General features: G+C 37.2%; 4 protein-coding genes and 1 pseudogene across 5 annotated transcripts; 2 read left to right on the forward strand and 3 right to left on the reverse strand.

Moving 5' to 3' along the window:
* The first annotated feature begins 16,611 nt into the window (after positions 1–16,611).
* On the forward strand, positions 16,612–30,358 carry LOC127800471 (sugar transport protein 13-like; annotated as a pseudogene).
* Positions 30,359–38,161: 7,803 nt separating this feature from the next.
* Positions 38,162–40,575, forward strand: LOC127800470 (mavicyanin-like). The gene is made up of 2 exons (XM_052335088.1): positions 38,162–38,479; positions 40,060–40,575. Exons 1-2 carry the CDS (start codon positions 38,302–38,304, stop codon positions 40,422–40,424), a joined length of 543 nt encoding a protein of 180 aa, XP_052191048.1. The 5' UTR covers positions 38,162–38,301; the 3' UTR covers positions 40,425–40,575.
* A 50-nt stretch (positions 40,576–40,625) lies between these two features.
* Positions 40,626–42,870, reverse strand: LOC127800468 (sugar transport protein 8-like). The gene is made up of 4 exons (XM_052335086.1): positions 42,636–42,870; positions 42,122–42,441; positions 41,308–41,934; positions 40,626–41,230 (listed from the first exon to the last, which is right to left on the reverse strand). The coding sequence occupies exons 1-4, from the start codon at positions 42,745–42,747 to the stop codon at positions 40,787–40,789; spliced, it is 1,503 nt and encodes a 500-aa protein (XP_052191046.1). The 5' UTR covers positions 42,748–42,870; the 3' UTR covers positions 40,626–40,786.
* A 2,561-nt stretch (positions 42,871–45,431) lies between these two features.
* LOC127799603 (sugar transport protein 8-like) lies at positions 45,432–47,531 on the reverse strand. Its single transcript, XM_052333793.1, has 4 exons — positions 47,391–47,531; positions 46,975–47,294; positions 46,228–46,854; positions 45,432–46,049 (listed from the first exon to the last, which is right to left on the reverse strand). The coding sequence occupies exons 1-4, from the start codon at positions 47,500–47,502 to the stop codon at positions 45,591–45,593; spliced, it is 1,518 nt and encodes a 505-aa protein (XP_052189753.1). The 5' UTR covers positions 47,503–47,531; the 3' UTR covers positions 45,432–45,590.
* An 826-nt stretch (positions 47,532–48,357) lies between these two features.
* LOC127799602 (long chain acyl-CoA synthetase 6, peroxisomal) lies at positions 48,358–68,207 on the reverse strand. Of its 2 annotated transcripts, none has more exons than XM_052333791.1 (23): positions 67,895–68,207; positions 60,330–60,390; positions 60,172–60,249; positions 59,978–60,049; positions 59,816–59,897; positions 59,545–59,650; positions 59,378–59,454; positions 55,360–55,404; positions 55,163–55,249; positions 53,999–54,088; positions 53,811–53,890; positions 53,419–53,512; positions 52,931–53,019; positions 52,756–52,844; positions 52,113–52,242; positions 51,883–52,001; positions 51,362–51,485; positions 51,134–51,220; positions 49,937–50,040; positions 49,763–49,848; positions 49,115–49,201; positions 48,925–49,011; positions 48,358–48,817 (listed from the first exon to the last, which is right to left on the reverse strand). In XM_052333791.1, the coding sequence occupies exons 1-23, from the start codon at positions 68,013–68,015 to the stop codon at positions 48,719–48,721; spliced, it is 2,094 nt and encodes a 697-aa protein (XP_052189751.1). In that variant the 5' UTR covers positions 68,016–68,207; the 3' UTR covers positions 48,358–48,718. The 2 variants fall into 2 exon arrangements, with proteins under 2 accessions (XP_052189751.1, XP_052189752.1); XM_052333792.1 differs by having other exon boundaries at positions 60,172–60,244; positions 67,895–67,980.
* Between the last annotated feature and the right edge of the window lie 3,882 nt (positions 68,208–72,089).

Genomic DNA, 72,089 nt, shown 5'->3' on the forward strand with positions numbered 1-72,089 from the left:
CAAACTAGCAATAGCAAACTCACAGTTAAATATGAACCAGAAAATTCATAACTAAACCTTACACCCCCTAACTTGAATTGCAGTAATAAATTAGGGTTGTTAGGAATACCTGTAACTCCACAAGTTCATTTTGCTGTGAACTGCTAAAACTTAAACAACAAATGAGCACACCATATATATATATATATTTATATTTTCATACCAAAATAAAAATTGATGCAAGTCATAAGATAAAAAAATGCGTCTCAAGAGTACAAAAAATACTCCTTACTCAGCCATCTTATCAAAGACTTTGCTAACAACATTCCACAGTTTTGTTTTGTTTTTTTTTTTTTTTTTTTTAAAGAACACAATCAAGAAAAATTCTGCGAGTTGTACAATAACTAGATGCGTCTCAAGAGTACAAAAAGTACTCCTTACTCAGCCATCTTAATAAAGAGCATTTCTCACAGTGATAAATCTAAATTAATCGGACCCCTTTGGCACTTGTTACTAATTGCCTTAGACCAGTCTATCCGAGGCTCATGAGGATCGTACTGTGGAACATAAGCATGTAATTTCTCTAGCAGCTTATCAATGGTGGATGCAGAAATGAGAATCTTTCTTGCTGAACGAGAAATGAACTGTTGGTCCACAGCCTGATCAAGAAAAGAGAGTAACCCATCGAAAAAATGGTTAACATTTAAAAGTCCAATAGGTTTGGTATGGAGATTACTCTTGGCCCAGGAGATTATACAAAAGATTTCTTCAAGTGTTCCAAAACCTCCTGGTAAAGCAATGAAGGCATCTGACTGATAAATCTTACAAGCCATGCGCTCAGACATAGAAGTCGTTTCTATAAGTTGACCGCGTGTAATCCCGGAAATATGTGGTTCAGCTAAAGGGATTGGCATTATACCTACCACAGATGAATTTCCAAGATGTACAGCTTGTGAAACATAACCATTCAATCCACGACTTCCCCCTCCATATACCAAATTAATTTTTTTCTCTACTAATTTTTTACCAAGTTCGTTCGCTGCAAGTGCGTAACAAATATCGCTCCCAAGTTGAGAGCCACAAAGTACGCATATGGTATTGATTCGACGAACTAACTGGCCTTCCATGTTTGTTCCTTTTGTATGTCCTGAAAAGAAGTTTGGCGATCAAAAGTAGCTATACAACAATTCAATAAGAAATAAATACAAACAAAAATCATGCGTATGTATAAGTAGTTGTGATTGTGGCTCACATCTTCCTCTGGTTTTACGTCCAGAAACGGCTTAAACACTTTCTATGAAGCCGGGATAAGCTTCCCATCCAATTTTCTTATAGATTGGCAAACAGGGTCATTTTTAGTCAGATTCCCAAGACTATAGCGTTGGTGGTCACTTCTGAACTGGGTCCATAAAGCAAGAAGTTCTCTTTGCACTATTCCACATGGATGCGTCTCAAGAGTCAATTGGATATCATCCAAAGACTCCTTACTCAGTCCATCCTTTATGAAACTAATTTTATCTTCTCGATTTATGGACGTAAACCCCACAGATTTGCATCGTGTGTTACAGGTCCATCGAGCACATTTGTAACAACCATTCACTCTTTTCGCTCTTCTTTTCTTCGCAAAACTACTCTTCCCTAAGCCTGAAAAATGCTTAAAACTAGGTGAAGTTTCACCAGCTAATCGAACTTTTGCTTCGATCAGCCAACGAATATCTTCAGGGATGTTATTAAGCATCAACAACCTAAGTCTTTCACACCTAGCAACATAAATTTTTTTCAAATCATTCTGCGGGAGAGATGGATAGTACTTATGAATTTTTGAGAGATAAAGATCCATTTTTTTTTTTTTAAAAAAAAAAATTATACTAAGAAGAAAGTAAAGAACTATAAACTTTACAAAAGGGATGAGAGTACCTGATCGGAGAATAACACAAAGGAGAGAAGATTGAGCTCAAGAGGGGTGACTTGCCTCATACAGATATGGAGTCTCTTATAGAGCAATGGGCATCACTATTCTACACTCGACTCGAGGCATGCCATAATTGCACCGTCAGACTTGACGTCGTTTAGCGTCTCATTTTTCAACATTTGGCAGTGTGCCTTTTTTTTTTTTTCAACGCTCGGCGCCTCTGTTTTCAACATTTGGCAGTGTGCCTTCTTTCTTTATAGGGCAGTGTGATTGCACTGCCCAAGAAAAGATGGCTACCACCAGCGTCAATTCTGTCTCTCTCAATTCAAATTTTTTTTTATAATTAATTTTGTTTTAATTTTTTTTTTTTTTTTTAGGTTAAATTTTGTAGACACCTTACCCCCCAACTTAAATTGCGTATTGTCCTCAATTGGCAATAAAAGGATAGAAGATAGGCATACCTGGCGGTCTTCAATACATAAACTCGTATGGAGAAATTTTATTTAGACTGCACATAGAGAAACACTAGTTAAGTAATGAAGAAAAGGAACAACTTATATGTATATATATATATATATAAAATTATTTTATTATATTTTTATTTTTTTTTTTTTTTAGAATTTTTTTTTTCTTTTCTTCCAATTAAGGATCAAATGAGTGGTTGCCCACCTAATCGTATAATATCTCTCATTCACTACACCACTTTTAAAGTTATTTTCAAAATTATATAAATTGATTTTTCTCATGAATGCACATATATATTTTGAAAATATATCGTCCGGAGGTGTTGGTTTTATTATATCCGCGTATGGCACATTAATTTGCACAAACATCTCACACGTGTTTGGTTTAATTTGATCCTCAATAATATCGACTAACCTAAAAGATAGAAATTAAGGGGTAAATGTGGATAAACTTATGATTTTTTCACATTTTGGCTCTCGAATTTTATCCTCTTCTTCCTCCCAGGTTTCTTCTTTTCTTACATCATTTTGGTCTTTTTCTTCCTCCAAGGCTTCATTGACATCTACCTCACTGTGATCAACCACTCTCTCTTCTTGCACTAAAGGGTGTACTGTCCTAGGGGCATCAAGTTTCTCAATTATTTCTCCATTCCTTAAGACAGTCACTCCTATGTCCTGCTCCTGACTTTCACTTTTGATGATGGGTTTTATTAATGGGATTTGGAGTGAGTTGGGATGGACAGGCTCTGACATGCTCAAAGTCTGTGTTAGCTGTGTCAATTGGTTCCTAATGTCCTCTGTAACTCTAATGGTATGTTCTTGACATTTGGACATTTGTGTAAAAATTTCCATTTGGCCTTGCATAAATAGATTGAAGGTATCTTCTAATGAACTCCCATGAGGGGGTTGATATGCATCGAATGTAGACCCTTCATTAGTTTGAAATGATTGAGGCTGGGAAAGGAAGTGCTCATGTGGTTGGGCTACAAAATCATTTTCCCATGAGAAATTTGGATGAAAGTGTGAATTAAGGTGATATGCATCAAAGTCCGAATGGTAGTTTTCCTCATGGTTCTGGTAATACATTCTCTCATAGTTGTGTGTGTGTGTGTAACTGGATTGACCATACAATACCTCCTTAAAAGCAGGTATTATAGGGCAGTCATCCGTTAAATGAGCTGAAATCTCACACACAGCACACCAAACCTCAATTTCATGGTAAGTGGGTAACAAATGGGTAGTGTCTGATTGCAAATCAAAAGTGGTTTGCCTAAGAGGGTATAGATAATCCTTAAGAGGTCTAGACAAATCAAATTCAAAATGATAATTTTCATCATGATAAGTATCTTGTGCAGACAGATTGTAGTAATTTTGAGACATGAGTGTAAAGTTGACAATCCAATTGCAAGTAAAGACTCAGAATGATATGAAAATACTGTTTCAAAATTCTACCTGATCTCAGTCTCATATACAATGCACAAACAAAAATAAAGTAAAAGAGAAATAGAGTTACCGATTTTATCAAGAGATGCTTATTCTTTTTTTTTATTTTTTTTATTTTTGTTTTTGCCTTAATCTCCCCGGCAACGGCGCCAAAATTTGGCTGCACTCTCACCCTGCAATTAAAACACAATAAAAACAAATCATAATAAAACTTTTATATTTTTTTTTATTTTAGTGAGAGGTTTATACTCGCCAGTGTACGAGTGCAGTTGTAGTCCAAATTTATATTTATATTTTCTGGATGAATCCAGGTCGTCCACTGAGAGATTTATTTATGGCAAAAGAAAAAAAATGTCACACACACGCACACGCATTTGGACAAATTGACAACAAGATTTTTTATGGTTTTGTTTTTAGACAACAGATACTAGAAAATAAAGTAAGGCAAAAATTGAAATAAACATTAAACGTAAAAATATGAATTTGGATAGTGCTTGAGTTAAGACAATTTCAGTACCAACCCGTTGATTCCCAAATTTTAGCATAAAAGATTAGCAACATTAATTTAATTTCAGATATGAGGATTTGTTATTAAATGCAATTAGAGATGATGATAGTTCTAGGTTAAGCAATCCTCATACATGATATGCGGGATTCTAATTTAAGCAACTACCATAAATTCAATTACAATTAATATACAAAACAACTAAATTAATCATCCGGATTTGGGTATGATAGCGTTTCCAGTTCTAGTAACTCTCATACATGGCATGAAAGCTCTAAGTTAGGCTTACGCTCCAATCCAAACCTAGTGATTTTTTAATAATTAATACACACTCATACTGAAATTTAAATTAATGTTACTTATTTAAAGCGCAGCTTTCTTTGGAAATCATTGGCGTTGGACACTGTCCTTGCCTTAACCCAAAATTAGATTTAACTACTCATTTTTATTTGAAAGTTAATTGACATAAATTTAAATGACGTAATTTAAATAACAGAATTTAAATGACAAGAAATTTAAAGGCATAAACTAACCGGCCATTTAGGCGGTGGATAATTAAATGACAAGAATTAAAATTGCAGAAATTTAAAGGCATAAACTAACCGGCCATTTAGGCGGTGAATAATTAAATGACAAGAATTAAAATTGCAGAAATTTAAAGGCACAAATTAACCGGCCATTTAGGCGGTGAATAATAAAGTAATAATAAATGACATAAGAATTTAAAAGAAGAAAGAAAAAAGTAAGATTATAAGAGAAAGTATTAAAGAAAATGAGAAAGAACAAGAACAATTCTCAAAGAGAGAATTATAAGGAAACAACTAAACTTTTATTCAAGAATAATAATCACACTTACAAATGCAATCAAGTGAGCTATTTATAGGCCACAAGATGCAATACAAACCACACAATTTCAATTATTCAATTAGACATAATTATATCTAATGGGCACTCACACACTTAAAGTTAAATGGATTTTAGCTACAATACACACCTAATATTAAATGGATTTTAGCTAAAATACATACCTAATAAAGCACTCATAAAGTTAAATGGATTTTAGCTATAATATCCACCTAATAGTTAAATGGATTTTAGCTAAAAAACACACCTAATAAAGCTCTCACATAAAAAATAAAAATAGATTTCTATAAATTGGTTTTTAATCTTCATTAGGATTAAAAATAATCCTTGGGCCTTCTCCAAATAATATTTTCCATGGATTGCTCAAATTGGGCCTTAATTCTTCATGGGCTTGAATTCTTCATGGACTTTAATTTTTCATGGGTTTGATTTCTTCATGGATTTGAATTCTTCATGGACTTGATTTCTCTATGGGTTTGATTTCTTCATGGACTTGAATTCTTCATGGACTTTAAGTCTTCATGGGCTTGAATTCTTCATGCCTAAAAAAAAATAAAAATAATTTAATGTTATTAATAAATTATATATTATATATATGTATTACACATGGCACATACATATATTAGATTATATTATATATATTACATGCATGCATATAATGATATATATGTATTATATATAATTTTATATATTATTATTATTTACTTTAGAACTTCATTTCATTCATCTTTCAATTTAAATTTACATATAACCATAAAATATATATTAATATCTAATTTAAACCATATTTAAGATCGAAAGAAGGGTATAATTATAACAAAATTTTTACAAAATTAACCACTAATCACTCTCCCTCTTTCTACCTCTCCATCTCTCTCCATTTCCCTTCCCCTCTCTCTCTCTCTCTCAATCTCAATCTCAATCTCTCCCTCCCTTGGCCAACACTGCTCTCAGCTCTCTCTCTCAATCTCTCAACTGCTCACTCTCGAGCTCCTCCTCTCTCTCTCTCTCTCCTCTGTTTTAATCTTCAAAGAAAGCCACTGTGTAAAACTTAACCTGCAAGCACTCACGCACAACCACAAAAATATAACAATATTAATTATTTTAATTTAAGTTAATTTCCTTAACTCTTTTATTATTATTATGATTATATTATTATCTATATTATCATTATTATTATTATCTTGATACCTTAAGTCCTCAAATACCGAAATTGATATTTATTATCGTTTCCAAAATTTTAGGATATTACATAGATCGTATGACTGAGATTATCTATGATCTGTCACTGGTTTTGATTGTGATACTAGTCCTTAGACTGGAGACAATACAGTTGTCTTGTATGTTGGTGTATGAGATTTGTCGTTGCTAAGAACCACCCAGCTTCTAAGTGGGAGATGCACTATTTGGTTTCTGTGCAGTGACTTATGGAGGCGAGTGATTGTTAATGGAATTTGTCAACCTCATGCGTGAGACGAACATCCTATGTGATCAATGATGGTTGTGATTGCACAAATCTCTCACCAGGGTACACATGATTGGAAAGATATTTTCAATGTCGGAAGTAGTTTCGATATGACATCTCAATCACATCACACTTGATCTTGGCATAGTCACTACAAAAAAATTGACATTTAGCGGTATTTTTTTTTGCATTTAGCGAGTTTTTAACCGCCGCTAAGTCAGCTATCGCAGAGCATTTAACAGCGGTTTTCAGCAACCGCTGGAATAACCATAGCTAATTATATTTTTTGCGGTGATTTTTATAATATTTAGCTACCGCTACAAAAAAATTAAATTTTTAATTTTTTAATTGAGCAGCCCTCGTGGCCAACCCGGGCCTAGCCCATGTGCGCGCTGGCTCATGCGCACGCTCGGCCCTTGTGTGCCATGTGGCCGCTTGTGTGCGCGCCATGTGGCGATGCTGGAAATTAAATTCCAGCACCTTCCCCTTCCCAAGTTTGAAACCCAAGAACCCAAGTACGCGCACGCGAACCGCCTGATCTACGAAGACCCCCTTGACATATATGCACATATATATATTATATACTAATCTAATAACTAATTTTTAGAATTATATTTTATATTTGTTAATATATATTAAAAAAAATTATTAAATGATTATTTTTAAAAGAATAATGGAATAAATTAAAAATAAATTAATTAAGTTAAATTAAATTAATTAATTTATTAATTTTATATATTTTTTAAAAATTATTAAAATTTTATTTGTTAAAATTTTGTTAAATTTGTTTTTATTTTTATTATTTTAAATTAAATTTTTAATAAATTTTGCTACTAATTTAAATTCAATTTTAAATTTATTTTTAAAATTTTATATTTTTTTAAAGAATTTTGCGGCGATTTATAGAAACCGCCGCAAATGTTAATTTAATTTTAATTTTGAATTATTTTATTTTTTTTAATTTAGCAGCGATTTTTGAAAATTGCCCCTAAATTTAATTTTTTTAATGAATTTTGCGGCGATTTTTGAAAATCGCCGCAAATGTTAATTTAATTTTAATTTAGATTTATTTAATTTTTTGAATTTAGCGACAGTTTTTGAAAAACCGCCGCTAAATTTAATTTTTAGATGAATTTTGCGACGATTTTTAAAAATCGTTGCAAATGTTATTTTAATTTTAATTTTGAATTATTTAATTTTTTGAATTTAGCAGCGATTTCTCAAAAATTGCCGCGAAATTGAATTTAATTTTTTAATTATTTTTTAAAATTAGCGATTATTTTTTAGAAACCGTCGCAAAATTAAATGTTTTACTAAATTTTGCGGCGATTTTATAATACCACCATAAAATTTTAAAAAAATCGCCGCAAAAAAATCGTCGCAAAAAATCAATTTTTTTGTAGTGAGTTATTGAGTCAGTAAGTTTGATCAGCCATTGACTCTCACTCGATTGGGATGTTAATCAATTGAGGGATTATAGTATATGATAATCGAAAGCCTAAATAAGTTCTCTTTAAAATAAGACTTTATTACTAGTAGAATTGTCTCGATATAATACTAATTGTTACTCAGTCTTTCGGAGTACATCGAAAAATGGAGAGATCCTTATTGTATACCAAAGTGTTTGGTCAGCGTTAAAGTGTTTGACGTGTCCTGATTTGTTACTTAGTGGGGAATCTAGAAGGTCACATGTATGTTCGAGTGTAGTGGTTTACTAAGTGATGAAAGTTAAAATCGTCATTAAGAATTAATGATGACACCGTTAAAAGTAAACGGATAAGGTTCAAATTAAATGGAGCAATTGTCAAAAGTTAACATGCATGCCATTAAAGAGTTAACGGGGTCTCGGTTTCATCATGAGATAATGAAAGGGTCATTAAGAGTTAATGATAGACCTAGATATAATTCGCAAAAACTAGGAACGAAGGGATAAAACCGATCGACTAGCCTTGAAGGCTGTCAACCGGATCAAGACCAAACTAATCGATAGTTTGAGAAATTGATCAATCATTCCTTGCTGACTAGTGTAAAATCGGTTCACCATTTCCAATAGGAGGATGGCATGCTGTAATACCCTGTATTTTCATGAAGTTGCCATGTAATTTAGATGAATTTAAAATACCGAAAAGTGGGTTTGATAGTAAAATAAATCGTCGAATCAGTTGCAGGAAGTACCCTAGAACCTGGGTGTCTAAGGAAAATAATGCGACATTGACAAACGTTCCGAGATAGAATTTATGGAATTAAAAAAAATCGAAATCGAGGCAAGTTTTAGTACAACTATGATTTGGCCTGAGAAACCAAATGATCGTAAAAGACTTCCGGGAAGTCAACGAGACCTTAAGTAGGCTCATATTTAGCATAAGGAGCAACCCTTAAGGGATTTTAGAAAGAAAAAAAGGATTCTCGATAAAAACACGATCTTACTTATATTCGGGCCTAAGTGTAATTTATTAATTTTAGCCGAGAGAGGTCGAAATGATGGTTTTTTTGGATTTTCAAGGGTGAAATAAAGATTTGGGAACTTAAGGGACTTGATGGAATTATTGGATAATTCAGGGGCTTGAGAATGAGGGCCAAAATGTAAGAGGAAGTTTTAAGAGGGCCAAAGTGTAAATAGCAGAAAATGAAGAAGGAAGCTCAATCATGGCCGTCGCTGCCCACTGCTATCATCGGCCAGCCTTCGGACGATGCCGTTGAGGCCGTCTGGGGGTACAAAAATGGGCCCCACTGGCTGCACTCCCACCCTGCAATTAAAACACAAAACAAAACACAATAAAAATTTTATATTTTTTTCTTTATTTAGGTGAGAGGTTTATACTCGTCAGTGTACGAGTGCAGTTGTAGTGCAAATTTAAATTTATATTTTCTGAAGAGTCCAGGTCGTCCACTGAGAGATTTATTTATGGCAAAATAAAAAGAATGTCACACACAAACACACACGCATTAGGACAAATTGGCAACAAAATTTTTTATGATTTTTTTTTTAAACAACAGATACTAGGAAATAAATTAAGGCAGTAATTGAAATAAATACTTAAAGTGAGAATATAAAATTGGATAGTACTTGAGTTAAGACAATTTCAGTGCTAACCCGTTGATTCCCAAATTTTAGTATAAAAGATTAGCAACATTAATTTAATTTCAGATATGAGGGTTTATTATTAAATGCAATTAGAGATGATGATAGTTTTAGGTTAAGCAATCCCCATACATGATATGCGGGATTCTAATTTAAGCAACCACCATAAATCCAATTGCAATTAATACACAAAACAACTAAATTAATCATCCGGGTTTGGGTATGATAGCGTTTCTAGTTCTAGTAACTCTCATACATGGCATGAAAGCTCTAAGTTAGGCTTACGCTCCAATCCAAACCTAGTGATTTTTCAATAATTAATACACATTCATACTCAAATTTAAATTAATGTTACTTATTTAAAGCGCAGCTTTCTTTGGGAATAATTGGCGTTGGACACTGTCCTTGCCTTAACCCAAGATTAGATTTAGCTACTCATCTTTATTTGAAAGTTAATTGACAGGAATTTAAATGACGTAATTTAAATAACAGAATTTAAATGACAGAAATTAAAATAGTAAAAACTAACCGGCCATTTAGGCGGTGGATAATTAAAAGACAAGAATTAAAATTACAGAAATTTAAAGGCATAAACTAACCGGCCATTTAGGCGGTGAATAATTAAAAGACAAGAATTAAAATTGCAGAAATTTAAAGGCATAAATTAACCGGCCATTTAGGCCGTGAATAATAAAGTAATAATAAATAACATAAGAATTTAAAAGAAGAAAGGAAGGAAGTAAGATCACAAGAGAGAATACTAAAGAAAAGGGGAAAGAACAAGAACAATTCTCAAAGGGAGAATTATAAGGAAACAACTAAACTTTGATTCAAGAATAATAATCACACTTACAAATGCGATCAAGTGAGCTATTTATAGGCCACAAGATGCAATACAAACCACACAATTTTAATTATTCAATTAGACATAATTATATCTAATGGGCACTCACACACTTAAAGTTAAATGGATTTTAGCTATAATACACACCTAATATTAAATGGATTTTAGCTAAAATACATACCTAATAAAGCACTCATAAAGTTAAATGGATTTTAGCTATAATATCCACCTAATAGTTAAATGGATTTTAGCTAAAAAACACACCTAATAAAGCTCTCACATAAAAAATAAAAATAGATTTCTATAAATTAGTTTTTAATCTTCATTAGGATTAAAAATAATCCTTGGGCCTTCTCCAAATAATATCTTTCATGTGTAGCTCAAATTGGGCCTTAATTCTTCATGGGCTTGAATTCTTCATGGACTTGAATTCTTCATGGGTTTGATTTCTTCATGGATTTGATTTCTTCATGGACTTGAATTCTTCATGGGTTTGATTTCTTCATGGACTTGAATTCTTCATGGATTTGATTTCTTCATGGCTAAAAATAAAAAAATAATTTAATATTATTAATAAATTATATATTATATATATGTATTACACATAGCACACATATATATTAGATTATATTATATATATAGAGTACATGCATGCATATAATGATGTATATGTATTATATATAATTTTATATATTATTATTATTTACTTTAGAACTTCTTTTCATTTATCTTTTAATTTAAACTTGCATATAACCATAAAATATATATTAATATCTAATTTAAACCATATTTAAGATCGAAAGAAGGGTATAATTATAATAAAATTTTTACAAAATTAACCACTAATCACCCACCATATGGGGGTTTGATTAGGATCGGATATGGGTTAAGATCGGCCAAGCATGGCCGTGATTTGACAGAAAATGGCGAGACATGGCCATAGTCGCATGAAATCATCATGATTTGAGGCCATTAAATGGTTGTAAGGATGATAGAGGCGTCGATTTGACCAAGTATGGCTCAATTGGGCTTCGAAAACGGGTATAAATAGATGTTCGAATGTGGCCTAATGCGTCAAAAATTTTACTTCGGATTTCTCACGTTTGAGAGCGAATTAGAGGTCTGGGATAAGGGGCTTTTATTCTCCATGTATTGAGAATTATTTCTAGAGAATTTCGTGAAGTTTCATTGAGGTTTGAAGGTGTTTCGAAACTCGCTAAAAAACGTAAAGTTTCGTCGGAGCCAGACTGTAAATCGACCATTCGAGCTATTTTCGGCCATACGAGGGTGCCATTGTGATCATCTTCAGGAGAGCTTCAAGGTGGTGTCATCGGATCAGCCATTGGAGCAGGTCATCGATCGCCATCGCCAGAGAAGATGACCCAAGGTAATTTTTGTATTTTTTAAATGCAAAAAATATAAAAAAATTAGAGAAAAAATAGAATTAAAGGAAATAAAATTTTGAAAAAATATTCAGAAATTCAAGAGAAATGAGTAGTTTATTTTGATGGATTTTTATCTTGAAAATTTCTTGAGGAGATAATTATTTTGTATTTTTTAAAGGAAAGGTAAATGAAAAATAAATATGAGGGATTTTATAAAATTCTGAGAAAATTCCAAAAGGATAAGGAATTTATTTTATGAGTTTTGTGATTTTTCTTGGAGAAGATTCGAAGGAAATCAAAGAGAAATAAATGTTCTCAAAGAAAAGTAATTGTGGAAATTTGAGAAAATAGGAGAAAAATCTAGAAATTTTCCAGAAAAATTTCAGAGGCTTATAAATATTGTTTTATTAATTCTTGTGGAGAAAAAATTGAAAAAAAAATGATTAAAGAGGTATTTATTTGGAATTATCGAGAGAAAATTAGAAAGAAATTAGAGAAAATTGAGAAAATAGATATTGATTTTCCTTTGAATACATATGATATCTAGGGTATCGTTGAGGCTCGAAGTTGAGCTATAGAGGGCCTGGCACGAGAATCGAGGTCAGGGCACACATTTCGAGGAATCTTGAACTTAGCCCCAAGGTGAGTGGTTCTACCAGAAAAACTTGTTTATGACATGTGAATGGTATACTATGAGTTATTCAATCCAATTCTTGTGCATATTCTTATTACTTTTGATCACTTTTGATTTATCGTGAGCGATTGGTTTCGTGCGATGATTCGTCTAAACGATTATTTACACATGCATTGAATTTCGTACGATAAATTCCATACATTGAAATGTTGATTTTATGTTATGCATGTTATGATTTTCGGCATTGGCATGTTATGTGTTGTCCATGTGGGACGTGGGTTGTTAACCTGTGACGTGGCCCTTGAGTGACAGCACTCGGGATGCGTGTCGAGGATTAATGCTTTGTGACCCACTTGAGATGAGGTTGAAACGGACTTTACCCTACGGTACTCAAGTGGCGGGGCTGAGAGTGGACACCACACAAGATTCCTTTGAGCAATAGCATTAATACCGAGGTGTCGTTGATTCCGGGGATAATGCTGATGTGATACTCTTGGGGTTAGGGTTGCGTTGGGATTTGGAATGCTTTTGAGTAAAAGCATAATGCCTAACAATGACAATGGGGTGATTCGCGGGTTCATATGTCGAGATTGTCCCTCTTAAGCATAATTGTGTTTGCCAATAGGTCGATATAGTCGCGTCGCCTTTAGAGAGATTGCATTTTCCCTGGTTAAGGCTAAGTGTTATGTGGGATTCTCTTAGGCTGGGTATGTTAGGATTTGTCGATTTTATATATGATTTTGCATATCTTCATGAAAATGTTTTGAACTCTCACTTAGATGATTCAGCATCTAATTTGAACTATGTCCCTGAAATATTCAAACGTTCCAGGTGAAAGCAATGGCACCAAGGGAAAGAAAGTCGTCAAGATGTAGCTGCTATGTTTAGTTTCCGTAGGTTTTTGTCTATGATTACGATGTTCAGAGGTTATGTAATATTTTGATATTCTCATGTGAAACATCGATTTGGTTATTTAACTGTAAAAGGAATTTGTCGATTATATATCATTGAGGTTTTGATCTTGCTTCCACCGATGTGATTGATAATACATGTCTTAGTCTATTAATTTTTATTTTGATATGCTGAGAAGGTACAATCGGGATTGTCGGGAAATGATTATGATGAAGGTATATATATCGAGAGGCTTATGTTGTGTGTATGATGTTGAAAAAAAAATATTCCCGAAATCTCGAGGTAATACGCGTTCTGGGAAAACGGGGCGTTACACATGCCTAGGGCACGCTTATCCCTCCTTAGCCTTGTCTGCTCTCTCTCTCTCTCTCTCTCTCTCTCTCTCTCTCTCCTTCATTTGTCCGAATTTTGGAGCATTTAAAGTTTTAGGGCATGATATAAAAGGGAAGAGGAAGAAAAACGCCTAGGGTTTTGCATTACAATTGTTGCTAAGTCTTCTCTCTCAGCTATTGTGTTTTTCTTCTCATTCCAAAGCCCTTTGAGATCCCTTCCTTCCTTGCTCCCGTTACTCCATTGTTTGATTATTGCTAGTGTAGTAATACCAATCCAATAAAGAGTCTATTGGACTTAGGATTTTTGTTTTGAATCTAATTCCAACTTAATCACCTACAATAGGCTTGTTTAGCAAATAGGTTCTCTTATAGGTCTCTACCACTTTTCGAAATGTGGATCAACTAGGGTCCTTATAGTTTTAAGGTTTGGACTAGTAATTTGACTTGTTAGTTAGAGTAGTGTGTGACTACTTGGTGGAGCCATTCAAGAGCTATCAATAAGCAAAGGTTGCCAGCACAAGAGGAATTCATATTTTACTTCGAAATTGAACTTCCGATGCTGTATATTGCTAAACCCCCATGGTTTGTTTTTTGGTTTCATTGCATATGATTGCCTATACCGAGTCTTGCAAAGTGATCTTGAACTTTATTCCTTTATGTTCTGTTATGAGTATTTCTCGCACCACTTCTTATGGGCTAGACACGACCCAGCAAACCGGCACAATCACCAGAAACCTAATAAGCCCAAAGCCGAATTCATCAGAACAAGATCACACCCCGTTGAGGCCCGAGCTCAGACTGCGGAACCAAGTGAGCTCCAGCGAAGCTCCCAGGCCAACTAAGCGAGCTCCCAGAAATGCTTCCAGCTCGCTGGCCTAACCGTTCAGTTTGCACAACAACATTACTGCTGAATAACCGGAGGCAGGGACCCATCTACTTTATCTAAAGCAAATCGGATCCCTGGTATTGCAGAACTCACTCCCAATTTTATGGAATCGAGAAGGACATCTTGTTTCCATGATGTCATCCTTTCATTTTTGGATCTTATGCAATTGTAAACTCCCTTCACTATAAATAGGGGTCCAAATACCATTGTAAAAGAGAGGGAGAATAACCTTAATAACATACGGTTACTCTGTTGGAATACACAGAGAACAGTCGTGAAGTAGGTATTATTATGGCCAAACCACGTAAAAACTCCCTTGCGTACTGTCTGATTTATCATTCGTCTTTGCATTTGTTCCTCCTCTTTGCATTTGTGTGCTAATTTCTTTATTGCGGACCTATAAATCATGCTTGACTGATTCTGAACGTCAACACGTTCATATTCACATTTTTCAAAAATATTTTAAAAATGGTAAAATATTTACATTGATACACCAAATGTTGGTGTTCCCATTCATTCACATGTTTGAGGCATTTGAGTTATAGCCTTGCAACACTTCATTATTTCTTATTTTGATTTTTTTTCTCGGTTCATGTAGTTCTCGTGTTTGCGAGGTATGCCCCTGCTTATTCTTGTAGACACTTTGCATTTTTTCTTGTTTAATGAATTTTTTTAAAATAATTAATATTTTATCAATTTTATTTGTATTATTCAGCAACATGTCCATTTTAATCTTTTTATTAGGTCTTGATAGTTTATTAGCCTTAAAAAAAATATAACTATATAAATAATAGATTAAAACATATTTATCCAAACACATTATCAATTTAAACGTTAGCTACCTTTAAAGCTTTATACAACTTTTAAGGTAGTGTTTGTTAACCAATATATAGATCGAAAAAAATGAGATATGAAAACCATTCCAATAAAAGTATTTTTCATTATATTTGTTAAATTTATCTGTTGACCATTGGAAAAAAAAAAAAGTCACGTGACTTCTTATATGACATTTTCAAAATATGTTTATCTGGAAATGCTCATCTCTCCCTCCCTTCAGATAAGCATATCTTAGACTTTATATATAAGAAAAAATGACACATATGTTCTCTAATGTATTTCAAAAAATTTAACAAACAGATTAATACAAATATTGTAATACGTCACAACCTTATCTTGACCATTCCATATCTTGTTCTGAAAAATATTACAATCTTATCTTGATATAATTTTATTCTACTCATTTTAACAAATGATACATAAGTAAAAAGCCTTAAAAGTCATCTTAAAAAAGGTAAGCCAAACAATCTCCATATATATTTAGATAGTATTTGTCAATTAAGATATAAACCTGAGAAAATGAGATATAGAAAAAATTCTAAACAAAAGTATTTTTTTATTATATTTGTTAAATTTATGTAGTGATCCTTAAAAAAAATCACATAATTTTTTATCTGACATTTTCTGAATATGCTTGTTGTGTCTTCCCCCAGTAGATATATAAGCATATCTTGAACCTTACAAACAAGAAAAAATAACATATATATCCTTTAGTGCATTTCAAATAATTTAATAAAAATTTTAAAATATTTTTTAATTTTATCTTAATCATTTTATATCTTAATTTAAAAAATATTTTAATTTTATTTTCATACAATCGTATCCTTAACTATTTTAATAAAGTTTACAAACCTTATCTCAATAACTATTTTAATAAAGTTTACAAACCTTATCTTAAGGATTGAGAGAGAGAGAGAGAGAGAGAGAGAGGTTGTTTGACTTTGTAGTCGTCGGGGAAGAACAAAGAACCGTCAACTAGCTTAGACGTGCAAAAATCGCAACGGTGGTCCCACAGCCCCACACACACCCCATCTGTTTCGTGCCCCGTGCGTTCCCTTTTCTACCCTTCTACTTCTATATGTACCGCTCTAACCCAGATTAGCTCCTTTCATCACTCATCACTTCCTTCTCCGTCTTTCTCATCCTCACATCCATAATAGAGTATAGCACCAGCATCTCTCTCTCTCTCTCTCTCTCTGGTTAGTTATATATATCCATGGCGGGGGGAGGAATAGTGGCTCCGGCTGCCGGAGGGACGCAGTTCGAGGCCAAGATCACGCCCATCGTCATCATCTCCTGAATCATGGCCTCCACCGGCGGCCTCATGTTTGGTTACGACATCGGCGTTACAGGTTACTCTTCATTCATATTCTTGAGGTCTTAAATTAATGTTTAATTTAATCTGTATATGTTTATGATCAACTAGTCTTAATTTCTTCTTGATCATTCAATTCTTTCTCCTCCATTTCATGCCCGTGAGCATTGATCGGCCTGTAATACGATCACCTTTGCTTCTTGCATTTCTTCTTCTTGATCATTGATTGCTTCACAGTTCATACTATGATTTAGGTAAAAAGAGGAGGAGCACGTATAAAATATTATACATACATATATATTTATTTATTTATTTATTTTGTAAATATTTTAAAAAATAAGAATAATGAAATCATACTAAAAAGATCCACATCAACGGTTTAGGAGTAGGAGATGCCGGTCCTCTCTGTCTCTGCAACAGTGTAACCAACAGCCAATGGATTGCAAGCGTGTAAAATACCAAAAATGTCACTTAAAACTTCGTCCCAAATATGAGGGGTCATTTTCGCTGTTTTCTTTTTCTCGGAGGAGTGTGGAGCCGGGTCCTTGTTGTTCAGTTGGTGTTTATTAATAACCATTTAACTATGCATAATTATTTTTCCTTTCAGACAATTAAAAACAACCCGGCCCATATAATATGTTTCCTTTTCCTTTTTAAATTAATTTATTTAATTGATTACTTAATCAATTTTCTTTTACAATATTATATTTATTAATTAAAATATAAATTAAAAAAAATGAGATATAAAAAATATTTCGAACAAAAGTATTTTCTATTATATTTATTAAATTTATCTAAAAAAAATTATGTAATTTTTTATTTTAAATTTTTTAAATAAATTTATCTGTCTCTCATTCAATAAGTTCTTTTGAATTTTATAAATAAATTATTTTGATATAATTTTATCTTACTCATTTTAATAAATACTAGTTAATTGGATAATACTACGATAGAAAACAGAAATTTTGGTAATGTTTTTGTAATAAGTTTTTGTTTGTAATTTGTGTCAAGACAGGTGGTGTTACTTCAATGGGACCTTTCTTGAAAAAGTTCTTCCCGGTGGTTTACAGAAACACCATAGAGGAGCATCCGATCAGCAACTACTGCAAATATGACAATCAAGGCCTGCAACTGTTCACGTCGTCTCTGTTTTTAGCCGGTTTGACCGCAACCTTCTTCGCCTCCTACACCACCAGGAGGCTCGGCCGGCGGATCACTATGCTCATCGCCGGCTTCTTCTTCCTCGTCGGTGTGGTGTTCAATGTTGCCGCTCAGGACCTTGCCATGCTCATTATTGGACGCATCTTGCTCGGTTGTGGCGTCGGATTTGCTAATCAGGTTCTTTACATACCACTCTTATTTTAGTCTTCATTTTTTGATGAGATTTTTTTTTTTGGGGGGGGCATAAAGTATAAATATGTCCTCAAGCTCTTTTTGTATAGTCATTTGGCCCTCTTAAGAACATATTATGCCCTCAACTTTCAATTCTATTATAATCACACATAATCTCTCAAATGGGTGTGCATCAGATACACGTGCTGACAAGGAGGTGGGTTGCCAACGAGGGAGGGGGAGGAAACAAAGGTCGCCAATGAGAAAGAGAGGGGAAAAAGAGATCAAATGTGGGAGGACGATGATTAACTGATGGAGCTTCCTCACGCCGACAACCTATTGCCTCTCTCACCTTAGCCAACTGACCCATCGGCCGATCGACCCACCCCTTAGTCGATCAACCCATCAATCACTGTTTTTGTCTTGGCCTAACAACCCATTGAGCAATGAGGAACCTCTATTGATCATCGATGCAAGGAAGCTCTGTCAGTCGGTCATTGTCTTCCAACCTTTGATCTATGTTTCCTTCCCTTTTGCTGGTTGATAACCTTTGTTTCTTCTCCTCTCCCTTACTCGCGACCCACTGAAGATGTGCGTGTATCTTACTCATGGGTAGATCCAAAGGGCAGCTGAAGCCTAGTGCCCACATGTTCCTTGAATCTACCCTTTCTAGCCCACCATTTCGAACTCTTCACCCTCTGCCCACCCCATGCAACCCATTACCCACCTATTTCTTGGATCCACCCATGATCTCACGCGCACTTATTTGAGAGATGAGGTGTGTGATTGTAGCAAAATTAAAAATTCAAAGGCATGATAGGTTCACTTTCAACTTTGGGGGGAGAGGAAGGGCATATTTCTGCCTTATGCCCTTTTTTTTATCCACTTACAACACAAATGGTATTTATATAAGACAAGTTTCATATTACACACCAAATCTTCACGTTATAAATAGCAATATTAGATGACGTCTGAAAATGATTAGAGAGAGTGATAGAGATACGGGTATTAAGAAGTTCAAAACATGTGAATCAGACCCTTTGGGAACAAAACAAAAGAAGAAAAAGCTTAAAGTAATGGGTTCTCACCACACTTTTTGGATGGTGCCTGGAAAGCTCCTTAAAATCCCAATTTCCATTCAGCGTCCCTCCATGAAGTGTTCGCCTCTGCCCTGATTCTAGGGTTAATGATCAATGTGTTGGAAAAAAAAATAGATGAAAAATAAAAGATCCAATCACACTCAAACACAAGAGATTTTTAAGTAAAAAATCCTAAAAGAAAAAAATCACAATCGTTAGGATGACAAAAAAAAAAATATCACTATATTGTAAAGTTTATAACTACAAAGTTTAACATTCTCTCTCTAAACAAAAATCTCATTTATCCCTAATTCCTAACTTTTACTGATCTCTCACAAGTGATTTTTATACTTTAAATAACAAGTCAAGTATCCTATTTATAAATTAGTTTTCTTATTCACCAAGATTAAGGTTTTTTTGCCTAATAACAATTAATAACTAACTAGTAACTAGGATTACACACTAAATAAGAAACTAATATTATAAATAGAAAATAATCTTCAAGATTAATTAGGATTTCTTGTTGAAAATTCCAACAAACCACCACATTAGCGAGAATTCTTAAAAACATTTGCCCATTCTTCGACAACGATCACGACTATCTATTATCAATAATCACCATGATTTCAATCATCAAGATCATTGTACCCCACCATAAAAGGTACAACCATTTAAACACATGTCGCCCTAAGATTTTCACATTACAATGTCAAAAAATACCTTGTTGAAAAACTATGGTACAACTCCCATGATTGACTCCCCTAAGAGCTCTTCAGCCATCAACATCTTTTCTACCACACACCTTGCATCACCATCAAACCAATGCCCGTGTGCAAACTTGTGGTCCCTCTAAAAGTATCACATCCTCTTTCATGGCAACTTTAGTGGTCTAGCAACATGCCACGACAATGTATATGCCATCTTTTTAGAGAAAATCTTCACCTTCCACAATATTGAGAGACGAACTTCCAGTGTCACAATCTTTGGAGCCCTTTGTCAGACTTGCTCCATTAGCAAGATAATCCCTTTTCACATGACTAGATTGTTTGCACTTCCAGCAAATCACTTTCTTCTTGGAGTTCTCCTTCCAATTTTTGACAAGTGCTAAATCCTCAGAAATTTTATCTTCACTTCTCAGCCTTATTTCCTAAAAATTTAATTTATTTGCCACCTCCTCAAAACTTATAGTTGGACCACTATGCATCAAGATAGGCTTCATGCGTGCATAGAAAGATGGAAATGACCAAATGACTTTCAACGCTTTGTCCTCGTCTTCTATTTTAACTCCAATTGATTCTAGTTCAGCAACAATTCCATTGAGCACCCCCAGATGATAAGAAATTTTCATACCTTCAGTCATCTACAATTTGTGAAATTGCTCTTTCAAATAAAATCAATTGTAGACGCTTTTTGCTTGATACAATTCTTCAAGCCTCTCCCAAAGTTCCTTCGCACCAGATATTCCTTGAACATTTGCATGAACATTCTTGGCTAGGCATAATCGAATTGTACTTGCAGTTTTCAAATCAAGTTCCTCCTAATCATCATCGCTCATCACGGATTTTCCAGAACTAGCACCAGTCGTTTCTTTACCAGATTTTTTAGAGCCTTCAGGAATTGGTTTGTCCTTCAACACCTTGTCTAACCCGTATTGGATCAAGATGTCCTTAACTTGTATTTGCCACAAGCTAAAATTGATTTTCCCATTGAACTTTTCACAACCAAACTTCATCATGCTTAATATATCTTTTGCTTGCTAAGTGATTGATAATCAAAACTCTGATACCACTTATTGGAAAAAAAAATTAAATGAAAAATAAAAGATTCAATCACTCAAACACAATAGATTTTACGTGAAAACCCCTAAAAAGAAAAAATCAAGGCCGTCAAGATGACAGAAAAAAATATTACGATGTAGTAAAATTTATAACTATAAAATTTAATATTCTCTCTAAGCGTAAGTTCCAATTACACTCAATTCTTAGTTTCACTAGTCTTTCACAAGTAATTTTTACACTTTGAATAATAAGTCAATTATCTTATTTATAGACTACTTTCCTTATTCACCAACTTTAAGATTTTCTTATCTAATAACAATTAATAACAAAGTAATAAATAAAATTATATATTAAATACAAAATTAATATTAAAAATAAAAAATAATCTTCTTCAAAACTAATTAAAATTTTTGGCTCAAAATCCAAACACAATGACTTTGAATTTTGTGATACTGCACCTTTTGTTTGAAAAATCCAATATCTCTAGAGCATAAGTCGAGTGATCGAATAAGCGATATGTTGAGTTTATACTGATGAGTCATAAGTTCGATCTTCATCTTAAATAGTGAGATAAAATCTCATATTTATGATTTATCTATCTACTATAATTGAGGACACGAGTAATCAAAGTTGCACAAAAATAATAATCTCAAGACCACTTTGATGATTTTATTTTTTTCCCGTCCTCCACTTATCTATGTGCTGTCCCAATCTCGTACGAATTTTTTTCTCACTTGTAAAAAATCTCTGTCCATGTCTTGTTCAACCAATTACTTTGCCCAATATAATTGAATTTACGCTTTTCTTAACTGATTACTCGATTGGACAGCATTTGACCAATATTGATTTTCACAAGAGTGCTGGCAGATTCGGATGTAATAAGTAAACCTTTTTCCCAAGGGCTAGACAGATAAGTTGACTGAGTAATGCTACTTGTAGAGAAGGGCTTAGAAAAAGGCTTACCGAAATATTTAATTTTATTTTTAATTTTATTTTTTCAGCTTTTATCTTCACCAATTTTCTCTCTCTCTCTCTCCCCCATTTTCGATCTCTCTCCCTCCCTCTTTCACTATCTCTCCCAGACTCCCTCTCTCAAACCCATTTTCTCTCTCTCAAACCTGTCGCCACCAACCGTCCCCCCTCCCTCGCCTTGCCACTGCCGTCGCGCCCCCCACAGCCGCGAGCATCGCCGGCTGTCACCCCTCTTGCCCCGCCACCGCCAGCCCCCCCTCGTTCGCACCACCGGCACAGACAACCATCGCCCCCCACCACAGTTGCCCCCCCCCCCACCCACCAGCCCCTCCGACCAACCGTCGCGGTCCCCAGGTTGCCCCCCATTGTCGTTTGCCCCCCGCCCATGCGTGGTAATGTGATGTGATAGCGGCTGTTGATGTTCTTTACCAGATGGATGATAAAAGGACTGAAGTCTAGTGTTGCTATTTATGATTGTATTATAGGTTGTTTAGGAAGGCAAAAGAAAATATTTCAAGCTGAATATATGTTTAATCACATACTCGAGTTTGGTACTGACCTTGACGAGATAATTTATGTAACCATTATCAATGGCTACTTCAAGAATGGAAGAGCTATTCGAGCCCGCCAACTATTTGATAATATGGTAGAATGTGGCATCTAGCTGAGTTTTCATTCTTACACTACACTTATAAGTGGGTTAATCTGCTCACTTATATCACATTATTCAGTGGTATTTGCATAACTATTAGATGCATCAATTCAAGCTGGCATCTCGCACATTAAAATGGTGGAATAGGGGAGGGAACTGTTGTTCCATTTGCTGCATCAAAAAAGTTTGGTGCCAGGGAAACATATTCTCAAAATTTTTCTGAGATCTTTCGAGGAAATAAAATTGATTGCATTAAAGTTGAAGAATAAAATTGAAGGAACTAGATTTGTCCCAAACTTGTACTTGTGTAATTGTATGATTTCTGGACTTTGTTGGATAAATGAGATGCATGATGCTTATTATTATCTTGAATTAATGCAAAGTAAGGGCTTTTCCCTTCCAAGGTTTCTTATGAACATTTACTGGGTAGCCTTTGTGCCAATCATTCAAGTATTCATGCTTTGAGAATAACAAAGAATGAAACACGCAGAAATAACAACACTAGACTTCAGTCCTCTTATCATTCATCTGGTGAGGGGCGACGGTTGTTTGTGTCGGTGGTGCGAACGACGGGGGGCTGGCGGCGACGAGGCGAGGGGGGTGACAGTCGGCGGTGGTCGCAGCTGTGGGGGGCGCGACGATAGTGATGGGGCAAGGGAGGGGGGACAGTCGGCGGCGACGGGTTTGAGAGAGAGAGAAAAAATGGGTTTGAGATAGAGAGTCTGGGAGAGATAGTGAAATAGGGAGGGAGGGAGACCGAAAATGGGGAGAGAGAGAGAGAAAAAATGGGTGAAGACAAAAGTTGAAAAAATAAATTAAAAATAAAATTAAATATTTCAGTAAGTCTTTCTCTTATCCTTTCTCTACAAGTAGCATTATTCTAAGTTGACAGATAAATTTATAGAATGAGGGTCTAATTGACAGATAAGTTTACAGAACGAAAATTAAAAAATTAAAATATTTTCACTCATATTGTATTAAAAAAAGTGCAATGTAATGTAGACGATGATATTTTAATCTTTTTATCTTCATTCTGTAAGCTTGTCTATCAACTTGTTTGACTTTTAAAAAATTTTCTTTTTCCCAACCTTTCTAGGAAATGGGGCTGATATTACCCTTTTAATAAAAGCAGTTTATATCTTATGAAAATTGACAAAAATATTATTAAGATTAACGTTTTCTCTCTTAATTTTATTAGGGTGAAAAAGATTAACAAAAAAGGATCACTTATGTCTGCTTCTTATCATTTTGACCAATTATTTAATTGATGCCTTTTCTTGTTCGTGGAAGCTTTGTGTGTGTGTTAATTAAAATAAATTAGGTTGCGTTCTCTTTACTGTTTTTAAGTCATTTTAGTTTTTAATTTTTTAAAATAATAAAAACGCGTTCTCTTTGTCGTTTTTAAAAATATATTTTTGAAAATAAAAAAAAAATTATGAAGAAAACTCAAAGCAACAAAAAGTTATTTTGAGTGTTTTCATCCAAAATAAACTCAAAATTCAAAATATATTTATTTATTTATTTATTCATATTTTATTATTGTAATGGGAAAAAATATTATAAAATTTATTAACTTTAAAATGTATATATATTTTTAATAATATATTAACATTAAATATTTATAATTTACTTAATAATCAAATTTTTTGAATAAAATATCATTAAAAAAATATTTTCAAAATTTCAAAGAGAAGGTATTTTCTAATTTTTTATTTTGAAAAATAGTTTTTCAAAATAACAAAGAGAACGCGTTTTCAATTTTCTAAAAATAAACTACTAAAACAGAAAATTAAAAATAAATTCAAAACTCAAAACTAAAAATTAAAAAACAAAGAGAATACACCCTTAGCTTCCAAAGAGCTTCAATAACTAAAAAAAATGAATTAATAATAAAAAATTCCGCTTCCAGTTAGAGCGCCACGTTGTTAGAACATATATAAAATCCTATTTGGTGGTATGCATATTTGATGGCATAACGTGTTTGTTTTTATAACTTTTATTTATATTATTTAGTAATATATTTTTTTTAATTTTTTTTTGGTTAAGTTTTGATATCTTATCAAAATTTTTAAATCAAACACATGATTATATAAATGATTGTTTAAAATATATTTATCTAGACATATTATCAACTTAAATGTTAATTAATTTTAAAATTTATACAATTTTAAATAAAAAAAACTTGAAAGCCTCTTAAAAAAGTCTAAGCCAAACACCTTCAAAAGTTATAAATTTGCTTCAATCTTTTTCAGGCAGTTCCATTGTTCCTATTTTGAGATAGCACCTGCAAGAATACGTGGGGGACTCAACATGCAGTTCCAACTCGACGTGACCATTGGTATTCTCTTTGCCAATCTGGTCAATTACGGCACTTCAAAGTAAGTTATCCTTTTCGCCAACCTCTCGTTCCCTCCCATTTTATATATCTCTCTTTTAAACACTATACATTATAAAATGAGAGGAAACCAACAAAGTTTTGTCCAAATTTTGGGTCTTCTTGACTCGTCTTTGGGGGATAGACGTGACGATTGAACTTCAATGCCTCAAAATTCTAGGAATCCCGGTCCACCCACTAAAATTTTACATCAAAACAAATTAACAAATTTATGCTGATGGATATAAATTATGATAGTAATCGCAATATAATTTTATACAATTTGATTGGCCGAAATAACTAATCCCAATATAATTTGTTAAAGTAAAGACAGAATGAGCATTTTTTCCAATCAATTTAACATTTCTATTGATTAAATAAAGAATTAATCTACTTTATCAGACAAAGTTATCAAGGGACTTACCGAAAGGTGTCAAAAAAATCAAAATACCCTTGTCCAATTGCAAATTTTCAAAAGTTGCCACTGCCTTACTCACTGCTCTCTCATCTCTCCATGATCGCCGATGCAACCACCGATCGCCGTTGCCTTCCCCTTATCGCCTCACTGCCATCACCTAGTTGCCTCTCCTCGTCGTCTCTCCAACTGCTACTATGGCGATGCAATGGTGGTTGGAGAGGCGATGACGACGAGGCGAAAAGGAGAAGGCAACGGCAGTCGATGGTTGCATTGGCAACTATAGACAGAGGAGAGAACAGCAGGCAAGGTAGTGGCAACTTTTGAAAAATTTGCAATTGGGGGCGAAGATATTTTAGTCTTTTTGAAAAAATTGCAATGGGGCAAAGTAGCACTACTCTTAAGTCAATTCAAGTATCATTGTTGGTTAACCAACTAGTTCAATTAGAAGAATACAAGTGGTTGGGTCACAATAGCTGAGATTCGCACCAGTAGATTGTGGGTTCGATTCTTTGTCTTGCGCAGTGAGGTAAAAGCTTCACCTACTATTTATTTCCGATACCAAAATTGAGGGCACGAACAACAGAGGACCATACAAGGACAGTAATCCCAAAAATAGAAGGGCGCCTAAAAACCCATGTGAAAGTGGTTGATCCACAATGTTTTGAGATCGTTTGCCTTGCAAACTGTTTTGGTCAGTATACCAAAAATAAAGTGTTCTTGTCAGGGCTACCACTTGAGAGTGCAATTTTGTGCACCCCATTTAACAGTGGGTAAAGTTACCCACCGTTAAATTAAATAGGGAGAGAGAAAGGCAAATGGAATTGCGCATGGCTCAATGTAAGTTGACCCATTTCTTTCCTTCTCACTCTCTCTCTTCTCACTCTCGCTCCACCTCCAGCCACCCCTCCTCCACCAGTAATGTCTCTCCACCTCCGGTGTGTCGTCCACCTCCTACCGTCATCGGAAAACAACCCTTCACCTTCGACGTCCCCTCCACCAGCAGCTACTCTCTCTCTTTCTCTCTCCAAACTCTGCTTCACAAATACCAAACAAACATATATCCTCTTCTTGATAGTTCCCATCCATTTTCATCTTCTTTCTTCTTCCAAAGCTCCATTCTTCTTCCATGGCCTTCGTCTTGTTCTCCGCACCCACCTTCTAGGGTCTCAAACCCCTCAACAAACCCACTGACTCCTACTTCTTCCCCTCACTACCCTCCTTTGTTAAAATCAAGCCACCAGTATGTGGTAGAGCTGGGGCGACGACAAGAAAACGAAGCTGAACTCGTCGCTGGTGATAAGCTTGAGCATAGGGTTGTCGTTGTTCCTGGGGAGGTTTATGTTCTTCAACTTCCAGAGGAAGAACGTGGCAAAGCAAGGGCTAACGGAGTAGAACAGCATGACCCACTTCGTGGCCGACGACAGCAGGGCCAAAGAGTACATGAGCCTACTCAAGTCCAACGATCCCATCGGATTCAACATTGTCGACTTCTTCGTCTGGGGCTCCATCGGCCACATCGTCGCCTACTACATTCTTGCCACCTCTAGCAATGGCTACGACCCCAAGTTCTTCGGTTAAAATATATAAATTTAATTGCTTTAATTTATTGATATTGCCTAATTAGTTTCAAATACTGATCAGAATCATCATCTAATGAATATATATATATATATATATTTGTTGTTCGCATGTGATATCTACTCCTGTTTGATTTGCTTCAGTTAACAATTTTAAATGAAAAATGTTATTTGTACAAACAATTGAGTTATCAAGAATATGACTTAAGGTGTCAAATGACAAAAATACTCTCATCCAATTTGCAAATTCACCACCCTTTCCCTTTGCTGCCTTCTCTCTCTTTTACCATAGTCATCTCTAGCAAGCTCCACCCCGTCTCGTCGTTACTGCTGCATCCTCTTGTTGCCTTACTACAGCACCTCTCACGATCACCGCTACATCTTGTCATCGTCCCGCTGTAGCGCCTCGTGCAATCACCGCTACATCCTGTCATTACCTCGCACTAATTGTCGCTGCACCATCTCATTGCATGAAGCCCGATCAAGCTTCATCTGGATGGTGATAAAGTCCGATTCAGTCATTAGGCCTATCATCCCATTGGTACAAGTAGCACTAAAAGTAGCTGGTTTTAAAGTTTTTATTTTCTTATTTCTTATTGTAGAGTAAAAATTAACAAAAATTAGTTCATGGAGTTAATTAGGAAACCTATAATTAATGAATAATCCCATTACAGCACCTCATACGATCACCGCTGCATCCTGTCGTCGCCCCACTGCAGCGCCTCGTGTGATCGCCACTACATCCTGTCATTACCTCGCGTTAACCGCCGCTGCACCATCTTGTTGCATGAAGCCCGGTCAAGCTTCATCTGGATGGTGATAAAGTCTGATTCAGTCATCAGACCTATCATCTCGTCAGTACAAGTAGCACTAAAAGCAGCTGGTTTTAAAGTTTTTATATTTTTATTTCTTATTGTGGAGTAAAAATTAACAAAAATTAGTTCATGGAGTTAATTAGGAAACCTATAATTAATGAATAATCCCATTTTGATAATTGAATATGAAAGCTCCAAATCTGTCCCTTTTCTCTCTTCCCTAGGGTTATAAATGAGTTGAACTGTTCACAAGCAGCTCGATGTTCAACTCGACAACACATCATTTGACTTTGTTCTTTAAGGTAAACGAGTTGAGTTTGAAGCTAACATTGAATCTTAATTTATTAATGAATTGAGTTTGAACTCAGTAAAACTCAACTTATTAAAGTTTGTGAACTTATTCAATTATAATCTCGTGAACATGTTTGATAAAAAAATTACGAATAACTCGTTTATAAATATATTAATAAATTTATTTATAATTTTATAAATATAGTATTTAACATAAAATTATTATAATAATAACGTTAAATTCAATATTTTTAAATTTATTATATATATTAATTTAATTATTTGACATAATATAATATACATATATATAACAAAACAAAAAAATTAATTTAGCTTTAGCCAAACATACCCATATAAATAGTTGTATTCTGGAAGCTGTGTGCGTGCAAGTTGAAAGGGAAGACATCATCAACCTTAGCCCCTCCGCCTCAAGTTCGTGACTGTCGTAGCAAGCTCTTATGTTATACTGAATCACCGTTAGCTGCTACTATCCCCGTTATTACACACCCTATTCACTTGTGGAGGAGGGGTCACCAGAGGTGGAGGGAGAGTGAGAGAGAGTGTGTGTTGTGTGAGAGAGAGTGAGAGGAGAAAGAAATGAGTCAACTTATATTGGGCTGCACGCAATCCCATTTGCCTCTCTCTCTTTTTGTGTGTTTAATTTAACGGTTACCCACCGTTAAATGGGTGCACAAGATTGCACTCACCGCTTGGTGGCAAAGATATCATTATATAAAAAATGGTTTTTGGTCGAGCAATTATAAGGTGACTTAAAACTACTAATTAGTTTTGACAGGATAAGCTAAACTAGTCGGCAGGGATTTTAAACTTCTTTGCTTTTTGCTGAGTGGGGCTTTTAGGCTTTGATAGTGTAAAATTTGTACTGATCATCAACGTGTTTAATTTCCTTGCAGGATCGAAGCAGGATGGGGCTGGAGGCTGTCACTAGGGTTGGCTGGTGTCCCGGCCGGCCTCCTAACCCTTGGGGCCCTCTTCGTGGTGGATACCCCCAACAGCCTGATCGAGCGCGGCCGCCTGGAAGAAGGCAAGTCTGTTCTCAGGAGGATCCGAGGCACTGACAAGATTGAACCCGAGTTCCAGGAGCTTCTCGAGGCCAGCCGCATTGCCAAACAAGTCAAGCACCCCTTCCGCAGCCTCCTCAAGAGGAGGAACCGCCCTCAGCTCATCATTGCCGTCTTCTTACGGTAAATTCATACAGCCGGCCCATATAGTACGATCTTATTTAATTAATTTATTGTTTGTTGTTGTAAATTTTACTTAAAAGGACTTGCGATGCAATTAACAATGGTTTTTCTACTACAGTTCTTCCAGCAATTCACTGGCATCAATGCAATCATGTTCTACGCCCCAGTGCTCTTCAGCACACTGGGATTCAAGGACGATGCCTCCCTCTACTCAGCGGTCATAACCGGCGCAGTGAACGTGATCTCCACCGTGGTCTCTATCTACTCCGTCGACAAACTGGGCCGCCGGGTTCTCCTCCTGTAAGCCGGCGTCCAGATGATCCTCTCCCAAACGGTGATCGCCGTAATTCTGGGCATCAAGGTCAAGGACCACTCCAGCAGCCTCAACGAAGGCTACGCCATCCTGGTGGTGATCATGGTGTGCACATTCGTGTCGGCCTTTGCCTGGTCCTGGGGGCCTCTGGGATGGCTGATCCCGAGCGAGACCTTCCCGCTGGAAACCCGGTCGGCGGGGCAGAGCGTCGCGGTCTGCGTGAACCTGCTCTTCACGTTTGTGATGGCTCAGGCCTTCCTCTCAATGCTGTGCCACTTCAAGTACGGCATCTTCCTGTTCTTCTCTGCGTGGGTGGTGATAATGTCGGTCTTCGTGCTGTTTCTGGTGCCGGAGACGAAGAACGTGCCGATAGAGGAGATGACGGAGAGAGTGTGGAAGCAGCACTGGCTGTGGAAGAGGTTCATGGACGATGAGGGAGAGGCTGCCGGGGATATGGATGACAATAAAATTGGTCGCACCAATGGGTTTGATCCCGCTTCCAGTTGTAAAAACTGATTATTTGGATCCATCTTTTTCGGCTAAACCTGGAATAAAGTGAATTAGTGAAAGTTAGATTAAACAAATCAATTGATACACCACGGTTTCACGTTAATTACCACTTATATCTCTGTACATATATATATATATATATCAGTATATCGAATTTTTGGCTCTTTTTAGTGCATTCATTGTTCTGGAAAATAAAATACACAAAAGAAGACTACAACAAGATAAAAATCATTTTATTAAGGCATTATTGAATAACTGCTAAGACTCTTGACCTTGGCTACAATATTTCCTTGAAGCATACATATCAACATTCTAAATTCTTTTGTGGGCGGTAGGACTTCGAGCAATGAAACATGCTTCTTGGAAAAGCTTTTATTCTTTTATATATTGCTCTTCTCGCCTTGAATTATGCACTTAGTCTCGAGGGTAGTTAATCTATTCTTCCCTTCGGGCTTCTTTGTCCACAAACTCTACTAGTTCCCCTTCCCTAATCAAAGTCTCTATTTGATTCATTAACTCTTGGCATTTGTCAATGGAGTGACCATGAGTACTATGGAATTGGCAAAAGACATCCATTTTTCTCCTTATAGGCTTGTTAGTCTTCTTCAGGAATTTAATAAGGCTTAATCCTTTAATAGCTGTTAGAATATTGGAAGGCGACTCTATGAATGGGGTATATTCCTTGAATTAGAGTTAGGGAGTATCATTATATCTTTTGGCTTTTTCTTTTTTGTGACTTGCCCTATCATCAGAGTCTTTTCCTTTTCTTTTTTTATCTCTATCTTTGTTTCCTTTGACTATTCGCATTACTTCAGCTTGTAATATATACTTGTTGACTCGAGCAAACAAGTCGGCCAACGATACAGGCTAATCCAAGACTAGGGATTCTTACAGTGGTACTGATGTCATTTACAAGTTTGTACTTCCAATGTTGTGTTTCTAAAACGATCAACATATTGTCTGAGGATTTCTTTGCCACTTTGTTAGATACTAAGAAGATATGTGTAATCCTTTCTGTGGTTGTTAATAATGAAGGCCTTGACGAATTCTATCCTTAATTGGTCAAAATAGGAGATGGATCCCTTAGTAAAACCATTGAACTAGGTGCAAGCATGACTTATTAAGATTAGAGGAAAAGCTCGACACATGATTGCATCCTCCCATCCATGAAGTAACATCAGGGACTCATAGCACTGGATGTGATCGTGAGGGTTGCTTTTGCTCGAGTATGTAGAAAGTTACGGCATTTTAAACTTCCTTTGTCAAGTCCCCACCTTGATTACCACATTATATCTTTATTTTTGGGGATCCAATGCCGGCACGATGACCAAAAACTCATGGTAACTTCTTCCTTGTGAACTCCAATCAAGGAATTCAAAGGGAAGCCTCAGAATGATCGGCACTTGCCATAGTCTTATCGATGCTACCACAACTAGCATACTCATTTCGAAAACAAAAACTTTTCTATTGTCTCACAAATCACTTAGCACATTCTTAAGCATACATCAAGGTTAATTACATTATAACTAACATGATACCTTATTACAATAGCTGCATCAAGATGACAACACCAGAACCTTATGGTCGAGATTGCTCTGTACACGTCTAAACCCCCGCCTCAAGCACCACTTAGCTTGCCATCTCTTGGTCCCTACACTAACCTAGAATGATACTAGAAAACGTGAGCTGCAAGACTCAGCAACCATAAAAGAATAAAGGCGACATACTTTACCACAAAGCTTTCCCCATACCACATGCATTTCATGCCAATACATCAACATATCATACCATAAACAATACACGCATTAGCACTAAATACATAAACATAAAGTAACCTGCACATAGAGGGTCCTTGGGGCCCACATAAGATGCACACTTTGGCACCCAAGTCCCACATCTTTATCTCATCATTCAACTTTTCCTGCCATCATCATAACATATAGCTGTCGTGGGTCTCATCCCCATGGTCTTATGCATCGTTGTGGGCTTCACCCACCTCACATAGCCATTCTTCCTCACCATGCAATGCAACACATAAGAAATGCAATAGCTTGTGCAGTATAAACGTGATGACAAGGCCCCCATAAACCAAGCATCAGGCTATGTTACGCCCACATAGGAATACACACATGCAAAGTATTTTAAATGCATATGTTCACCTAAGATACCCACACTACTAAAAAATTGATTTTTTGCGGCAGTTTTAAAACAGTCGCAAAATATGTTTTTTGCGACGGTTTTTTTGAAATTTTGCAGCGGTTGAAACCGCAGCAAAATTCAGTAAAACATTTAATTTTGCGACGGTTTTCAAAAAATTGTCGCTAAATTTAAAAAATAATTAAATAATTAAAAAATAAATTCCATTTCAGGGCGATTTTTGAGAAACCACCGCTAAATTCAAAAATAATTAAATAATTAATAATTAAAATAAAATAAAATTTGCTATGTCTTTCAAAAACCGCTATAAAATTTATTAAAAAATTAAATTTAGCGTCGATTTTTGAGAAATCCGTCACTAAATTCAAAAATAATTAAATAATTCAAAATTAAAATTAAATTAATATTTGCGACGGTTTTTATAAACCGCCGCAAAATTCATTAAAAAATTAAATTTAGCAGTGATTTTTGAGAAATCGCCGCTAAATTCAAAAGTAATTAAAAAATTTAAAATTAAAATTAAATTAACATTTGTGGCGATTTATAAAAATCGTCGCAAAATTTATTAAAAAATTAAATTTAGCAGCAATTTTTGAGAAACCATCAATAAATTCAAAAATAATTAAATAATTTAAAATTAAAAATAAATTAACATTTGCAACGATTTTATAAACCGTCACAAAATTCATTAAAAAATTAAATTTTTCTTAAGAAAATAATTAAAAATTAAATTAATAAAAGAAAATATAAAATCCTAAAAATAAATTTAAAATTGAATTTAAATTAATCGCAAAATTCATTAAAAATTTAATTTAAAAAAATAAAAATAAATTTAACAAAACTTTAATATATAAAATTTTAATAATTTTTAAAAAATATATAAAATCTTCTTTTTATTTTTTAATCAATTAATTTATTTAATTTAACTCAATTAATTTATTTTTAATTTATTCCATTATTCTTTTAAAAAATAATCAATTAATAAATGTTTTTGATATATTAAAAAATATAAAATATAATTGTAAAAATTAGTGGTTAGATTAGTATATAATATATATATATGCGCATACATGTCAAGGAGGCTTCGCAGATCAGGCGGTTCACGCGTGTGCGTGGTAGGAGAGATCCTAGGGTTTGAAACTTGGAGAGAAAAAGGTTGGGATTTAATTTCCAGCGGGGTGCGAGCAGGGCTAGGTGCAGGCCAGGGCTACCCATGCTTGCGCGCACAATTAAAATTTTAATTTTTGCTAAATTTTTGCGACGGTTTCGAAACGGCCGCTAAAATTAAAAATTTAATTTTTTTTTTAAATTTTTGCGGCGGTTTTGAAACTGCCGCTAAAATTAAAAATTCATTTTTTTAAAAAAAATTTTGCGGCGAATTTTGAAACCGATGCTAAATATTATAAAAACCAATGCAAAAAATATAATTAGCGGTAGTTATTCCAGCGATTACTGAAAACAGCCGCTAAATGCGAAAAAAATAATTGTTAAATGCCGATTTTTTTATAGTGCCAAGTCGACACTTAAGCCAATCGGGTCATGCTAATGCTCACACACCCCCACACATATAAAGCATGTACCATCAAATGAATGCAACTCAATCCCATGTAACTCACAACGTTATGAAATGCACAAATCAAAGTGGGTGACCAACAGTACCAGCTCGCTCGACTCGTCTATAGCTTATCATAGCAACTGATAATTGGCGTCCATACATCCAACCATCGATTACTACGACTCACAATCGACAGTCAGTAGCTTTGTACCCCACACCCTTAAACATCCATAGATAACGTTAATTTATATTCTTTAGACTTCTCATTTCATAAGCTTTCTCACGACTCTTCATGCACATTTTTTATTTAAACTCTTAACATAACCATCCTTTTTTGCAAGGAGACTCGATTCCTCACGTAATCTAAACCTAAGAACAATACATCATTCTTTTGAGGGGAATTCAAAACCCTTGTTTAGAGTACAGACATGACTCAATTGGATTGTTTCATCGCAAGCCAAATAAACAATCGAGCAAAACCATTCAAACTAACAAGAATAATACAAAGGAGACTCATAACGAAAACATACGCGAAGCTAGAAAAGAGAATAGATTAGGGCAAGTTAAGAGCTTGCCTTAAGTAAAGCTTTCTTCCCTTTCCTCTCCCTACTTCTGCTGTTGACTGGTTTTCTTCTTCCTCGAATTTCTCTAAAATTCCTCAAGCTCCTAGCCACCACAAAGGCTTCTTCTCCAATCATCTTCGCCTCCAAGCCCTCTCTTTCTCATTTATAATTGCCATGACACGTCCTTACCATCTCCCTATTCCTCTAATTAATTTCTTTCATCATTAAACCTACTAACTCTCTAATTATCCCATCCTCTGCCACTCCATTACTGATTTACTTGGCCACCAAGGAAAATGAAGCTAAAGAAACGAGAGGAAGGAACGTGAGAAAATTGGACTCTTGGCCAATATCCAAATGCACCTCTAGCTATCCGGATGGTCTTTTATTTTCCTTAGGCGTATCTGAATAAAACCCCTGGATATGGTTCTCTTTCCCTTCTCTCACATATCCGAATAGGCTTCCTATATCCGAATACATAGCTTCACATATCCAAATGAGACTTTATGCTATCCGAATATCCTTCTTTTCTTTTAGCATATTTGAATGTATCCTAACACATCCGAATATGACTCCACCTTTTTTCCCTCACATATCCAAATACAACTTCATGCTATCCGAATAACCCCCTCACATATCTGGATGCTTGCCCAAGCGTGCCCCTTATATCCGAATATCATGCCTTGTATCCGGATATCTCCTTACCTATATTTGAATATGCTTTACTCAATCAACCAATATCCTACAATCTCGTATCCAGCACACCTTAACTAACTTATCACCCTTTACACTAGCCACCCACATGAAATTCCTTTAAACCCCATATATATCTTTTATCCCCCCCCCCCCCCCAGCAAGAATAGCCATCAAAGCCCCCTTGCCCGATAGCTGAAAATTCAGGTCATTACATCATTGGTAGGGGTATATCCATTTTGGTTGAGGAAAAAAAGATTATTTTTCGAGGATGATCTTCTATTGTGGGTAACAACCTATTCTGTTCCAAGACCCTTTCAATCACTTTTTTCATATCCACTGTTTCTCGAGTACTAAGCGTCAAAGGATTCTTTATTTTGTCATTCTTCCTCAATAAGCACTTGGTGGAATTTGGTATTTGTCTGTAGACATACTTGCCACAGTTGCGGGTCTTTTTTCAAGGGCTTTACCTATTATCTCTCGATCTATCATCTCCCAGTCTTTGACAGTCCTATTTTTTCTTATAATTTTAAACTTGGCGAGGAGGGGGAGCTTAAGGACATGTCCTTCGAATGGGAGGAAACCAAGATTGACTCTCTTGTGGTTTTAGTGTGGCTTCTGAATAAGAGCTATATTTGGGTGCCCCTTGTAAAAGGACCAAGTCGAGCACAAACTTCTTCAATGCAGGTGGCAATGCCCCATGAGAGACCATGTTTTGCAACAACCCCCCTCCCCAAATTTCTCAAAGTGTCTACATTTCTTCTGCATGTTGTCGTTGTAAACCTTCATACTCCACTCAAGGGGACCATTGTGGGGACTAGCTCAAAGGTGCCTGGGAGACTAGATGAGTCTCTTGTAAAGCATAAAAGTGAGTCTCTCATGAGGCATGAAGGTGAGTCGTTTGCAAGACCTAGAGATTGAGTCTCCCACAAGACCTGTAGGTAAGTCTCTCACAGAACTGGTGGTTGAGTCTCTAGCGGGGTTGGTGGCTAACCCTTTTGTGGAGGTCTTAGTTACACAAGAAAGGGTTTCTTGCCTTTATGTGTGTCCGGGAGACTAAGTCTCTATATCCTGGAATGTTTGTTGGTTGCTTCTTGTTCGAGCCATCGCAAGCTGATTTTTTGTCTTTTTGAACGAGTTTTCCACATACGACATCAATTGTTATTGTCAAGATACAACAATAAATTTTTAAGTGTGGGAGATCATCTTATTGAAATGGCGAGTGACCCTTTTGATGAAGAGTAGGGTGCCTTGATGACGAGTGAACTGCAAGGGAAAAAATTGGTTAGGGGCACAGATGAGATCGCCCATGGACCTTCTAATGCTTAACTCAGTCTCATGCTCGAAAAAGAGTTATAGTCTCAGTAGTATAGTAAACATGCATTTGTTAAAAGAGAAGTCTCCTATTTATAGAGATTGATGAAATTGACAAGTAGAGGAAAACCCGCAACCTTTGGCGGGCATCTTGGGCTTCCGATGTTAAGCTTGACCGATTCAACTATCTATGAGTGTCACTCGCATAGGCACTCGCACAATTACTTGCAACTCTAGCACAGCATACAACCTCTCGGCGTCACCTAGCAGGAGGCCACAGAGCTGTCGCGCGGTATGATCTCTCGCGTGGCTTCACGCGTTGCCTGGTTGCTGCCAAGTGACCCTCACTCAGCCTATAGCACCAAGCCTTGCGGCAGTTGCCTGCTTGTCGCACTCTGCAACAGACTAGCCCACTGGTTCTGTGCGTACTGCCTTGTGGCTGGCCTTGCCTGCCTTCCGCACTGCTGCTGCCAATCCTTCTGTCTGCTTCAGCCACTGGTTTCGAACACCTGATGTGGCTGCTTTCCTCTTCACCGAGCCCTACTTCCTTCCCTAGTCATTTAGCGCATCCCAATTCATTTCATGAAGGATTCATCCAATGGGTTGTTGGCTCATTTTATCACACTTGGCTTTATATTGGGCAAAACAATTCATATTTTTATTCTTATCACATAAAAAAAAAAAAAAAAACTTACTAGAATGTCACTTCTAAGCAATTACTGACTAAAAGAAAGTCTAGTATCTCATTACATCCTCACTTTTTAGCCAATTTTGTAAGCTAAATATAAGTAATTGCAATTGAATTAAAAGTGACAATTGCAATTGAAAAGTTGTTCAATGTATTAAGCAACGTGGTTGGTCACGAATCAACTAAACAGCAATGTTATACATAATCAGGCAACGTGATCATGGCATTGAAGGCGCACCAGTTGTATGCTAATGCTATTGCTACCAACCGCCAATACTCCCACCATTCTTTCCTTGCAAGTTATTAAACAATTGCCTCTCCTTATATTTCATCAGGTAGCCAATTTTATCTTTTTTAACTAAATTTTTATTTCAAATCTATACCCATAATATTGAGTTATTACGTACAAATATAATATTCATAAAATCATAAAGTATAAGGCAGCTATGATTTCTTGTAATTACAATATTCATAATAAGTTTATTTGTAATAGCTCTATTACTTTTCATCCTTTACTCTTTCAAATTAAAAAAAAAAGTATTTTACATTTACGTTTTTTTTTTTTATTTCATTTGGTTTGTGGGCTGTAGCTGCCCACAAACAAAAACCTTAAAAAAGCCCTAATTTCCCATTTGTACTTTAGTGGTTGACAGATGAGAACAAGAGTGATAGCTCATTAATCGCAACGTACGTTGTGGGAAATTATAATTGAATTCTTCTGAAGGCATGGTGAAACGTACGTTAAAGTTTTGATTAATCTATTCACTAGCAATGGAATGGTTACCCACTTAATAATTGTATACTTGTCCCATGACATAACCACCCAAGGACAAAAGTAATTCTAAATTCTCATTATAAGATTGAACAAAGCTAGTTAAAATTCACCATGCCCAACTTATTTTAATTATTATTATTATTTCTTTTAATGAGTTTTCTTTACTCCTTAATGAGTAAATAAATATAAAAAAAATTGGTTATTATTTGTCGTATAAATATTGTCATTTCCAGGGCCCTCTCCATATATGAACCGCTGTCAAGCCCAAACCTTAAGAGGCAAAGATACTTCTCTCTCTCTCTCTCTCTCTCTCTCTCTCTCTCTCTCAACAGGCATTTCAACTTCTCTGTAAAAGAGAAAACAAGGAAAGAATTTGGAGCCATGGAGTTGGGTGTGAAGAGCAGAGTAATTGGTCTGTTAGTGGCCATTTTTGCTGGATTGCAGGTTTCTTCTGCATCTGTTTACAAGGTGGGAGATTCAGCTGGCTGGACCACCATTGGCAATGTTGATTACAAGCAGTGGGCTGCTACCAAGACCTTCCAACTTGGAGATGTCATCAGTAAGTTTCCCTTCCAAATTCTCTTTCCCATTTTCTTGCAGAGAAAATTTTACAAATTCTTGATCCTCATTTGGGTTTGTCCCCTTTTCTTCTGTTCTTGTGGTGGTGATGATTGTAGTCTTTTGGAATTGGGGGTGACGTGCACTAAAATTTTGCCTCGAGATTTGATCTTCTTCAACTTTATCCCTCTCTCCTCAATTTTCTGAGCTACCAAACAGGAAAAAAAGACCTTTTTTTGTTTGTTTTCTGGGGAATTCATTCCTTGGATCTTTTCACGGAGAAGCATGCTCTGTTCCTCTTTACCTTTGAGCTGTAAAAGCCTGTAGCTTGTAAGTGCCCTCCCAGCTTCCACTGCCAGACAAAGTAGCCTTTATGGTCTGCGGATGGCGCCACGTGGATAATCTGCCACGTGGACAACATCCAGAGTTCAAGTGTCCTTTAGAATCAATCAAGCAGCATTTGTTTTAGGTGGTGGGCCAAAAAACACATATCCATCCTTCTAATTGCCTTGATTATGATTTGAGGGCCATTTCTTCCTAATTCTCAAGCCAACGCACCAATATCTTTGCACTATTAGCGGTGTTAATCTGAATTGTATTGGATGGAATTAGGATTGAAATTTTTAAAATTTTTGAATTGTAGATAGACCCATCCTGAATATTTTTAAATTTTTTAACATAAAATTTAAAATATATATGTATATATTATATGCATATTTAAATTTTTAAATGTGTATATAATATATATTTAAATATTTAAATTTTAAATATTATATATACATTATTAATAAATAATATTATTATATTAATTTCAATTGGTTAGATCTTGGACCAGACTGGTTGGTCCAGATCAATTTTTTTTTTTTTTTTATTTGAATTAGAATTTAAACACCCTTATACACTAATAGTTGATGACATTTTTACAATAATTTTAAATTCCAATGACATTTTTATGTGTGTAAGTGGTCTTAGTTACTCTGTTACTAAATACTTAACTTTAAGGGTGGCTCACGTGGTGATGGTGATTATTGTATCAAATAATATGTTAAAGACGTTCTCAATGAATAATTAATGTGGGATTAAATCATGTGAATATTGGGAAGAAGGATTGGAGGTTGCAATGAAATTCTTTTAACTAGCTTAAATTGAGCACGCTTGACTTGCCCATATATGCTCTCTTGTTAGCAGTGAATTCTGTGAAAAATTGCAATGAATTAGTACATAGCCCAAATTGGATTTAGCTTCGGACATGAGCTGGGAATTAGTAATGAGATCAGAACTCTGAATTTCAAACAGGGGATGATTAACAGGCCCTGCTGGGTTAGATACCCGGTCCCAGTCCCACTCCAACAGGCCCTAAACAGACAGACATTACTAGATGATATCGTGTGAAAAAATTCAAAACAATAATTTTCTCAAACTGGGATTTGATAAAATATCCAAGCTAATGTGTTTCCTCGCAGTTTTTAACTCACTTGTCAGTGTACCATGTCCATGTTCGTTCACTAGCTTCTCTGTTGCTTTTGCTTGCATTCCTTATCCTAACAAAATATATATATATAAATGTGAAATGCTTGCCAGTTTTCCAGTACAATCCTCAATTCCACAATGTGATGCGAGTCAACCACACCGGCTACAGATCCTGCAATGCATCCAACCCTATCGCCACCCACACAAGCGGGAACGACTCCATCACCATCAACACCCACGGCCACCACTTCTTCATGTGTGGCGTCCCCGGCCATTGCCAGGCTGGACAGAAGGTCGATATAAACGTGCTTCATACTCCGGTGGCTCCACCCCCATCGGTTACCCCTATTTCTCCCTCACCTCCTGGTGCTACCACGCCTGCGCCTTCTCCTAGCAGCACTGATCCATCGCGTTCCCTGCCCGGGCTTCTGACTGCGCTGGCGTTGTCCATGTCTGTTTCTGTAGCTTTTGCCTAATAATCCTAAGGGGCCAATTTATGAAGTTTTGCCTTGGTGCCTGGTTTGTTTGTTAATTGTAACACAATGTTGTTCACTCTGAGTTCTGATATACTGATCGTATTTGTACTTAATTTGTACCAAACATATAGAATATGCAGCCAATAAACCATCTTTGATATTTGGCATTCCAATATTATCTTGGGAAGAAGCCCGGTTCCCTACTTGCTTGTAAGTACAGCACCATCAACATCGATTTCATGGAAGCAGCAAGAGCTGTATACATCAAGGGGGAAAATATGGGGACTTGCAAGCACCAAAAACTGTATAGCTCAATAGGGGTAACATATATAAACAAGTTCGAACAACCTTTTTCGCTGCAATTAGGCTGCCATCTCATAGACCTTTGGACTGTCATCGTCCATGAACTTTTTCCACACCGGATGCTGCTTCCACACCCTCTCGGCAATGGAGTCGATGGGGACGCCCTTGGTCTCCGGCAGCAGGAAGACCACAAAAATTCCCATGGCCAGAATCCAAGCCGAGAAGAAGAAGAATATGTAGGCTTTCATATGGCAGAGCATTGACAAGAAGGCTTGAGCTATGAGGAAAGTGAAGAGCATGTTGGAGCTCACGGCGAAGGCAAAGCCGGCGGTTCGTGTCTCGAGGGGGAACGTCTCGCTCGGTATGAGCCAACCGAGAGGCCCCCATGACCAGGCGAAGCTCATGACGAATACGCACACCAGCACCACCACCAACGCCGCCAGCCCTTTGTCAAGCGAGCCGGTGGTTTTCAAATGAACCAGCAGGATGGCACCGATACTTGCCTGCAGTTTCATTGATCATTCATTTCTATCTATATATAGCATTTTTATCTTCCAAGATAAGTGAAAATTTTCAATACCTGAGCGATGAACATCTGGACGCAGGCCTGGAGAAGCAGCTTCCTCCGCCCAATCTTATCGACAGCAAAGATGGAAACAAAAGTGCTGGCCACATTCACAATTCCAGTTATAACTGCGGATAACAGAGAGGCATTGTTCTTGAACCCCATGGTTTGGAACAAAACAGGGGCATAGAACATGATGGCATTGATCCCTGTACACTGCTGGAATACTTGCATCATGATGCCGATGATCAGAGGGGGCCTGCTGGATCGCTTCATCAGCTTCTTGAACGGCTGCTTGACTTGCTTTGCAATCTCGCACGCGTTCTTGATCTCTTCAAATTCCGCATCGACTTGTTCGACACCCCGGATCTTCTTCAGCGCCGCCTTGCCTCGGGCTTCGTTCCCTCGCTCGACCAGGCTGGCCGGAGTTTCTGTCAGGATCATCGAGCCGCAGAATAGGACGAATCCCGGGATGGCAGCCAGGCCTAGTGACACCCTCCATCCATTTGGGTGCATCTCTGAAGTCCGATAGTTCACAAGGTTGGCTATGAAAATCCCAATGGTTACGAAGAGTTGGAAGAGAATGTTCACTGCCCCTCTCAGTTGGACCGGTGCAATCTCCGATAAGAACACCGGAACGGCCTGCGCAGAGTTCGAGGGTAAATGAAATTCCAATTCTATCCATTCATTAAAAACTTTAATCTTGAATTTGCATAGTTGGGAAGGTGGAAGTTGAGAAGTTTGCAAACTGGCATTTGGCTTTTAATGCTAATATGGAAAGAAATTCAAGAATTGAATGTGATTAGAAGATGTAGCCATAATTAAATACCTCGTTGCCAAAACCAACTCCAATGCCAAAGAGAATCCTTCCAAGGATCAACATCCATTTAAATTCAGCTCCGGCGCTGAGACCGGCTCCGGCCAAGAAAAACGTTGAGGCCACTAGAATCGTGGGTTTCCGGCCAAGCACGGTGCAGGCCTTCGATGCTCCGAAGCTTGCAACAAGGGCGGCCAGGTACAAGGAGGAGGTGAAAAGCTGAAGTAGCTGATCGTCGTACTTGCAGTAGTTGTCTTCCTTGGCGTGGAGTTTCCTCTCATGAACTTTTGGGAAGAATTTGATCAAGAAATCATCCATGGCCGACACCCCACCTAACACCAGCACTATCAAATTAAATACAACATTTCTCTCGGAAAATTTCCTGATTCAGAAATGATTCGAACCGGAAGGGGGGATTATTTGAGTGGAAGGGCGCAAGTTCAAGTTTTTCGAGAAGATTGTATAGAAAGAAAGACGACCACCCCGATCCGATCCTTGGAAAACTGATAATTAAAGAAGAACGTACCTGAAATGCCAATGTCATAGCCGAACATCAGGCCTCCAAAGGCTGCGAGGATCCAACATGCTAGCACATAAACAGTGGTTCTCGATTTGTACGTCACAACCTCTTCTGCCATGTTTGAATTTTTCTCTCCAGGTCGATCGAGATGATGTTGAAAATGCAAAATATATATCTACTGCACGGAAACCATGTAAAGAAGGTCGATCGATCAAGAGACAGAGAGATGGGGGATGGAGCAGTAGTGTCAAGAATGGGACTTTTTATAGCGAAAAGTGAATAAATGTGGGCGTTTTGGGCTTCCAAGAATTAGCAAATAAAGATGATTAGAGAGGAGTGATTGCTCTGTAGATTCTTTGTAGTGGATAAAATCATTAATTTATTGACCATATATAAAAGGGAGGCTAATCCACATTATTTGGTCTAAACTTGGAATGATTTCTGCAATATTTGACTCTGATAAAGTCGAGATTTACTCTTAATTTCCTACAAAAATGGAAGGATATGTTCAATGCCAATGTGCCTATTTTTATGGGATTTCATATTTATTTTTAAACATTATCAAATTTTAGATATAAATATATATAATCGACTCTTCCTCTCCCAATATCAATATCAATATCAATGATAAGATCTAAATGCCACGTCATTCTGATAACATTTTCTTTACTTTTTACCGTTTATTTGAAATCCTCTAATTAGTCATTTTAATTTTTTATTTTTTAACATGTACAATTATAATCTAATTTAATTCTGAGAGTATTTTTAATAGTCAATCTTAATTTAAGGACATGTTCATCAATTAATGCAAAAAATTTATTTACTGGAGCTGCATCTGCCATCAGCAGCTACTTGAAAATTAGTAAGAGAATCCCAAAAAATAGACAAGTGAATAAAGATGTATTTGTAGAAATATAAATAAATAAATAAATGGAGTCCAAGAACTCTAATTTTATCCAACTTTAATGGGAATTCTAATTTACCTTTATCTGGTTTTATTATAACATTTTTAATGATAAAATGTGATGGTTACACATGTGATGATTATGAAATTTATTTTTAGTATTTAATATCTTAATTAAAATTTTCAATAACTTGAGAGATGACATCTTGTTTTTGTTATAACTTCAACAAATGGGGTGGCCACTCAAGAAATGGACAAGCACTTTGAAGATAATGGACGACCATTTTGAACCAAGAAATGGGCTTTTTGATCCAAGAAATGGACATTTTGATGGAAAGGAACTTCGCTGATATTTTTGTCTATCAAGCTATCAAACAACAATGTTTTATGAATGTAATTGACATTACATAGAAACTTGCATATAATGACTAGTTCTTTTTTTTTTTCTTGTATATTTGTTTACATTTTTAATTTTATTCTTCCTCGAAGGGAAATTCAAGAAATAATTCAGATATATTTCCTAAATAGGATGATTTGAGAAATGGATTAAAAAGATAGCTCTTTAAAACTGGACAAGTTGTAGTTTTATTTTTCTTCACTATTTAGGTTTTGATTGCATTAAGCAAATCTTATCTAACAATTGGTATCAAAGTAGGTTGTTTTTCAAGTCTAATGAGCTAAGGAAGATCTCATCAGTGGCACATCTACTTGGAGCGCTCTGCAAATTGAAAGCCAAAGCACCACAAAGTCAACATACTTTGATGGAATAAATTATGGATATTTTGAAGAAGATGATATTTTGCTATCTGATGCAAGATTCCAATATTAGGAGGACAATCCTAAATGGAGTAAGGATTCCATCAATATAAATGATTGGAGTAGGATATTCTAAAGATATATTTATGTTATTACTAAATTTAAATATTATTTAATAATCTTTTTTAATATAAAAAAATACATATTTATTTGTATTAGAGTTAACATATTTCGACAATCTACGACTCACAAGTAAAACCTCTACATAAAATTATATGACCATCTCAATCACATTGTAGTCTTCCTTGGGGATGTAAAATGGGTCATAATTAACCTCAATCTCATGCTTATTTTGATAAATTTTTAAATTAGTTTAATAATTATATCTTATTTTTATACTTATTTTAACTTTAAATGAAGTTAATTGGGGCTCATTTACATCCCTAGCTAGCCTTCGCTATTTCAAGGTGAGTTAATAGTGTGATTATCTCAATCACAATTTAACTATTATTTTTTGAAGAAAATAAAAAATAATTATCTCGATTATATTTTAAGTAGCCTTATTATCTGGAGAGAATTAAGACTACTAGTTATAGAATTACAAAATGTGATGATTTAATTATAAATAATTTCCAGATTTATTAAGCAGACACTGAGACTGCATTGAATTTAATTTGTTAATCTTATCCATACTTTTGTGTAGATACTGCTCGAATGCATATATATATATATAAATCCAGTAATATAATAATTACATACTGCATTTGATAATCCTCTAATACATTGTACATATAAAGCATTATCCAATCTGCAAATTAATAAAATATAAAACTTCCTATTGATACATAACTTTCATTATAAACATACTGTAATTGTTTCTTACCTTTGAGTACACGGTTCTATTTTATATATACTTAATAAATCTACTCCAATAAGAAAAGATTTGTTTTCATAAATACAGGTAACCTTAATCATTATATAATGATGTTACTAAATCAGTTGGGTTTTGTTTTGACAATAGTAATTAACAATTAAATCCAAATTTGGCCCTTTTATATTATTATTATAGTTTATAGAGAATGATAATCTATTTGTAAAAATTAGAATACTAATCTCTATAGAAACAAATTTAAAAGTTGGTCAAAACTGAACCCTTTTATCTTTTCTTCTTAATTCCCTTGCAAAGTTCAACATGCAACAGCAATAAAACAGATCCTTAATCCGATGTTGAATGCCTGCTGAATATCTCACTGCTCATGAAGGGAATCAATCTAAAGAATTGAATCAATCCTATTATATGTCTATAATATTAATTTAGGCCACTGATCCAATGCTTGGTGGCCCTTCTTCTCATTCATGAACTTCTTCCAAACTGGATGCTTCTTCCACACAGTCTCAGTAATGGAGTCAATGGGCACGCCCTTCGTCTCTGGCAATAGGAAAACCACGAAGAGCCCCATGAGCACAATCCAGGCCGAGAAGAAGAGAAATATGGCGGCTTTCATATGGCACAGCATTGACAAGAAGGCCTGAGCGATGATGAAAGTGAAGAGCATGTTGGCGCTGACAGCGAAGGCGAAGCCTGCAGTTCGCGTCTCGAGAGGGAATGTCTCACTGGGTATCAGCCACCCGAGAGGCCCCCACGACCACGCGAAGCTCATCACGAATAGGCACACCAGCAGCACCACCACGGCTGCCAAGCCCCGTGTCAGAGTCCCTGTCGTCTTCAAGTGGACTAGCAGAATCCCGGCGATGGCCACCTGCATGCATTCATTCATTGTAATTTCATGTTCAAGTGCTTGAGACTGAGGGGAGATCTCCAAAACTACTCGTACCAATATTTGAATGAAGAAAAAGCTTCAAAGATGTGTAAGGTGAAATAGCAATATCAGCTGCAGGATTCTCTTCAACTATGAAATGGGGTTTCAACTGTTTTACCTGGCTGATGAGCATCTGGGCGCAAGCTTGGATAAGCAGCTTCCTCCTCCCGACCTTGTCAACAGCGTAGATGGAGACGAAAGTGGCCAAAACATTCACGCTTCCAGTAATGACGGCTGACAAGAGCGAAGCATCGTTCTTGAACCCGAGAGTTTGGAACAGGACCGGTGCATAGAACATGATGGCATTAATCCCTGTGAACTGCTGGAAGACTTGCATTGAAATGCCAATGATCAGCGGGGGCATGCTCGATAGCTTTGTGAGCTTCTTGAATGGATCCTTGACTAGTTTGGCCCGCTCGCAGGCCTCTTTGATTTGCTCATATTCAGCATCTACATCATCCAGACCCCTGATCTTCTTGAGCGCTTCTTTGCCTTGGGTTTCTTTTCCTCGCTCAACCAGGCTCGCCGGTGTCTCAGTGATGACCAGTGAACCGATAAATAGGACTAGAGCAGGAGTGCCCGCCACGCCCAAAGCTACCCTCCATCCATTAGGATGCAGGGTTGACACGCCATAGTTCACGAGATTGGCGAACAGGATTCCCATCGTTACAAAGAGCTGGAAGAGAATGTTGACAGCCCCCCTGTGCTGGACCGGCGCAACCTCTGTTAAGAACAATGGAACTGCCTGCAATTCTTGAAAGCCATAAATAGTTCTTTAATTTCCTCCAAAAGAAGAGAATTAGAAAACAGTAACAATTGGAGTACTCTCGAAATTGGATCGAAGTACCCTTTTTGATTTTCTTACCTCATTGCCAAATCCTACTCCTATGCCAAAGAGAATCCTGCCAATGATCAGAATCCAATGATGTTCGGCTGCAGCACTCAGGGCAGCCCCTGCCAGGAAGAATGTCGATGCAATCAGAATTGTGGGCTTTCGACCAAGCGCGCTACACGCTTTTGAGGCGCCGAAGCTTGCGACAAGAGCAGCAAGATACAAGGAAGAAGTGAAGAGCTGGAGCAGCTGATCATCGTATTTGCAGTAGTTGTCCTCCTTGGCATGAAGCTTCCTTTCATGAACTCGTGGGAAGAATTTGATCAAGAAGTCATCCATGGAAGTGACACCGCCTAAAGCCAACTCAAAATCTCGAAGTTTAAAAACGGATACTGAATCTGAAAGGGTATTGATTCGCTAGCTGCATTTTGTTGATCAAGAAAACTCACCAGAAACGCCAATGTCATAACCAAACATTAGGCCTCCAAAGGCAGCAAAAATCCAGCATGAAACCACATAAATAGTTACTTTTGAGTTGAATGTTGTATGTGTACTCACCATCTTTACTTTTACAAGACGTAGAATTCAATTTACAAAACCAAATATATATATATATATATATATAGATATAGACACAAAAACACAAAGAAGAACGCTTGCTCCACTTTTTAACTCTGGAAGAAATTGAAGTGAATTTTAAGGAGAGGATAAGGAGAAGCTATTATTAGTTTTATAGGAAAAACTCGTACTAAATTAGGAATGCCTTGAGCTGGTGGAACTTGTGAAAGATATATTTGTGGATAAGACGGGTTTGATACTTGTAAAATTACATAGTATTATTCTTTTAATTGGCACGGTATGTGATTTTGCCAAATGGCAGAAATTTAGGATTTCAAGGCTGCCTGTTATTCTGAGGGCATCCCATTCCCTATTCCGCAGGATTTGCTTCGTCAGAGATCGTGTGACTGCCAGAGCTTTTAGCTTCGGGAGTGTACGATTTTCGAGAATTCCTACGTAGAATAGAGGAGGCCAGGCCAAGTGGAAGGCAGTCAATCGTGTGACCCTCGAGGAACAAGTCAAGCAGTGAGCTTGGATTTGATGGAGGTATTTGTCTTGGCCAACAGCACCAACTACCCAAGTTCATTTGAGGCCAAATTTCATCTCTAGTTTCATGTACTGATTGTTGCCTTCTTTCATTCAATTGTTTCCAATCATGGATGGAGTCCACAGGAAGCCTCGGAAGAGATTTGAATAGTGCCCAAAAATTAAAACTTATTATGATATTTAGAGTCCTCTGAAACATCCGAGGCCGCATTCATCGAAGGCGAGCTTCATTAAGCAGCATCAAGAAAATGGTATGATGTAGGATGCCTGTGTGAACGGGTTCCACAGCCCATCCATCGGGGAAAAGAGAGCTTTCAAAGAGGAGAGGAGAACAGGTATGCAACATTATAAACAGTGTTTAATTTTATACGTACAGACACCGAGACACAAGAATACACGAACACAGAACAAATATGCTTGTTATTCGAAATACATAAAGAGGCAAAAATGCCCGATGAACTCAATTATTAGTTTTCTTTGTTTTCCTAATCTTTTGCTATTTCTATTTTGGGCGAAGAGGATAAAACTTAAAGTTATAAACCACGTAGTTTAGAAACGGGCATAAGTCGAGTTCTGCAACTTTGATTTCCAGTTCTTTGGTTTTGCAGCTCTTCTGAATTGCCAAAATAAAGAATTGAGTTTAGTCACTTAAGAGATACTCTTGCTTTGTATATCACATCATCTTCTGGGACGTAGGATCAGAGGCCGAAAGCTCCGCGTACATGTCTGCTATAGCTCTCGAAAAGTATGCCTTTGCTTGAGGTCTCTTGATCTGGATGGAACAAAGTAAAAAGCACAAGAAAGGAAGAATTTTCATCATTTTTTTAATTTTCCCATGTCTACAAATAATTGCATCAGTATTCCAAAAAAAATACTAGCCTTGAATGTTGGTGTGAGAAGACCATTCTCCATGGTGAAGGGTTCTAGCACCAAAGTAACAGCTTTCACAAACTCAAAGCCTCTCAGCTGGAATACATACATTTTCCCCCCAATATTTATATCGACAACCAAGGAAATGAATAAAGAAAACAAATTACGATGATCCAAACTTTTGACTTATTGGAAATACCTGAGCTTCCCTTCCGACAGCATCCATGTCAGCCAAGACAGCAGCCTTTACCCTTGGGTTGATGCAAAGTTCTCCTAAATCTTTGTACTAAACACGAACATCAACACCAAATTATGCCATGCAAGGTTGAACGCTTATTTGCGCATTTCATGCTATGCTCAAGTTGGAGAGTGATTACAAGTATCACATTATTTCACATGAAATTCACATGCTGATGAGGTTACAAAATAAGATTTGACATAGAAAACCCTTTTTACTCGTGACATTTTTGGATCTCATTACGCATCCCTCTTATACTCTCATTGTATCAATTTCCAAAACAAAAACACCCGGGAAATAATATTCAGAGGAGAATCCATCAGTGTGAGTCATCAATCCTTGTAATGATTTGAAAGATGTAACTAGGTGTAATGGCACAGACAAATAAACTGACATCACTTAGTTCATAAGTATGGTAGGTGTAAGTTGCCTGAAAAAAATTGTTCCCTCAATGTAGAAATCAACCCTCACAATGATTTGAAAGTGGTCCATAAATTTAATGGCATGGATAGCTAAGATAGGAAAACAGAAATCATATGATTTTATTTAAATCATGGAAGGTGCAACATCCTTTTTTCTTAGAACAAAGCAACCAATCAAATAAGTTACCTTAATCCCTTCACTTGCAGCCCAAGCATTCAAAACTTCAGGGTCCAATGATACAACAGCAACCAAAGAAGAGTTGAGGCTGTCACCTATCCACAAACACGAATAGAGTCGGAAAGAAGGAAAGAAAGACAGACAGACAGAGAGAAGGAACTTCATAAAACCTCATTTCCTCACCGTAAATGAAGCACTGGGCAACGAACTTGCATTTAGCGTACACATTCTCAATCTTCTCTGGAGCTATGTACTCACCCTGAGCCAACTTAAATATGTTCTTTTTCCTGTGATAATGTTATTATATATTCAATATAATCATCCAACAACTAGATGCAACCTCCTTGTCAAAAAAACACTAGATGCAACTTCCCCAGATAACAATACTCCAATAATAACGAAAATTTAATATATTTTCTGATATTTTCCTTTATATCATCCAAATTTGTGGCCCCCTTCTTGAGAGAATAGGAGGCTTATGCAGCAAAATAGCAAGTATTCCATAGAAAACCAAACATATATAGATCCAAACTCCATCCCACCCCACCCCCTCCAGAAAAGCTAAAAACAAAAAAGAAAGAAATATAGAGAAGAAAAGAAAACATGTTTTAGTGAAAGTTCCATCCAAAAAGAATTTAGAGTAGTAACATATGAAAATATCATTTTCAGATGAGAACTAAAAAAGAGGTAAAAACAAAAGAGAGACGAGGAAGAACAGAACTTGTGCGTATTTATTGTTTGCCTGTATCTGTAATTTTATTGGTTAGGTTTAACCAACAAATCAACTTAAGCAAAACTCTTAACCAGAATGCATAAGCTTTCAGTTCAATCAAAGAACCATTGAGAATAATATGTTTCCTCCTTCCCATAACCAAAGATTTGCAACCTTGTAATGGTTGTGGTGTAATTGGTTTGCCAACCTGAATAAATATATGCCTACAAACCTGACATTGGTGAGTGTTAAAGACTCTCACTATATGGTTAGGGACATCCTTCAAGGACAGGGTTAAAGAAAATGCAGAAAACATTCTGCATATTCAGACTAATTACATTATGACATTAGAACTCTGTTTTGCAAGTTTAAATGACAATACCTTCCACATCCTTAATTTAACTCAAGTCGCCCGGGCACATCTACATTTCCCAACTTGACCAGCCAAAGCTTTTGGAGAAGTCAAATGTTCATAAGGTGTCAAACTTAAGGTCTTGAGATCAGGTGGCAACAACTAAATGGAAATTATATCAGAGATGGGCATAAGTTGACCCACTCGCTACAGCTTTATAAGCTTGAAGTGGGCACAAGAAATTAGAGCTTTTTAAGCTCATTGAAGTAGGCACATATGAATTTATCCAAAGACCATTGCTACAGTGTCACATCACCTATCAATTATCTTTAGACGGCCTCCTGGTGACCACAACCCTATGTCTCCTGTATGAAGCCATCCATCTTCATCAATTACTTCTCTCCTGTAAAATTGGATTAGCATATCAGCAGTACTCAACTTTGAAAAAAATTGCTAAGTTTGAAATAAAAAAAAAAAAGGAACAAGAGAGTTAAAATAAAAATGAAAAATGGAAACTAAGCAACTAAAACTGATCGTTAAGTACGTCTGCAATTCATCCTTATGATAGCCTCGAAATACAATTGGACCCCTCACACAGATTTCACCCCGTGGATAGGGCTTGTCCTCAGATGTGTAATTCATTTCTGGAACATCCGTGAGCTTTACTTCTGCGAGAAAAAGAAAAAACAACCCGTTTAGCCGACATTAGTCTAAGGCAACTTCATAAAGAGAAGGAAAAAAATAGTTGCAACAAAACCCTAGACAGATATTTAAATGGTAACAGAAACCAGCTGTAACAGTCAAACTAAGGACTACTCATCATCCTCATGCACTCTTATAGACTCCAAACTTTATGACCAAATAAGTAGAGCCTATTAGCAAAAATATTGCAAGCACATTATCTCTCAGCTGAACAGATGGTGATATACGACAGAAAGGTTCTGTATTCTCAGCCAACCAGTTTTTTTAGTAACAAATGGCAACATATCTATTAGAAATGATGCTCAAAAGAAATCATATAAAACTTTTCAATCATATATGCAACTAAAATTTTCAACAACTCACCACAAGCGGGATTAGGGGAGCCCACATGACCAGATTGATTGTCACCCTCATCCATTGCGCTTATAACACATGATGTTTCAGTCATACCATATCCTTCCAGAACTCGACAACCAAAACACCTGCAACATTAAACTTTTTGTCTTACAAAGCAAAAGGGGAAATTAAACTACCACACAATATGTAATGGAACTGTAGGCAGTCAATCAGGCCGAGGAAAACCACTAACTTACACCCTCAAGAAGTCCATTACATCAGGAGATAAGGGAGAGGCACCTGATACCATAAAACGAACCCGTCCTCCAAGCTTTGACTTAATTTTGTTAAATACCAATTTATCCCACATGGGAGATGGATTCTTACCTGAAATAGTAACATAAAAAAGAAACCAGAAGTATCAGAACAGCATGAATACATTTTGCTAATTTATTTTCTCTTATTCCTTCTCTCCCATGCCCCCCAAAAAAACATAAGGAACAAGGTAATACATAACTCTTTCAGAATTTTTCATGTTCATAAACAATTGCTAAGGTTTGTAACAGTTTGAATGTCTCCATTCCACTATCAAGAATCCAAAGATAAGAGCACTTTCTCTCCACTCATGAGGATCTCCTTTTCCGTTCTATTAACACATTTTAGACTAAAATTGGAAAACTAATTCAGTTGATTGATGGCAACCAACAGATGTAAAAGAATTCTCACCTCTTCCTTCAGTAGATAATAAATTCTTCTAGATTAACAAAGCTTGCATAATAAATTTCTTAAATTAATGGAAAATGATATTTTAGTTGAAACTAAAAACATCCGAAGTGCCCAAGGGAGAAAGAATCTCAAAAACAAATAAGCAAGAAAATTTTAGTTAAAAATATATTTTACCTGACAATAGAGCTTGCTTCTTAGCATTATATGCTGCATTAAATAACCTCTCTCTCAGACCACCAGATGTCTTCACAGCATTTGTGATGCTACATTAGACAAAGCATGCAAATGCTAAATGTCCACATAAAATGAAATTTTACATGAATAATTTACAAGACTTTGATGATCTTACCCATCATATATTCTATTATACAACCGAGGAACACTGCAGAATATAGTGGGCCTTAAAGCAGCCATATCATCCATTAGTTTCAAATTGTCCTGCAAACAAGTTAATAAATTAAGGCCCAACGAAATACATCCTGATAAATTGACACTTTATGTAGCAGTAAAAACTCCAGAATTCATATGATTTAACATCTGTTGACAAACATATAATAGAATGATGTTTGAATTTAAGTGGTATAATGGTTACATTTGTTGAATGATGTTTAACTTATGCACAGAATTTAGTTATTATTACATTTTCATATTTCAATATTTTTATGAGTTTGGATAGCTCATTAAAAACATAGAAAAGATCTATCATCTGTCATATCCATGCCATACATGCAGCCTAAACCATGTCTTTGAAGGCATTTCTTGGAATAGAAAGGATTGGACTGGTGAAATTTCTCAAGGAACCTGGATTCACAATAAATGCATGTTCAAGTCTCATACCCCCTGGTAGAATCCAACAGCAACACCAAAATACACCATTGAGACCTGGTTTGCCCGCTCATATATGTGTGCCAAAGGAAGATATGATATGTAACTGTCTCAAGAAAGAAAAAATGAATGAATAAGAAGAATTATTAATTTCCAGGGTAGAAGAAGACTTGTCATGGGGAAAACTCAGATTCAGTTCCCTAATACAAGTGGTGCTTGTGGCCAACAAAAGGAAGCAGATCCGACATGTTGTCCAATAATAAATGCAGCCCTGATGATGGGTCTCTACAAGCACCAAGTGCATGCATAGAACTTTATGCAAGTTTTCTCCTATTAAGCACAACTGCATAAGTAATTAAAAACATAAAGCAGTAATAATTACTTCGCAAAAACTAGATACCCACATATCTGAGGGATACAATTTCACAGCAAGACTTGCCCCAGCAACATTTCCAATCAAGTTTCCATGAGTCAATATAGCTCCCTTACAGTAACCAGAATGGGAAAAAATTTGTTAAATTGCTAAAAGCAATTGAAGATTGTTGAAGCACCAAGTACAGAAAGATAAAGCTCATAATAGTTTAACCAATACCTTTGGTGTCCCAGTTGTACCACTTGTATAACAAATTGTAGCAACATCATTAGGTTGTGGAGGGCAAAAAGGGTGAGGGTTACCAACGCCCTAAAAGAAAATCATTAAAAAAAAAAATAGGATATGGGACAAGTGAGAATGAGGTACAATTAGATTACTATAAAAAAGAGAACTTTGAATTATCAAAAGTAATTGGTTCAAATAATTACATTATCATATGTAAAATGGAAACCTGAACGTTTATGAGAGTCATAACAAATATTCCTAGTAAGCATGAGCATACCACATCCACAACAGAAACCCATTACCAGAAGAGATTGTTAGGGAATGCTAATATATCATGGACTCAAGATCTCTCAAGTATCCATGACTGTACAGTACATCTGTGCACATGTATGCATTAACGCCTGTTGCACATATGTGTCCATGTGGTTGTACAGTTTGATAATTTAAGAGACCAGATGAATGACTATAAAATCATAAAATTTAGACAGACAACCAAAGACAAAAAAAGAAAATTCCATTAAGCAGAAAAAGATATCTTCATTAATCAAATAAAAGAGGTCCAAGTTGTAGGGTAAGGTTTTACCAAAAGAAAGAAGAAAACAAAAAGTAATCTCACATAGACTAATTAATTGCTGCCAAAAGGCAGAAGTACCTAAATTGCACATTGCTACTCAAAGTCGAAGATCATCATCTTGTCTTCTAGTAACAAAATTTCCTATAGTTAAATGATATCTTGAGCTTACCAGCCTACTTCCCACCTTCAACCAGAAAGTAAAGCACATGCTTGTGCTATTGTAGTATACCAATATTACCCTATAGCGTGATTCTGATATTAACTATCTTAAATCATGACGCATATTTCTAAAATAAAACACCAGTATAAACAGGCATAGAGGTACCCCATTTGCAAATGCACCTGAAGCACAAATAATCTGGGTGAAAAATGATTTGAAACTAGTAGTCCACAGTTAACAACCAGATTCAGGAATATCCCAATTGTATAATTCTCCAGGGTGACCAGAAATGCACAAATTTCCCCATATAACATTACAGAAATACTCGGAAAGAAATCTCAAACAGTATGGTTCTCTAGGGTAACCAGAACTGCATCAATTTCCCCATCGAACATTACAAAAATATTGGAAGAGATCAAATCACCTCACTAAGGAGTTTCGAGTATGATATAACTTCAACTCCTGCTGTTGATGGAAGTGATGGCAGTCGTTCATCATTCCCTCCAACCACCTATTGAATATCAGGATGGGTGATAGCACTTTATAGAGAAGTATAATCAGCAGCCAAAAGACAGTTTTAGCTATTCAATTTAGCAAAGAAGATGATGTGGATTTTCATACCACTATTAAACGAACAGATGCCATCTCAGACAAGAAGCTCAACAACTGCAAATTACACAAGATAACAGGTGTAAGCTGTGACTTAAAACTTGCATAAATTTGTGAAGTGCAGTTCTGTATGAACTATTAATTGATCTATGATTGATATCCACAAAAAAATACACTCAAAGGTCACCAAGCTTATTGTCAATTTCTAAAAAAACATAGCAGAACATTGGATGTCAAATTCAAACTCTCATAAATTTCTCATCTTGCTGAGACACATTCATATAGAAGAATTACTTAAACATGTAAGAGTATATTGTCTACAAAATTTTATAGCCTGTTAACATCTAAGAACTATCTCAAATTAGAAACTCTCTCCCAAAAGTACTCCATATTTCACAAATAACATTAACATATTAATAATTTCTATCACACCAAGACAAGAGAAGCATCAATTCATACACAATACAGCAAAGACTCTGTCATGAACCTAGGGTTTAAGCCTAGGGTTGGATTGGAAATTGGAAGAATGAAGGGAGAATTTAGAAGAAGAATAGGGAAGAATAGAAAGTGAGGGAGGGAAAGATCGAGAGAGAGAGAGAGAGAGAATTTAGACGAAGGAAATCAGACTTCAATTCTCAATTCAAAACATAATTCGCTCCTCTTACAATTGGCCTTTTTATAGGCATAACTAGTTGCTTAACTAATTTCTAACAGTACCCATGTGTTCCTAACAACTTGTCAAATATCCCTAACAAACTATTATACCTTATTACAATAATACCTTTTTATTACTCCTAGGGTCATAACAATTCCCCCCTCCTTAAGAAGTTCTTGTCTCCAAGAACTTGCAGCAAGTAGCCATTGCTTCATCCAATTCCCATCTTCTCTATCTGATTTACCTTTCGTTCTTTCTTTCTCTTTCTAGACCTCTTCTTCTTCATCGTTCTTAAGTATCCAAGATCAGTCCCAATTGTAATTTGGCCTAGAATTTCAATAGGAGCAACCTAATAGAATTTAAGTTCAATACACTCACCTTTTACAATAGTTGTCCAACCAAGATTGGTCTCCACTTTAAGAACACAATCAGCCATTGGTTCATTCCACCCTGCAGTAGACAGCCACTTGAATTTTCTAGTGGAAGTATAAACAACACAGCAACAGAAGTTTTGTTCCCTTCGGCAAAACCTTTGGCTTCTTCCGTTATATCCCTTAGCTTTCCTCCAGCTAGTGTTGTCTTCACCTTCTCGTTGCCTATTTTATCCCAAGTTAAGGACACTTCAACTTGCTTCGGAACCAAAATCCCATCGAAAGAATGCCTTTTCTCAACCTCCAACTTCTTCCTTACTGTCGGTCCAAATTCATCAGCTTTAGGGTCAGTTTCTGTAAAGCCAATATAAGATTGTTCAAATCCTTCAATCGGATTTGCCTGATCCCATGTTGTTCCATCAACGTCTCTATCTCTCTGTTTCTTCTTCAATGCTTCCAATGTAAATTCGTGGAGCCTAGCACTATCAACAGCATGCTTGAGGGTCTTGGGCTAAAGCACCATCACCATTAGCCTCAACTCTTTGTTCAAGCCAATTAAGAAGCTTGAAACAAAATAAGACTCTGTCAAATAGGGGTTATGATTGAGCATCAAGGCCATCAGCTCTTCAAACCTCAATTAGTACTCCATTACTGACCCTACCTGCTTGATTTTGTTGAACTCCTCCACCACGTTAGACAAGCCCCGATCTCCAAACCTCTCCTTAGGCCATCCCATTTTAAGGGACTCTTCTTGGTTAGAACTTTTGCGATAATCATCAAAGAATTTTGTGGCAAAATTGTAATGATACTTCTTAATTAATATCATCGCAAACTCCTACAATTGTTTGTGTATCATACAGTCGAATTCCTTGCTCGTATCTTTACGCCTTTAACTGAACTGATTATCCAACTTCTTTTCCCATGCATAAGGCTTCTGGCCAAACTTCCCCTAATGTCTACCTCCAACTGAAAATGCAGCATCCTTCTGCTGCACGTTAGGCTCCCTGGCCTCATGCATGCTTTGCCCATCATGGCAAAAATCTCACGAGTCAAACAAGTCACAGGCCAAGAACTCGAAGCGCTGTCCATCCTAAATCCCCACACTTCCCTTCCGTAACTGCCTCACCCAATCACCTCTAAAATTGATCTAATAAGTGGCAAATTGCAACCACTGCTTTGCTTCAAGGTCAAGTCTATTGTAACAGCGGAAGAAGTCGCACAATTACAGCGACTTGATCAGCCTTCTAGAGTCGCCACCAATTCTCCTAACTCGCTTGCTGCAATAATTCCCTATACCCACTGGAATCGTTGTCAAACTTGCCTTATCCAACCACTCAATTGCACTTCCAAAATCCAAGCTCAACCATCAAGAAAGAGTCAAGTGTATTCCTTCCACTCATCAAAATTCCCTAGATCACTGGAATTCACTGCTGGAATTGCCTGGGTTGCTTGCCTCTCTTGCTCAATTGTGTTGCAACTAACAGAATTCTCCAGAATTGAGAATTTGATGGCTGCAATAGTTTATGAATTGGCTTCCAATTCCGCTAAGTCTACTTTGGCTTGCTGACCCACACTACCTAGCCTCAAAAAATAGCTGCAATCCACCTGCTCTTCTACTTCACAACAGTCACCAAGGACAAGCAATCACCTCACCACAGTTAGCGATCTTCAATTCTCCAGCAAACTAAACAGCTAGGCAACGGATCCGATTCCGCCTTCTGGCTCACCTGTTACAAAAGTCTCCTACACTCACCTCACCTTCTCGATCAACTACAACAACTCGGAAAATAGCAGCAAATCACCATGTTATTCCACCTTCAAAGTCGACAACCTAATCTAAAGCGATTCACGCTTCCACCTTCATAGTCACTCCGTTTCCGATCCAATACCTACTGCGCCACTCTGATTTGACTCCAAATTCAACTCGGTATCACCGTCGACACTCTCTTGGTTGTGTCGTCTTCAATTCCGCTGAGTCTTGATACCAACACTAATCAACATCCGCTTCACCCAATCATCTCCAACACTCCAAGTCGGCCAATTGTCTGCCTATGATCGCAATTGTCATTGATCATCAATCGCTCAAGAATCTGGACTAACCTCAATCGCATGCCTTCACAATCTGGATCTTATGCACTGATATATATTAAAAAAAAAAAAAGAAAAAGAAAACTTCCAAAGCCTTAACCAAAAATCATTGGAATCACTTACTAGAATTAATTGGAATTATCGAAACTCTAGAATTCGCTGGAATTGAAGTCGTAACCATGGAGACTCGCGATCGCCCCAGCCGGCGCTTCCTTCTCACCCAATCATCGTGCAAGCCAGAATCGCTTGGGTTATTATCTCCCAAGATTACAGCCTACCTTGCTGTTGTCGGTTTTCAAAATTGCCTTCAGATTTCATGAATCAACTGCATCGGACAGCAGTTGTCGACATCCAACGAACCTTAATTAGCAACGAAAACAACCGAGGAACGATGCTCTGATACCATTTGTCATGAACCTAGGGTTTAGCCTAGGGTTGGATTGAAAATTGGAAGAATGAAGGGAGAATTTAGAAGAAGAATAGGGAAGAATAGAAAGTGAGGGAGGGAAAGATCGAGAGAGAGAGAGAGAGAATTTAGAAGAAGAAAATCAGATTTCAATTCTCAATTCAAAACATAATTCTCTCCTCTTACAATTGGCCTTTTTATAGGCATAGCTAGCTGCTTAACTAATTTCTAATAACACCCATGTGCTCCTAACAAATTGTCAAATATCCCTAACAAACTATTATACCCTATTATAATAATACCCCTTTATTGTTCCTAGGGTCATGATAGACTCATGTTCCTTGAGGGTCCTATTTTACATTTTTGATTTTTTTTTCTCAATTAGCACAGCCAATCACTAATAGACTAGAACTGCAGACCAAGTTGAAGACTATAAAGGCTATCATCTGGAGCCTAATACAGTGAATTTCATTGCTAGAGGAATTTCAGGCCACATCTGTCAAAACTCACAGTGCTCAATGTTTCTGGAACACAAAATATGGCTTGGATAACAGCATGGTTCACAATGAACTTAACAGCATCTGGACCTGAGAAGCAAACAAAAGACCATATCATCAGGACACCTGCAACATTAGGCAAAATTCCAACTCAATTTGACTGACTAAAAAATGCCTAACCAAGAGTGTCATATAAGGGAACTGAAATGTATGAATAAGCGGAGCAGGCATGATCAACTATTAGCCACTCTGGTCTGTTGATAAAATACAGCCCAACACAAGCTCCCTGTAGTAAAAGTAACCAACTTGAACAATCACATAAATTATAAGACTGGAGAATTTCAACTCAATGTTTATATAACACATATAAATGTCGATAGACAGAATATCAAATTTGGTAATAGAATCAAAAAGAAGAAAATCAAAACAAAATGTCAATTGAGTCACTTACCTTTGGTATTCCATGATATACTAATCCAGATCCAATTGCAGACCGAGCAGTACCTGCTTCCCCATATGTCATCCACTTGTACCTTTTAAGTGTATAAACAAACACAAATTGGTCAGTAAGCTCCGAAAGCAATTGCAAACTTAAATGAAATGAACAACTTACTCTCCGACGGTTCCATCAAAACGAATTCGCGTACCCAAGTATTTATAGTCCCGAAAAGTTTCAACTGAATGCCTATATCCGTAAAGACAGATAATTTGGAAAAAGTTTAGAGAAATTCTCAATGAAATTAAAAATAAAACAGAAATTAGCAGTAGAGAACATTAACAACCCCAACAGAGAAAAGAGGCACTCACACAAAATTATCATGTAAGGTCCCAATTTCAGGATGATCTGGGAATCTGCTAACAAGTGTCAAAGGAGAGCGCGCTGATCTACATCATAATAGTTGAGTATCTTAACAGAAAATCTAGGGCAATCTAGAGCCGACCAGGAATAGATTAAGGAATCCAACCTGTAAACGTTCCACTTCCCTGTCTGCAATTTCTCTGGAAGCACAGCACTGTACCCCTGCTCTGTTCAGCACATTGCACCATTGTTAGCATGCATGTGCGTGCATGTAATAAAAAAAATGGTAAAACAGTAAACAATTACACCAATTAGTCAATAAAGAAAAATAGTCCCCATATTCTGCAACTTCTCACAGTGAGCCACGAAGTGGCTGATCTTCACATAACTAAGCGCAATCATGCTTCCTTCATATGCTAACCATTGTTTCACAAACAAACGACCACAGTTAGAATCTACATCATATAATGTGACATTCCCATAATTCCCTGACAAGCCACTAGAAAATGCATCGACTCTTCCCATCGTGTTGTTATGTACTTACAGTGGAAATAGTAGATGTGGAAATAGTAAAATAAAATAGAATTCAGTTAGTGCAGTAGGGGATTGTACACGGGTAGAGCTTTGGGGGCATAAAAATAGGTGGTTATCATTTTTGGGTGGGAACCTATGTATGTGTAGGAAGGCTATAAATTGTGGCCAACCCCCCTATTGGAAGTATCTAGATTGTGAATGAATTTTCTCTGAATTCTCTCTACAATTCTCTCTCTCTCTCTCTCTCTCTCTCTCTGCCATTCTATTTCCCTATCTCTCTCTTATTTTCCTACGAGAATTCTCTCGTTACCTTGTGATCTCTATCCTTACAGAAGAGCTTAGGATTGAACAATTGCCAAATCCCTTTGGATCTAACAATTTTGGTATCAGAGCCAATGCTTGGCCGCGGTGATCAAGGGTGACAAATGATGGCTGAAGGAACTAGGATGAAGAACTTGGAGGCTCAAGTGCAGCAATGTGGATCCATGATGAGTGATCTACAAACTCGAGTGGATCAATTGGAGTTGGGATCCAACCGAAACCACGAAGCCATCATGGTTGTTAATAGGAAATTGGAGGTTGCAGTAGCCCAAATCCGCGAGGATATGGGAATTCAGATCAAAGAACAACTCCAGGCATTTATGGCTATGTTCGCGAGGCAAAACCAAGTGCATCTCTCACCTGACTTCCCTCCTAGGGAGAGATCGGATCCAATTCTGTCGGGGCAGGGGAGAGCAGATCCAATCTTACCGGGACAGAGGATGAACCAAAGGACAATAGGGACCTCTGAAGGAGAAGAAGAACATGGGGAGGCTTGTGAGATTGGGTGGAGACGGCGACCAGAGGTGCTGATGGGACAGAATCAGCATGGTTTACCCATGCCACACTTGGAAATCCCATTGTTCAATGGAGTGAGTCCATGTTGGTGGATCAAGAGGTGTGAGCGAATGTTTGAGTGGTATGGGGTAGCAAAGCGATAGACGATTACTATAGCGGCAGCATTTCTCAAAGATGCAAGGGACGCTTGGTTCCAGGGATGGTCCAAGGTCCAGGAGGAGTGTAAACATGAGGATTTTGTAGAGAAGCATTGTGAGAGGTTCGTGGAGTGGGGCTTGTCTAATGTGGTGGAAGAGTTCAACAAAATCAGGCAAGTAGGATTGGTGATGGAGTACTAGTTGAGATTTGAAGAGCTGAAGGCTCTTATGCTCAAACATAACCCCTACTTGACAGAGGCATATTTTGTTGCAAGCTTTATATGTGGCTTGAACAAAGAATTAAGGCCGATGGTGAAGGTGCTTCAACTCTCAAGCATGCTACTAATAGTGTCAAGCTTCACGAATTAACTGTGGAAGCACTAATGAAGAAGCAAAGGCTGATAGCCAAGGGAATTACCCAAGGTAATTTGCTCGAAAGGAAGAGTTATGCTAAGGAGATGGGAAGGGGATCTCTCGGAATGAAGAGTGTGGCACTACCTACCCCCACAGCCCAAAGTGGGAAGACTATGGAACAGAGGAGGCAAGTTGGCCTCTATTTCAGGTGCTGGGATAAATATTTCCTTGGCCACCAATGTAGGAAACAATTTTTGTTATTGGAACGGGAAGAAGGAGAGATGGGGGGGTAAACATCCCGACCACAAGGAGATGAAGAGGAGGACAATGGGGAGATATCCCTGCATGCTTTGAAGGGATTGACGAACAGCAAGATAATTAAAGAAGAAGGGAAGGTGGAGGATAACAAGCTGATGATTCTTATTGACAGTGGGAGCATGCACAGCTTTTTGGATGAGGGAACAACCTGTAGGTTGAAATGCCCCCTGATCACTACGCAACCATTGACAGTGACCATGGCCAATGGCAATAAACAATAAGGTCATGAGTTGGTCAGCATGTACCAAGTTCTGTTGGGAGATGCGGGGAGAAGGGTTTGAGGCTGACTTAAGACCCCTTAAATTGGGAGGGTGTGATGTGGTGTTGGGGGTTGACAAGATGAAGCATGTCAGCCCAATTTGCTTTGATTTTAACAAAATGGAAGTGATATTTGAGAAGGAAAGGAAAAAGATGACACTAACCGGGAGAAAGGAGTTTGGGATATGTAAGATAATTACCGGGAGAAGGCTTCAGAAGATGATTAAGCAAAAGATGAATCAAGTGACTTAGTTGTTCTCTTTCCAAGCCACTGATAGAAAGGAAGAGAAGCTGGAAGCTGAAGGAGAATTCATGCTAACTGTCAGCAATCTCCCACAAGCCGACATAAAGGTACATCAATCTAATCTTTTTAATATGCTACTAGCTGAATTTGAGAATCTATTTGCAGAGCCTAATTCTCTACCCCCAGTTCAACCTATTAACCACAATCAACCTAAAGCCCAACACAGACCCTGTTAATATCTGTGCCTACCAATACCCTCCTAACCAACAGACAGAAATAGAAAAAATGGTTAAGGAGATGCTTCAAAAATCACTCATCAAGCCCAGCCATAGCCCCTTTGCATCGCCAATGCTGTTAGTTAAAAAAAAAAAAAAAAAAGGATGGTTCATGGCGATTTTGCATTGACTATCGCCAACTAAATGAGATAACCATCAAAGACAAATTCTCCATTCCTCTTATTGAAGACTTGTTAGATGAACTAAAACATGCTATCATTTTCTATAAGCTTGACCTAAGATCCAACTATCACCAAATTCGGATGAATCCCCTTAACATACCCAAAACTGCATTTTGTACCCACGATGGCCACTATGAATCCCTTGTCCCTTCAGCCTAACAAATGCTCCAGCTACCTTCCAATCACTAGTGAATCAGATATTTGAACCCCACCTCATAAACTTTATCCTTGTGTTCTTTGATGACATTTTGATGTATAGTCCAACCTTTGACCTCCACCTAAAATGCCTAAGGACTACATTCGAGACTCTCAAACTCAACTGGTTGTATATCAAAAGGTCAAAGTGTGCCTTCGCACAGGATAAAGTGGAGTATTTAGGGTATATCATACCTGGCCTAGGGTGAGTACGGATCCAAAAAAGGTAGCAGCAGTGACCAATTGGCCAACGCTTACAACCATTAAGGTCTTGAGGAGATTTTTGGGGCTGATTGGCTACTATAGAAAGTTTGTAAAAGGTTATGGGGGCATTAGCAAACCACTAATAGATTTGCTAAAGAAGGATAACTTCGGGTGGGATCAAAAGGCCAAGGCAGCCCTTGAGTTGTTGAAGAGATCAATGGGTGAAGCCCCAGTGATGAGTTTACTTGATTTCAGCAAGACATTTATGGTTGAGACTCATGAAAGTGGGATGGGTATAGGGGTTGTTCTCATGCAAGAGGGTAGACCCTTAGCCTTTATAAGCCAGGCCTTAGCCCCCAGGCATGTAGACCTCAGCATATATGAGAAAGAGCTATTGGCAGTCATCTTTGCCATAGAAAAGTAGAGACACGGAGGGAGGAAGATTTATTATTAAGATTGACCATGAAAGCTTGAAGTTTCTGCTACAACAAAAACTTCACACTCACTTACAAAAATGGGGATGACCAAGTTAATGGGCCTAGACTATGTTATTCAATATAAGAAGGGGAAGAAGAACATTGCAGCAGATGCTCTTTCTCGATGTCTAGAGGAAGGAACAGCTGTTTTCTATCACAGCCTTGGTACCCAATTGGTGTCAAGGAGTGGTAAGAAGTTATGAGGCAGATGATCAGGTCAAGGCCCTCTTGGAGCAATTGACTGTAGATCTGGCAAGTAAGGAAGGGTATACTTTTGTGAATGGGGTGATACAGTATAAAGGAAGGCTGGTTATTGGAAACTGTGCAAAATTGAAGAAGAAGAAGAAGATACTACAGGCTTTACATGAGTCTTCTATTAGAGGCCATTCGGGGGTACAAAACACTTATCACAAGGTGAAGCAATTATTTTGCTAGCCTAAGATTAAGGAGGAGGTGGTGAAATTTGTCCTAGCATGAGATGTGTGCAAAAGATGCAAACATGAAACTGTAGCTTACCCGGGGGCTATTACAGCCATTCACCATTCCAAGGCAGGCGTAGGAGAGTGTGTCCACCCGAATAATAATACTCCTAGCAATCTTGGCTTGAACCTGCATAGGTTTTAGTGTTGGGATGCCAAAAAGGGCATGCAGAGAAATCTTGGTTGGCTCTAGTTTATCGGCAACATCAGCATCGATTTCAGCAAATAACGCTTCCTTTTCACCCACTTGGGCATCCGTCGACCTCTTATTCTTGTTCTATAAGGAAAATTCTTTTGCACACATGTTGGGCTATGAATGATTCGTTGTAGTGGTAGCACAACCCCTGCTGACAACATTGTTGTAACTTCACCAACATGTATCGACGAATGGCATTGGTGCTTAGGGTTGGAGAGATCCCATTGCAGGAATTTGTTGAAAGCTCCCAAGGAAGAAGATTGCTTCGATTGGGCTTGGTGGGCCCTCTTCTTGAAGTTGGGGCAGTGAGACCAGTCGTATGCTTTAGGTTGTTAATTCTCTGCTCCCAAAAACCTTGGCCAAGCCGATAGCTATGCTGAGATTGCTGGGTCTTTGGGCTTGGACATCAACCCTTAAGACTTTCCTTGAGACCACTAAGGAAACAACCCACTTCCTATTCATCCGTCAAGGCTCTTGTTTTTGTAAGCAATCTGTCAATTTGAGTTTGATACTCCTATACCGTCCCTACCTACTTTAGCTTGCAGAGATCCATGAAAGAGTTCCTATGTGAGGATGTTCCAAACTTCTTAATTAGCATATCCTTTACATCCTCCCACGTCATGTCCTTATGCAACTACTTCTGCCCTTGAAACCACAGTTGTATGTCACCCTCTAGATGATATGCCATTAATCGAACCTAATCTTCAGGTAGGGTAGCCTGAAAGTCGAAATACTCCTTAGCACGGCAAGTCCATGTGATGGGGTCTTCTAAGTGATCACATACAGGGCCGGCCCAAGGCATAGGCCACTAAGGCCTATGCCTAGGTTCCCCAAATAATTTGGGGCCCCCAAACACCCCCCCCCCCCCCGGGACAGCAAAGAACAAAGCACCCCTAAAAAAAAAAATTGGGCCCCCAAAAAAATACAAACCCCCCCCCCCCCCAAAAAAAAAAAAAAAAAAAAAATTAGGGGCCCCAAAAAATACACCACGCCACCCTCTCCTAAAAAAAATTTATTATCGTCTAGGGCTCCACTGGGCCTTGGGCCGGCCCTGATCACATATCAGAAAGTCCAGTCTTGCCAGCCTGGGAACAACACTTCCACTTGTTGCTTCCCCCTTGAAATTCCTTGGAGCAGGCTTGGCCTTACTCGTAGAAGTTTCCTCTATAGTGTGGAAGGCTTGGGACATCTCTATTATCTGCTTCATCACCTGCTCCAATCCGATGCTCAAGTTGGCCATCTGTTATTCAAGGCGATGCAAACTTTGGTCACGTTGGTCCTCAACCATGGCTGCCTCTAATACCAAAATGTTACAACCCTGCTTGGAACCTTGGCCTGGACCTTCTCCCCAAAGCGTAGTTGAATGCCCACAAGCAATTTTGAAGAGTAATAGGAAATGCAGTGGGATAGGAATGTTAGAGAAAAGCAATGAGTTAAGGAAAATATTGCTCTCCTCTTTCTTCATTGCCTGGCAGTTGTGATAACCATAGCAGTCCTATGACTAAAGAACCAAGTCAAACAACCTCCTAATACTGTTGCTAAAATAGTGGAACAGCAAACTTATTGAAATTCAAAATTATTCAAAACAGGAGATAAAACTTAGTCAAAAGCTAAGACTAATTCAAAAGCAAAGATAAAGTCAGTGATAAAGTCAGCAGTAGACTCCCCTGCTACTCCACTCCACTGTAGCAAACGCCTAGTAAGTGTAGTTCATAAAACATATGAATTCAAGTGAAAATCAGGGAAAATTGCAACATAAATTGATCTGAGTTAAAATGGCAACAACAACAATGACAATACAAAAGTTCTGCTCTTCTCAGCTCCATTACAAGGTGCTAAAATACCAAAGTTAAAGAATATCCCTTCCCCTGGGGAAATTAACAGAAAAAGTTTGGCATTGACAATTAAATCACTATACAGTCCTGCAAAGCCACTACAACGTATCCCATGTCACAAGTAGTTACGTTAATGGATTACAAATTCAATAATGCCCCCTAGTCAGAATTCAAATTCCTCCTACACCTGATATACAATCACCTCATCAAACATGTCAAGCAACTGAAAGTTTTTATTGGGACATATTGATGGAACTATAGCATTCTCCTTCTATCAGACTGTCAACATTAAGCAAAAACATAACAGAACAAAAATAAAAATAAAAATAAAATATACAAAGCAGCATCTTGAATTCTCACCACAAAAGCCCCAATTGCCACTCGACAGGATAATGATCGTAAAGAATCTATGAAGGACTTCAACAAGTTTCAAATGCAAATGAATATTTAACGGTTGACCAGACCAGAGTTTCATTTGAGATGGTCCTTTATCTTCAAAACCTTGGATGTTATATAATCCATTCTACTTTTCAATTGTCCAACCAGGAAAGAGAGGAGGGCGCAGGCAAATTAATTGACCAACAAATTTTTTTACTTGTGCTGAAACACAATTATTTAAAGAAGACAAAAAAGAGCGAGCCAGACGAGTGCCATGGGTGGCCCGGTGGAGACAGATGCTCCCTTCCAGGAAACTATCTTCAAACAGTAGCCCCTAAAGTTCAGAAAAAACTGCCATCGTTATGAAACCCCGGTCCTTGGATCATGTCCTTGATCGAAAATATCCCAGTTCCAGAAAGGCCCAAAGTATCTATTTTTTGATTGCAAATGTTAGTGCTTTCTAAGCCCAATAAGAATAAGGCTAACAAACAAAAAATGTAACACTTTGACAATTAATGCTCTCGATAACTTTATCAATATCATAGAATTAGGCGGATAAAGAGCCAGAAAACGGTATCCATCAATAAACAAATGAGCCAGAAAACGGTATCATTACCGCAGCCCCACATCAAACCATGTAGATTGACATTGAACATCGAACAACAAGCAAGACAACTTAAAACCCTAATATTTCGCAAGCGAGAACACAAGACGACGTTCCAACATCAAAACATAAAGCTTTGGTCAACGTAACTATCTCAGCGATCCACATCAACCCAACACATTCATACAAAAAGCACGAGCAGAGAGAGAGAGAAAGAGAGAGGACCTAAGAAGAACTCCCCGGCGGCGTGGGTCGCCCGGAGAAGTGCCTGATGGTCGCCGCCGGGGGCGGCGGACGCGATGTGGTTCTGGATGGCTCGGAGGCGGCGTTGAGCTGACGAATCCATGAATGAAAACTGCGGCGTTTTTGAGCCTTTTCTTGCTCCTTATCCTCTCTTGATCTCTTCGCAAATTTCTATCCTCAACCGTGACTCTGAGAGAGGAGAGAGAGAGAGAGGACACGCCGTCCGATGGCGATGGGTAATGGGAATCCGGCCGAAACAAGCGTCGTTACAAACAGTCAGACACTTCACCTTCTGACGTCTAGTTCGATGGCGATGACTTTGTTTACATGTATATATAATATAATATATTATACGTGAATGGATTGATAGATAACATATTATTATATAATTATCTCATAATAACATTTTTATTGGGAGACCAAATTATAATAAAATTAAAAATTTAATTATTTTTATCAAATAAATTAAAATATAAAAAATTAATTTATTATAAAATATAAAATTTAGAGGCCAACAAAATTATGAGAAGGATGATTGATGTATCACAATTAGGATGCGCGTGTTGTGTGGAAACGGCAACGGATGTGGTGTGTTTGGCTTTGGGATGAATAATGTGACAACTGATAATGATAGGAAAAAACAGGGGGAAGGGAATGGTTCTGGTGTTTGGAGCGATCCGTCGGCGAGTGCCGACCAGCCGGCATTGGACCCACTCAGCACCAAAATTTTTAAAATCGTATGTTTAAATGAAAATCTAGTCTTTATGTGAATTATCGAGGGAGCCCTTTACGTGCACACTTATTTTTATAAATTTAATTTAATTCATTATACATATTAAGAAATCTAAATTAGTGTTTCAACCAAAAATATTTAAAAACACTTAAAATAAATTTCTATCAAAATAAAATGACCTTCTTAAATGAAAATCTATTTGATATATTGGGTTTAGGATACTCGATACATTTGACATTACTGAAATGAATGTTATACATATTTATAATGCATCGCATAAAAATACGCATAACATTTTCAAAGTATGACATATCACAAAAATAATAAAATTTTCAAAGCCTACGTTTCAAAAAACTTTTTTTTTTCCTTTGAATCGTTGGTGTCACCTAAATTGTTTGAATGTTCTAATTGATGAATTCAAATTATAAGATAAATCTTATAAATGATGAATTCTCAAAAAATAAAATATTTATATAAAATGTATGCATGAAATAAAATGTAAGTTTCGCAATGTCAATTGTGACAAAATTAACATGTTTCGGAGAGTTTTGTCAATTGGATCCCTAAGCATCTCTTGAAAGGTCTTTGACTTTACCATTTCAACTTTAAATGATGTAAAGTAAAATAACATGATGGTGCATGATTATAGATGCAAATGAAAAATTAAACAAAGTACTTTTCAAAATTGATTACTCATTCAACACAAAATAACAATAAAGTACGAGTTTTGTGAGTAAGAGAACCTTATGATATGTTTGCAGTGTTGTTAACTCGAGTTCTCTTGAATAGTATCAGACATCTACAAATGAAGAAAATAATAGTTAGGCCACAACTCGCGAGCCGAACCTCAAAAAAAAAAAAAACCCTAAAGATGCTCCCTATCAAGAAGGTCATGCGCTTTGCAACGGGGTGCTGCCTAAAGCAGAGGGGCTACAGTTACAAGCTCGGTACTCTATGAAAGACTAATCCTAAGGTCATCAAGCCCCAAAGGCTCAGTGAACACCTAGCAAACCGATCCGAATCGATTCCCCCAGAAAACGGATGCGGCATTAACAAAATCGGAAAGGTAGGAAATCCGAAGACGGATAGATCGACGATGGATAATCTGACAAAAGGAAGAGATGAAGGTCACAAGAAACTCACCAATCGTTGAATCTCTTGCCGGTATGAAAGCTTGGGGCAGATGGGTGCCTGAGCGGTTGTAGTCGGAAAAAGCTTCGAAAGTTCAGAGACAAGGATGAAAGCAAAAGCTTTGAAAGTTCAGAGACGAGGATGAAAGCAAAAGCAAGAAAGTTCGAAATAGTGTGAAGAGGGAAATAGAAAGGGTTTCCCTGACATTTATACCTTTAGCCCGATCGATCTTAGTCGTCGGATCAAAACGGCTTATGGTGCGCTCCACATCCGCTAGCACAATAGCTTATGGGTCCCATAAGAATAATCAAACGCAATAATAGAGGGACGTACGCATTAAATGCGTCGCAAACAAGACGTGCTGCTTGAAATGGTGTGATTTGAAGCGATTGGGTAGAAGTCTAAAAGGCGAATTGACAACTGAAGCAATTAGCAAAACGTCAACCCCCGGTCCGAAGATCGCACCGCGAGCTAGGGGGCTAATATTACGAGTATGTTTCGAACTACTTCTTATGGGCTGGGTTTGACCCAACAGGCCGGCGCAATCGCCTAAAGCCCAGTAGACTCCAAGCTAAGTTCATTGGAGCAAGCTCACACATCGCTGGAGCCCGACCTCAGATCGCGGGACCAAGCGGGCGTTAAACGAGTGAGCTCCCGACGATACTTCGAGCGAGCTCCCAGCGATACTTCAAGCGAGCTCCCGACAATATTTCTAGCGAGCTCCCAACGACACTTCTCACTCGCTGACCTAACTAATCAGCTCGCATAACAAGAAGGTCGCAGAGTAACCAGAGAACAGCTGTGGGTTAGGGATTATTCTAGTTGGGCGGCTTGGGCCAACTTGGCCCACCTTTTCGGCCCATTTTTCTGGCCCATGCCGGTCTCATCCTGGCCCTATACCCACCTGTAACAACATCATTTACAACGACTTCTGGATTTTTGCGCATTCGCCTCAAATCTCATCCTCATTAATGGCAGATCTCATCCACATTAATGAGGGTCCTGTCGGCACCATGCCGCCACCTAGGCGCCTTCGTCGACGCCGAATATTCTGTCCCATCACCCGCAAACGTACAACACGTGTAGGAGGACATCTCCTCCTCCTATATATCAGCCATCTCTCCCCAGAGCCGAGGTATGCTCTCTCTACCAACTTGCTGATACTCTACACCTTTTTACTGGCTTACTTATTTGAGTGTCGGAGTATTTTGCAAGGGCAATCGGCCGACGGATGAACAAAAAAAAAAAAGACAAATCACATCCTTCTCCCTTTCGGATTCATTACATCAGTGCGGATCAACGAATTACAGTCAACCAATTTTGAGCGCCGACAGAACAATATTGATATATATTTTTATATATAGATATTTGAGGGCAATAACTTTGTAAGTTCAATCAAGTCTTTGTAAAATTTTCACATAAAAAGTGAGATACAACTGTACCATGAGAAAAGGGAAACCTTTTCCATGAAGATCTATAGTAAAATCAACTATACTACAAATCTATAGAGGGGCATTAGATATGTAATATATGCGTATATATAATAATTGGAACCTCTAGAGCTTAGTTTCCACGGATAAACAAAAAACAAACATGACAAAGATTGTAAAAGAATCGAGTTCAAAGAGTGAGATTGATAATTTGAACGATGGGTATAGATGGAGAAAGTACAGGCAAAAAGCTGTGAAAAATAGCCACTTCCCACGGTATATATACATATCTATACACACACACATTTCATAAGCTTAATTTCCAATCTCAGGTCCCTTCTTCTTTGTCTCGTTTGATGATAAAAAAATTCAAGTTTTAATGAATATTCATGCAATAATATTAATGTTTTCTTGTTAAAAGCTATTACCGCTGCACTGGTCCAAGATGTGGAGCAAAGAAGCGAGTGGAGCGATGTTCCAATGATTCGGCCACCATCGTCACCACCTACGAAGGCACTTACACACATTTGTGCCTGGTAACACCGCATGGAAATGTCAAACTCGTATTGAGACTCACTGGCTTTGGCAGTTGTGGCCTTCCTCTCTTTACTATGGTCATCACCATGAGGCAAAAACCCAAAAAATTACATTGCATCAGTCAATATTAGCCCAAAAATTACTACAATGTGGTGGTCGTTGCTGGTGAGAACCAATGGCGACGACAGCACGACGTCACGCCAAAGGTGGACATACGGTGGAAAGACAGAGTGAGAGAGACAAAGTAGGTGAATGAGAGGGCGACGGTGTTGGGGATGCATGGGAAGTGAAGATGGTGGTTGTTGCTGGTGAAGACCGACGACAGCAGCACCGTGATGTCACATCA

This window comes from Diospyros lotus, chromosome 4, assembly GCF_014633365.1.
Source record: "Diospyros lotus cultivar Yz01 chromosome 4, ASM1463336v1, whole genome shotgun sequence".
In the NCBI taxonomy this organism is placed as follows: Eukaryota; Viridiplantae; Streptophyta; class Magnoliopsida; order Ericales; family Ebenaceae; genus Diospyros; species Diospyros lotus.

Excerpts from the sequence above, each read along its gene's own strand:
- LOC127800470 (XM_052335088.1), top strand. The coding sequence starts at position 38,302 with ATGGAGTTGGGTGTGAAGAGCAGAGTAATTGGTCTGTTAGTGGCCATT. Across the intron at positions 38,480-40,059 it reads CCAACTTGGAGATGTCATCA|TTTTCCAGTACAATCCTCAA; the intron begins GTAAGTTTCCCT and ends AATGCTTGCCAG.
- LOC127800468 (XM_052335086.1), bottom strand. The coding sequence starts at position 42,747 with ATGGCAGAAGAGGTTGTGACGTACAAATCGAGAACCACTGTTTATGTG. Across the intron at positions 42,442-42,635 it reads CTATGACATTGGCATTTCAG|GTGGGGTGTCGGCCATGGAT; the intron begins GTACGTTCTTCT and ends TGCTGGTGTTAG. Across the intron at positions 41,935-42,121 it reads GAGTTGGTTTTGGCAACGAG|GCCGTTCCGGTGTTCTTATC; the intron begins GTATTTAATTAT and ends AACTCTGCGCAG.
- LOC127799603 (XM_052333793.1), bottom strand. The coding sequence starts at position 47,502 with ATGGTGAGTACACATACAACATTCAACTCAAAAGTAACTATTTATGTG. Across the intron at positions 46,855-46,974 it reads GAGTAGGATTTGGCAATGAG|GCAGTTCCATTGTTCTTAAC; the intron begins GTAAGAAAATCA and ends CAAGAATTGCAG. Across the intron at positions 46,050-46,227 it reads CCCAGATGCTCATCAGCCAG|GTGGCCATCGCCGGGATTCT; the intron begins GTAAAACAGTTG and ends GAATGCATGCAG.
- LOC127799602 (XM_052333791.1), bottom strand. The coding sequence starts at position 68,015 with ATGGATTCGTCAGCTCAACGCCGCCTCCGAGCCATCCAGAACCACATC. Across the intron at positions 60,391-67,894 it reads CGCCGGGGAGTTCTTCTTAG|AGCAGGGGTACAGTGCTGTG; the intron begins GTCCTCTCTCTT and ends TGTGCTGAACAG. Across the intron at positions 49,849-49,936 it reads TGCCCAGTGCTTCATTTACG|GTGACAGCCTCAACTCTTCT; the intron begins GTGAGGAAATGA and ends GTTTGTGGATAG.